We start from the raw sequence: 58,473 nt of genomic DNA on the forward strand, positions 1-58,473 counted from the left end.
ACTGAAACGTTTTTGTTTGCCAAGCGGGTGTGACAGCCCGCTTGGAAAGAGTGTGGGATGGTTCGTGGTTATTCCTCAAAGTGTAAGATGAAATTATATTATAATTTTTTACATAATTCGTTCGTTCGCTGATAAAGTTTTTTTTTCAAGTATTTGGACAATGATGTGATAACTTTTATAACAAGTTCGATGAATTGGTTTCTTTATTTTACAATAAAGACTACAAAACTTACGTGATTCTAGGGTATATTAAACTTTTCTCAAGTTACAGTTTTTGTTGTGTTTGTGTGTGTTTCAGATCAATGTAACAGCTTTCGACAGACCCCTCATTATAATCATGTGTGGAGTAGTGGTACAGTCGTAGTAGGAGTAGTATTTTGTAATTTTGTGAAAAAATATATTCTTTAAAACAATAATGCACATAATTTTGCTTAAATGTCTGAAACTTAAATTAAGTGCAAACTTATTCGAGAGTAGACGCATCGGTGAATTCCACCGGGTTATATTGACCGCCCAGATACTTCAGCAGCAAGCGATCCTCCTCGACAGCCTGCACCAAGTTCTGCATCAGACCGTCGTCCTCGCAGAGCACCTTCGCCATGCGTGCCGGGAGAAAGACGCTGAACGTCGCATCCACATCGACGACCACCCGTTGACCAAATCGAGTCTGTACCCTCCTGACACTTGTGATTCGGTAATTTTTCAAAACTTTCTAGTCGGATAGCTTCCTGGTTGGTAGGAATTCTTGCAGTTTGCTAATTTGGTTCAATTTTGTGAAATCCATTGTTGGTGTTAATTTTATCTCAATTTCAAACTTTTCAACTTCTTTGTCACTTTGTTAAGTTCAGATTTTTGATGAACAATCTTTTTCAAGTCTTCAAGATTTTTTAAGAACAGATCAATTCGCCGGCGTGGTTGTGCTTTGTCGGAGGTTCTCTTCATGAGAGCTGGAGAATCGTTGTGAGAATAACGTTCTGAAATTCAGGCTTTCATACCATATTTCTCCCACCAAGCGCTCAGAACCTTCCAGAATTCAACGACACGCCGAAAACCGATAGACGCAGGCCCCTCGACGTCAAGTCGCAACTCGTCGGACGCTCGACGTCAGTCGAAACTCGTCGACCGATTACGAGAACTGTTTGTCGGCCTAAGATTCCGAGAATTCGTTCAGGGTCGTCACGTTCAACGTCGCACCGAAATCCTTTGATCGCGGGCCGCTCGACGTCAAGTCGAAACTCGTTGACCGATTCCGAGAACTGTTTGTCGGCCTAAAATTCCGAGAATTCGTTCAGGGTCGTCACGTTCAACGTCGCACCGAAATCCTTTGATCGGGGGCCGCTCGACGTCAAGTCGAAACTCGTCGACCGATTACGAGAACTGTTTGTCGGCCTAAGATTCCGAGAATTCGTTCAGGGTCGTCACGTTCAACGTCGCACCGAAATCCTTTGATCGCGGGCCGCTCGACGTCAAGTCGAAACTCGTTGACCGATTCCGAGAACTGTTTGTCGGCCTAAAATTCCGAGAATTCGTTCAGGGTCGTCACGTTCAACGTCGCACCGAAATCCTTTGACCGCGGGCCGCTCGACGTTAATCTTAGCTCAGTCTCTATTCCAGAAAATGTCACTGACGTGCTTAAACTGGGACCGAAATATGGTATTCCCTTTAAATCTAAAGACATTCTAATTGCTAATCTCATTTCTGATTTTGAGGCCAATATGTCTTTAATTTCACTAGATCGTAGAAACCAGGCAAGGTTAGATTACACTAATATGTTAAAAAAGTTTAAAAATGTCCCTTCTGGATACAATAAATTTGACGCTGTTTTGGAGTATAAAACCAATAAAACAAAGGCTTTTATAAAGTGAACAATGATTTATTGTTTCCCAAATCGGACAAAGGCAACGCAACCGTAGTTTTTCAGAGGCAATCGTATTCTGAAAAAATGCTATTCCAGCTTTCCAACACAGACACTAACAATGTTGTGAGGTATGATCTTAATTACACTCTGCAACAAGACATTAGAAAACTGATTAATTTTTGGAAAAGTTCTGGTTATATTTCTGAACAGCTGAAACGTCATCTTATTGAGTCCGATTGCGTCCAACCGAGAGCATATGGACTTCCCAAAATTCATAAACCTGACGTACCGTTAAGAATCAATGTTTCCTTCACGAACAGCCCTACGTATAATCTCGCACGAGTTCTGAGCGACTGAATTGGTGAACATATAGTCCCGCCACCATCACGCGTTAAAGATAGTTTCGCTTTAGTTGATTTGCTCAAGGGTCACACTCTTCCGTCCTTTTACAAATTAGTTTCTCTAGATGTCGTATCGTTGTTTACCAATGTACCTCAAGGCCTTGCTATCATGGCGTTGGACAAAAGGTGGCCACGATTAGTGGACAAGGTACCCGTACCTCTAGTTGAACTAACTGAGGCACTCAAAATTTGTTTCAAGGCTTCAATATTCAAATTTAGTAATACTAATTACGCTCAAACGTTTGGCCTTCCTACGGGTTTTCCCTTTTCCCCGATTTTATCGGATCTTGTAACGGATGACTTAGAAACATTTTGCTTAAATAAACTAGATTTCTCTATTCCATTCTTTTTCCGTTATGTGGATGATATCATTACTGCCTTTTCTAGTAACAAATTCGAATTTCTTCTTTAGGCATTTAACAGCTATCATTCTAAGTTACAGTTCACCATCAAATCAGAATCACAATGTCAAATTAGCTTTTTAGATGTTTCCCTAATGATTCATAATCGATGTATACACACAGATTGGTACCACAAAGATACTTGGTCCCAGAGGTATTTAAATTTCCTGTCGCACCACCCAAGATCCTATAAAATCGGCACGATCAACTGTCTGGTCAACAGAGCCATTAGATTGTCGAGTCCAGCTTATCATAATAAGAATTTATCCTTAATTTATCAAGTGCTATGGAAGAACAATTATCCCTACATTATGTTGAGTAAACACATACGGGATAGACATAAATCCATCGTCACACCATCAGACTCCGACAATAACAATCTAGATGTTCATCCGGTTGTTCCGTTACGGTTTGTGTCTATCCCTTATGTTCTTGGCTTCTTCGAGTCATTGAATCGTACCTTCGCCCGTTACAACATCAAATTTGTAGGAGAAAACAAACGTGACTTGTCCTTCCTGTTCGATTCAGGTAAAGATTCTCTAGAGATTAATAAATGTTCTTGCATAGTATATAAGATCCCTTGCAAACAGTGTGATAAAATTTACATAGGGCAAACCGGTAGACAACTACACACCAGAGTACCTGAACATAGACGCAATATTCACGAACACGAGGACAATTACACTGCTTTGACTAGACATTCTCTGGATCAAGATCATGCGTTCAATTTCGACGGTCCTAGTGTGTTGGCGGTTGATCCCGTATATTACAAAAGACTATTGCTGGAGATGTGTCACATTGTCGCCAATCCTCTTTCTGTTAATTTACGCTCGGACATAGAACATCTTAGTTCCATCTGTACTCCAGTGATACTTCCTTCGTAGTTTACCTCATTATCCACTGTGTTTTGCTCTTCTTCGCCAGCATTGTCTGTTGTCCCTAATCTATATTGATTGATTTACCGCTGCTTGCTAGCCTTGCCTCCTTCCTCCTTTTGCTTCTCGTCGCTGGACGATCGACGTTGTGTTTACTGTCAATAATTTTTCTTTTCTTTTTCTTTTCTTCTTCACTTCTGCGGCCTTTTACACCTAAAATTTATATACACGATGCTGAGTTAAGAGATCTGTATTGCTATTGCATATAATTCTTCTGGGGTTTGCTACCGTTTTTTTTAAATATTATTCTCTATGTGATTTTTTGTCGTTCGTCCGTGCCAGTGATGTAGCTGCGCAACATGCCAGGTGATTACCATTTTAAACGACTTATAGGTTAATGTTCACAGTGCAACACCAATTGTTACACCTAAGGTTGCTGTTATCTTGGTTAGGCATTAGTATTATAACGATAACACCACATTTATAAACACTTGATAAGTCAGGCTAATTATATTGCCATGTTATATTGGTTTTGTGTACTTGACAGATTGCAGTAAACAAATTCTGTTCTGAGGAGGGCCCCCACTCGGGCTGAAACGTTAAAACAGTTTCGTTGTTTTCACTCGACCTTCATATCCAAGAGGTTATTATACACATCATCATTGAGGTCAAGAATTCTACTTACATATACAATCAATCTTCGGTAGAATGATTTCAATGATTATTTGCACATTTTGGTGACACTTATCCGTATCTTGAAGTAAGGTTGCTTTTCGTTAAGGGTGTACGAGTATATATGCTATCACTCATCATAATCGGTACGTTCCAATATTCGCTTAACAATCATTCACCTCTTTTGCGCTGCTGAGTTTGAAAGTAGCTCTGCCTCTGTCCCAGGGAGTGATCACCGTTACTAGCTGATATCGAAACCCGCCCCATATATTGTTTTCCGACAGACGATGACCCTACTGATCGGTCAGATTTTTTAGGGAAAAAAAATAGTGCATTTAAAGTGTGTGTATTTTCATGTACAGGAGTCACGGAAATCCGTAAATAGTCATGAAAAATTCCTAGATATGTCGGGAAGGTGGTGAGTTCCATCTTCCTGGGGCAGGGGCATCTTATTCAGGTCGGAAGGAAAACAGTAGCTGCACCGGACACGTTTATTGAAGTGAATGAAAAGGCAATCTGAATATACAAATCAAGAAAAACAATCGAAAGAGACGTCAGCGATTCGTTACTGGTAGTCGCGACTCAGTCCGGAAAACAGCCGGCTGGTCTAGCGGCTCTTTTTCGATCACGCCGTCATATATAATGTCACTAAAATGTTCATTTCATAGTAAATTCTTTCTCAAATGTAAACGGTTACTTAAAATAAATTTGACTTGCGGCATTGGGAAGTTTGGGTCGTTTCGCAGTAGTTCCAATTAACTACGGCACACTACGATTCATTGCATCAACCAAAAATACATTTAACCTGATAAATTTTTTTTTCTGAATTTAGTCATAGACCATGCGGTTATTTGGTTGTTCCCGATCAAATATAAAATAAATAGGACAGTTCAATCATTCTACAATGGAAAGAATTATAGTCTGCTATTTATGCGATCCCAGGTTTTCACTGTGGCTAAGTATATTTTTCCAACTTTTGTTTCTTTTCTACTCGTATTTTATGTGCCTATGGCCGGTGAAGCAGTGCACAGGAGAAATGGGAGAAACCACGACGACAGCCTCTCGGCGCTGTCATCCATATAACCTCTAAGATCGCGAGGGCACGAATAACCTCTTTCACAAAGTGCATAAGCCGTTAATTTGAGACTCGACGAATATACAAATATGATGAAATTGAATATTTATACTTAAATTGACGGCTTATGCACTTTGTGAAAGGGGTTATTCGTGCCCTCGTGATCTTAGAGGTTATATAGATGACAGCGCTTAGAGGCTGTCGTCGAGGTTTCTCCCAAGCTTATAACTTTTGCAATTTTTTATATCACATCTTGAATTTTTCCAAAAAGTTTCCGGATGCCATCCCCAATTGAATGACACTTCGGCCATAATTTTGAAAGAATTGTAACTGGAATCCGTAGGGAAGGTGCTAGTTAATTAGATTATAAGTGGGAGAAGCGGAACCATATGTATAGTGCTCCAGATCACGCAAGCAAACAACCGTAAACGGGCATCCTATGCGGATCTCATCTGTGCATATGATATTCTTTCTTCATAAGAATGTTCCAAGTTGTGACGAGGCAATCAGCAGTTGGGCCGAACACCTGTTTTCCCGTTTACCGATTCCTGAAATCGACCCGCTGCCGCCACCTCGTCACTAGATCCCGAACCCTTCGGGCCACGCGCATCCCCTGAGGGCCCTAAGTGCCCGCCTGGAACGCACGCTGCTCACATCAAGGGTGCCGCAAGCCAACCCTTATGGAGGGCCGTTTAGCCCGTAGTCAAATCAGTCTCCGCTACTCCAGCTCTAGTTCAGACTCATCCGTTTAATAGGTGCGACTATATATATTATAATATATAATAGGTCCGCCGTAGAATTACCTGTCCGCCTTCCACCAAAATATATAAACCGTTCCGTCATATGTATTGTGACGTGGCATTTTCGAATGGCCCGTTACAAGGTCAAAAATCTGAAGGAAACTACCGAAAACGCGTCCCTGGCGGGGTACTCCAAGAAAGCTCAATACGATATAGGCGAAAAATACTAGTTACTAATATTTTCTGTATGAATTTTGTAATCCCGCGCTTCCGCGCAAGCTAAACAGGTACCGCAACCACAATCATCGAGGGATCAACACATTTCTTTGATTCACCTAGGGATCAACATCTACCGAAAACTACAGTTCCAGCTACCGACGAATTCAACTACCGTTCCGTAATTATGAATCTCCCGTACAACTTCAAAGGGCTACTTTCTCGGATGCCGTAAGTTCGACATTAAGGGCAGACCGCAGCCTGTCGTTCCCCGACTTACCGGCCAGGAGCCTGACCGAACCCAAAACACTACGTCAGGATTGATAAAGCCCTCGTTCTGAGGATCGACGCAGCCTTCCTGTCAGTCAGGGCTGAAATCAGTGTGAGTCATGGTCCACGGACGTTGAGGTGCTGTAAGCCGCCGTGTGGCTGCATAATTTCGTTATGTAATCAATTTCCTAAAACTTATCGTCGAGTGACCTCGTAACTACCGAATGAATATCTTTCGTATTTCTGATTTTCTCTGATTCTCGTAATTTTATGCTAGAATTGCTTTTGTAATTTCTACTGTCTCTCACTATCGCTATCTTTAATTTTCTTTACTAGTATTGCCTATCGCTTATTTTATATTATTTGCTTTTTGCATGAATTTTGGATCGTATATCGAGCTACTTGGAGTACAGCCGAGCGTAGATTAAGCCACTAAATACTACCGCACCTTTGTTTCTATCGCTTATTATTGATTTGCATTCCTTATTACCTTGTAATATTTTCTTGTTTCCCGAATATCGTATTTCTTTGTTACCTTAAGTTGCTTATTGTAAACAGGTGTATTTAGTGTAATATTTTTATCTTGCGAACCCTTCTCTAAATCTCTCAATCTCGCATAAATTCTTGTATTCTCTTTCGTTATTGTAATTTCGAATTTCCTTGCTAATGTAATATCGTAATTTTGACCGTTGTAAATTATCGATTCGCTTGCTGTGAATAATTCTATTGTATAAGCTACCGATATTTTTGAATTGTATATCACTGTCAATCTCTCTTGCTAATTACCGTTTGTCGTAATTTCAATATTATTTTCTTATCACTATCATTCTGAGCCATCGTCAATTCTGTCAACTACCGATTTTCGCTAAAGTTTCACTCTTGCTGTAATTCAACAAATTAACAATTCTCGTAGTGTTGCCTTCTGAAATTTGGGTAAAATCACGTCGCCCAGTGACGTCAAGTTTAAGTAGATTTTTTGTATCATATCGCTTCTCCCGACCTACGACTAATTTCTTTTGTTAACTATCATTTTTGTGCGGATTATCGCTCAACTTTTTTTTATCGAAAATCTTGTAAACCACTCTCGTTGACTAATTACCTTTGCTACCTTTCTGTAACAAATATGATCAATCTACCGCTTGTGAACTGATTAATAATAAACGACTGATTGACTTGTTAATTTCCTTGATTCGAGCTTATTTCTTGATTTCTTTACTTTCCTTATTTCCGCAATTGTTGTAACTGCCTTGGATACCGCCACTCTACCAGTTCGTGTGAGTACTTGAGCCTAGATAGCCATACAGCGGGTTCTCTCATTATCATTACCGTATCGTATCTTTCCCTTTTCTTCAAAATTTGACGCTGAAGCGTCTAGCGCCCAACGAGTACCTTTTCTTATCTTTATATATCGTATCGAATGATTGGAGAATCGCGCCAAAGTGTTAACGGTAAGTCCTCGACAGAGGGTAACAGAATTTAGCGTTACAATATAAATAAATATATATAAACATATATCCATTGTACCGGCACCGCCGATTCAATACCCGTCATATCCTGTCTAGCACGTAAGAATATTCTTCGATCTGTTGTACATATATTGATGTTATTTATAATTATTCATTACGAGAAACCAAGTTGATTGCATCATACGCTCTTCTATTTCTGTTTTTCTTAGTGATCCAAAGACGGTATAAATAAACTACAGTCAATACTATAATCAAGTGTCCGATTATTTTAATTACCCTACTCCTTCCTAAACTACCCTGGTCGACTCTGAGCATCCGGCTGGGGGAGCGTGCAACCACCACCGAAGGGTAATCCGACCGACCAGGACCGGTAACACCGTTTCAAAGTAATTCAATTTCATTTATTCTCATCTATTCATAATAAATTATCAACCAAAGATTCACTATTCTATTCAAATCACAACCCGCGGCGACGCCGGGTATTTCTGCTAATATTATTATACTACACTCAATCCGTTGTCTCACTGGTGTTGTGGATAGATGTTTCAGTTTTAAGGACCCCCCCCCCCCCCCCCCACGCCCTTTGCTGCCTACCATCAGGGCCGAATTGTCAATTCATATTGTTTTTATATCTATTTGACCGAAACGACACCGAAAATGTTTGACATACGTATGATACAATCAAGAAGCCTCTTCCGGAAAAAATCAATCAATTAATTAATGAAGTGGATAAAATCTTCAAAACTTGATTCTTTTCTATAAACAGTACGTCGTTGGAAGACTGAAGATTACTTGGAGCAGTTCGACGTTATTTTATGCTATTTCAAAATTCGTTATTTATCATGCTTTCTCAAATTACCGTTTTCTCTGTAGTCCAGGAGTCTTTTGTTGAACATTTGGACATATTTCGAATTTCTTGGAAAGGCTATGCCGTATCCTGTCATGGCATACCAGGAACCGACGGTAAGAAGTCTACAATCTTCATCCTGTGCAACCAGATAGTCAAGCACGGTTCCATCGTAGATAAAAGCATCCATGTCGCTGCAAGAAATCATTTTAGAACGTGTATAATTGGGATATTCAAGGAAAATCCGAAACATGCATTTTTTAATCTTATGAAAACTTCGATACATTGAATTTCAAACTGATAGCATATGAATTGCATTTTTTTTTTTTTTTCTTTGTGGGTGGACTAACTGAATTTTTCAACTTCCACTAACGTTCATAAATTTCAAATGTCCATTTCCTCAAAAGCTTCTAGAGTTTAAAGGATACTAATTATATTGAGATTGTGATAAAACTAATGGTAAACGCATCCTGCCGAATACGGCTAGCTACTCACATGGCGTAACTTTAACCAACATATAGACCATACTCGTCTAATCGAAATTAAAAGAACTCGAGTTCATAAACCTCAGTGACCGAACGTTAAGAAGATGAGAAAAGAAAAGATAAGCAGTTCACAAATTGTCATCCTCAGAACACAAAAATGCATTCTTGCAATTAACTATCTTGTCAGAATTGCACCGATTGGCCTCTTCAAGACCAATCGTCTTGCACCGACGTACCTAAAATCCAATCAGAAGTCTCTTCAAGACTCCTACTACGAATCAAACTGATGCAACAAAGAAACGTCCTTCAGACACCAGAATCATGATAAGAAGTCATAATTGAATTGAACGTCAAGGCACACAGAACCGAATTCAAGCCTTAAGATGCTTATAAAGACGCGTTGTACACCTCGAAAACACGGGGGTGCAAAACTCCTACACCGCTTCAGCGATCAAAGTGAAACTTGGGCAGTTGATGTCTCATTTTGACAAAAAGTGGAGCAACTTTTTACTTTTTTAAAATTTGGAAAAAAAATTTTACAGATTGGTTACCACCCACAGAAATTGGCCAAATTCTCACAGTTTCACTGAATGGATCGAACTATTCGGTATGATGCCACTCGTTGGTGATGAAACACACATTTTGAGCCCAGTCCCGTGAGATTTGATGGTAAAATGACGAAATGGCAGCTGATCTGGTTTTCGATTACGAAGTAAACCGAAATCTCATTTTGGCGACATTTGTTACCGAGATCACGCGCATGCCGGTAATGTATGGTGTAATGTCGGTAAAAAATTACCGGCATGCGTGAAAGGTCGGTAACAAATGTCGCCATAATGAGATTTCGGTGTTCTTCATAACGGTGTTTCTGTATCACCATGTATATGTGTGTGTGGTAGGGGTAAATTTTTTCGCTGACGTGCCACTACCCTGGTGGGGGTAAATTCGTGAATTACTATCTCACAATGATAAGTAGAGTGCCATAGCAGTGCAATGGTGAGTGTACTGTAGTGGTAAGTAAAGTGCAGTGGTGAGTATAACATTTCATACATCACGCGCGATGTCACCAGTGTCGCTGAACCTCGGCGCCCGGTGTGCAGCCCAATTCCATCATAATGTATACGCCAATCTCTCCGCATCGTCGCTATTTCAGGACCATACAATGTCACTTTGCAAGCTGCCCCGACAATTTACGGTGGATACAATTTCGTTTGACAACGGCCTCCAACAAAATGTGCATCATTATTGCGATCTCATTCCACCGTAATGAATACGCCGCAGGTTTGGGAATACTAAAAAAAAATGTCCGTTCACCGCGACAGATGTTGACCCTTTACCGCGCCATTCGCTACAGTATAAAAGCAGGGCGGTGTTGCAGTCGCCCAAGTCGACTGGACTGGCGTGCGGCAGCTGACTTACGAACCACTCTGGCAGTATTTTCACCAACAGTGGAGTCGTGGTACGGTAAGCGGGATTTCGGAGATTGGCGAACCTGGCTTCGCACGAGCTGCTTTGTTTTATAGTAAGTTCAAACATTAACTCTCTGAAACGAATACTACAATATTGCAGCCTTCTATCCTCTCATACCCTGATTATTATTGGCAGTGCAGCATCCAACATTACCGACACATCGTAGAAATCCATGCCAGGCACGTGAATCCTGATTTAATCAAGTACAGGCGATGTGAAACAAGCCTATTCATTTACACTAGACCTACAAAGGCTGCGTCTGGTTGCATGAGCTGATGCAGTCCCTCAAACGTGTAGTGGAGAATTTAAATTTTTTACTCTCATGGTTGACTCAAAATAAACATATTATATTAGCATACTTGCGGTGTAGTCTTATTTCACCCCCAATTCCGTAATATTCTCTGAAACGTTCGCAATATTTTCATCTGTATGCCGACCATTGCATTTAACTATATAGACAAGTCAAAACTAACACGTACAAGTGCTTATGCATTGCATCAAAGAGCTGTATTATCATAAGTCTGCGACACAACCACATAGAGGTCATTACACTTCATATCGAAACATAACTGCAGTATCATTCCTCGCACTTTGAATGGTAAAGGTCAACCGGTCAAAGATCATCCCGTACAACAGTTTCTCATTGCTGTCACAGTATCCGCTCCGGAATAGGCTATTACAAAATTGCTATCGCCATATCTCAATATTATTCTTGATTTGCGGTGGAATACAGGTTCATAATCAGACCTTTATCTGCATTAAACCATCACTCGAATATTCGCATTGACTTCGTCGACCGCTTTAAATGTAAAAAGTATTACGTTGTATGCCCAATCGATAAAGGTCCGAATGTAATTTATTACCCAAAAAACTGTACCTCAGTTTCATTGGTCTTATAACCCGTCTATACCGGGACCATCTCTAGAAACTATACAAGAACTGCGCATGCGCGAGTTTAAATCCGCCGTCCGTGCAGTCTGGCCATCCCGAATTTCAGCTGTTAACCTTTGTTTTCGTCGGCCATGTAGTTCATACGCGTTTTTGAGGTTAGAGTGTCAAATAATCGAGGTAGTGACTCGCAAAGGCTTGGGAAGCATTTGTCATTGCGCCAGAAAGTTGATTCTTCAAAGAACGGTCGGAATTTAATGCTAATGCTTTTTTACAATTCGTCTTAATCGAGTGAAACAAGAAATCTGTTTAAATGTTTGGTGCTTGGAAGAAACAAAGCAGGTGAGTAGGGACAATTTATTCAATCATTTTTATTACTTCATACATTAAGCATAAAAATGACATTTTTTTTGATCTTTATCAAGAAAATAAAGTAAAAATAATTGCATCTCTGCTATTCGCTGATATCTGCTCCCTCTATTCAATTCATGACACATGCAAACATCATCGCCTCTTTTGTTGGTTGTTGGAAGAAGTTGTGGGTCTTACAGTTTCTTCTGATTTCAAATCGCGTGCAACGTATCTTCTAATCACCTTTGTCACTCTCTGGTTATTTCAGAGGGTAACATTAGATTTGATGATTCTTGAAAATAAAAGACATCAAACCGATTGTTCAAGAAATTGGAATATCTTACCGTTAATAACACAACTGTGAATCTCTTTTTCTAGAATTTGGTTCAACAAAATTGTTGTTACTACTAAAGAAAATTACCCAATAATTATTCGAGTTCATTTTATGAATTTTCAACAATGTTCGATTAAATAAATGAAGGGAACCTAATACTAAAATCAAAATATTTGATTTACTGGAATAATTTCTGAATTTCATGTTGGTGCAGTTCGAAACAAAGAAAATCTAATCCAAAGAGTAAAACTCAGGAACATTCTGTGACCCAAGTTGAAAATAGACATTTTCAAAATGTGCCTCAGTATCGCAATTACCTTTCAGGATAACCATGTTTTAGAGAAATGTTCAGATCAATAATATGAAGATATTAACTTATCAAATTTAAGATTCTAGCCCTTGTTCCTTTGAAACAAATGAATACCTAATTTTGAACGAAGTTCATGAAAACATTTTCTCAAATAATCTCCTACTTGCTGTTATTTAGGAACAATAGACTCAAATCTGAATCCAATAAAATATCTTCTTCAAAGTGCTCGGAACATCATCTGGTAACATGAATATGCGGTAGGAATTCCTATATCGCTGAAACCATTATACAATTCCTTGTTTTCAACTTGTGCCACTAGATAACTTTTGCGTTGCGAGTTCCATTTCCAATCTCAGGATGAGATTTTGTTGTTTCGGACAGTGTTAATATGGGATGCAGAAATAATTGTGATAAATGGAGATTCACAAACTTTCAGTCTAAGTGAAGGACCACGGTAAGAGTGTAAAATTGAATCTGGTTTCAAGCTATCGAGGAGTTACCGGATAACTCCCTGCTAAAGATTCATAATAAAAAAGTTAGCCAGCAAGTAAATCCTACTGTAGACAAAGTGATCATTTGTAACGTGTACTAGTAAGTGAATGCAATCTGTAGACGTTGCTGGAGTTAAACGAGACTGAAGCATGGATGATAGCTGCAACTAGCTAGTCAGATGATACCGTCAATTAATATTGGCTTCAAAGATATTTTCTACTGAAGTTATCCAACATTGTTAGATTGAGATTGGTTCAATTTACCTATCAAAACTCATTCGTAGAATCTGATTCGAGACTTGAAACACTATTCATCTAAATTGAATACCAAGAGAGTAGGAAATAAAATATCAAAACTAAAAAAAATAAAATTTGAAAAGAAATGCGGGCTAATAATACCGCTTGGATTACAATGGTGCACGGAATGATTCCTCGGCAAAATTAATTAGTAGCAACTGTTGAAAAACAAACTTATTACTATTGGCTCGATCAATCTAAAATGATCGAATATTCTGAACTGATGTTCAGAAGGTGGCGACGACCTGAAAAAATTCCTTTGGGTATCTGTTGTCTGATGAAACAACGGAACAACCAGGGTCGATGGTTGGAATGGTGGCACCAATCGAGAAATCAGGGTCCTTGCCATCAACGTTTGGACCATTAGGTAAGGTATGATTTTCCTCCCATTAACCAAACTTGAAACTTTGAGCCTACCAAAAAAGACGAGTTTTATCATCAAATATATGTGAAAATATTGTAATATGCAAAGATCACAGAATCAGAAATTTACTTACACGCTTCGATGCCTGACAACTTCAGTCCCACTTCGATGATGGATTGTTTCCTACCTGAAAGTATTAGAAGGTATCATGATCAGTTAGGAGCTTCTAATATTTTTGGATACAACTGATTTGCAATAAATTGCAAGAAAAATGAACGTTAATGTAACTCATTGCCATGTGACATCAACTTACTTCACGTTCGAAAATTACAATCACGAGTTACCGATCGTTGGATATCGTTTCAGGTGATGCGTTTGTAAGTTCCATTTATTGACTTTGAATTGTTAATTTTTCTTATAGTTCATATTTTCCTGAAACCAACAAAATTTATCGAATCGAGAATGTCACATCATGCTCGCGAGGTTATCGAAATTTATTTACCCGAACCGCTGAACACGCGGTAATTAAACGTCGCCGTTCTCATCGCGGAACCATTTCCATGTTTTCCTACGTAATGATGAGGATGAATATCGATTTCTTGAACTTAAAGTCAGAAACAGATCACCACGTGTTATTTAGCCAGACAATAGTACGTATCATAATTCTGTGCATACTGAAAAACACCCGCGAGGGCGCGAAAATCACGCTGCTACCACAATCTGATTGGATGAGACCAACGTCGCGACCGATATCAGCCAATCAAATCATCTATCTGTAAAGTTTCCCAACTTCTCCACCCGCGAATATAAACTAAGTATCGTAATCCTTTTGTGAAGTTTTTTACAGGTTGAAAATGCCTAATTACAAGTTTTCTGTTCAAGAGAAAGTGGAGTTGGTGAAGCATCACTATCAAGGACTGACGTACCGGGAAAATAAAGATCATTTCGCGGCCGCCCACCCGGATCGACCGATACCGTCCATCGCGACAATCAGGAACATGGTCCTGAAGTTTGAGCAAACTGGGAGTGTCGACGAGAGGACGAAGAAAGTGGTCCAGCCAAACGGGCAACTAAGTTGGGATACCAAGCTGGACATCTGCTTGACCATCGAAGAGGATCCCTTCAAGCCAACCAGCCATGTTGCACAGGAGCTTGAGAATTCCAAGGCGTCGGTCAGAAGAGTGCTGCGTGAAGCTAAGTACAAATCGTACAAGTTTCAAGTACATCACGAACTCTTTGGTGATGGCGATAATCGCCTTCGCTTCAGCTAAGAGATGATGGAACGTCTGAATGCAGATGAGGGCTTGTTAAGTCGCATTTGTTTCTCCGATGTAAGTACGGTAATACTTGTCGGAAAACCCAACAGGCAGAACACCAGAGCCTGGTGCCGAAGCAACCCTTGTCTGTTCATTCAGGCCGGCACGCAGTACCCGTTGAAGCTCAACGTCTGGCTCGGCGCCATTGGTAATCGGCTGATCGGGCCATTTTTCATCGATGGGAACCTCAATGATGAAAAGTATCTTCGGTCACTTAGGGACCACATCTTACCAGCTCTTAGGCTGATTGAACAAGAAATCGTGAGTGTACCTTATCGTGTGAAGGGGGCCTTTTTATTAGCAGACTGCCTATGATTTTGAAATAAATATTTGTTATGCTGACTAAAAGTAATGTGTCTTTTTATGTATTTTAAAGCAAACCTGTCGGGTTTCAGCAGGATAGAACCCCGGCGCACTTTATACGAGCGGTCCGAGATTACCTCGACTAAGAGTTCCCTGGACGTTGGTTCGGTAAAGGAAGCCCGGAGGTGGAATGGCCAGCTCGTTTCCCTGATCTCGCCCCTGTGGACTACGGCTTGTGGGGACATTCGAAAAATGTTCTGTATGCACGTAATAGAATTGAAGGCCTCGCAGCACTGCGAGCCAGAATTTTGGTCGTTCTGCAGAACCTGTCGCTGGACATCATATCTAAGACGACGAATGCTTTTCACGATCGGCTCGGTTACTGAGCTGCAGCTGCTGGAGGGCATTTCGAGCATTTATTAAAAGGGAACCAGTGGCCAGATGACCGTGGGTGATCAGTAGTCAAGTTCAGATTGGTCTCCTTGAGTTGTGGGACGATTGTCCTGTAAGTTATCGTTTTGTTCACTTTTTCCTTCAATAACACGAGTCAGACTGTAAAATTGACTGTTGTTTTTTTTCTCTTTTCATACTTGGATGTCTGGTAAACCCTTCTTTGTGTGTTGTACAACGGAGTTGCATAAACTTTGTCAACTATTCAATGGAGTATTCAAGGGTTTTTGAGGGTATTAGGGTATTTGTCAAGTACGTTTGCTGTGAATCGCTAACTTTTTGTACTTCTAAACTTTGTGTTGTTTGAACTGTGTACTTGCAAACTTTATGGTAAATTGGTCCTCATGAAAATACCACTAAAATCCGATATTTTCATTATTATAGTGAATTTTATTGGTTCACTTTTTGAGGTTTTTTTTTAGCTTACCATGCATTTTCAAGAAAAGCCCCCATCCCTGCTTGTACGAAGCCAAATGAAGCCCCCCACCACGTCCACCCAATGCTATTACGAAATGATCCATTTCCATAACGGTTACTATGACAAAGAAATGGATCATTTCGTAACACCTTATACTGTGTCATAGTAACAACTATGATAAAGAAAAGGATCATAACCCCTCAAACGCTCACATTTTCCGAAGGTTTGGAATTGATCACGAGTTTCTTAAGACTGATCCATTTGTTTGAAGTCAAAATGAAAATTACGCAATCGGTTTGAAAATCACAAAACAATTCACAGTGATTAACAACGTCGCGGAAAGAGGTGTTCGTCTGCTCAACGATTACAAAGAAATACTTACACGGAACAAAAAACAAAAACAGTTCATTTTACAAATTGCAAGTGAGTATCGAAAAAATCATCCAGATGCAAAAAAGGCGACAATACTTAAGAATTGGTAACTCGTTTAGAAAATTATTCTTTTTTTAATACATTTATAAAAAAACGAGAGATCAGAAAAATTCTTTTTAATTATTATGGTGTTGTTTTTATTATTATAATTATTATACAACACTTTGAGGTTGGGGGTTTGGGAAATTTTTTCCATGTAGCAACAAGCTTGTAAACTAATTTATGAAAAATTTCGAGATTGTACAAACATTTTCAGGCCCACAGTAAAAAAGTGACTGCAAACGCAGGAAAACTCTATGTATTTTAAAGGAAAACCTTCAACCCCTGTGGTCAAGGGCTAAACTTTTTCTTTAAAATATGAAAAAATTACAGCGTTACTTTTTACGTATTTCGATCCGATTCAGGAGGCGGCAAGGGTAAAATTCATTCTCACCCCCAAATAACGACGACCCTAGTATACATATATTTACAGACTTTGGCTCAACCGAAGTATGAATATTTGTGTAAAGTGTTAAATCGTGTCCCAGGTGTGTCCTATTTTACATATTCCAATAATTGTGAGGTAATTCTGGTTGAACAATCCCAGCCAAAATTTATTTTTATTTTCAATGATATGGCTTGTGATAAGCAGGATGCTGTTTAACAATATTTCTGTATAGGTAATCACAAATTTGTAGATTGTTCCTATCTATGTCAAACATATACAAGAATCCCAAAATATTTGATCCACGACGGTGCAAATTTCATAATTTCATTGAAAGAAGACGGTAAGAACTTACTGCATGTATTTGATGACCACGTGAATACTGATATGACGTACGCACAATTTGAGCAAGTGTGCTCCATCTGTTGGCTTTTGAACTATGGTTTTGTTACAATTGATAAAGACAGTCTTACGAAGCATAGTCGATACCGTAAACGTTTTGATAAAATCATTGAATTATAAAACGTGGTACATCCTGTTTGTAATTACAGTGTTTCACCTGAACCTGTACCTGTAACATCCTCAGCATGGTAAAGACTCTCAAATCCGATAAAGATTTGAAACGCAAGATAGTAGAAGCAAGCGATGCGATGAGAAAGAAAAATCAAGCATTGAACACAGATCGCATAGCGGATACTGAAGCGATTAAAACAACTTTGAAACCGAGTGTTAAGCAGCTGAATGTCATTGCAAAGGCCTCTTGAGTTTACAGCGGATGGTATAATGCCGAAAGTGTATGCTGAAAATGATGATTTGGCCGCTCCGTTAGATAATAGTATGGCTTGGGATTAATACAAAGACACTCCGAATTCCGAATATCGCATTCGAAAACCGAGTCCATCTTTTGTTAGAAAAGTGTTTCAACGCAGACGAATCCCTGAGGGAAATATACGCCGCATGCCCGCGAAAACAGTGATATTGAAGATGATGCGAACACAATGAGCGGGCAAAATATTTCCTGCCTGCACAGAACTGTATACACGACACCTGATATGGAATCTCAAGCGGAATTTTCTTAGTCGGCGTTGAGGGAGTAGATTGGGTACCATGATACTTCGATACAAATAAAACGAGCGTCAAAAAAAACTCTGGTACTTTAGCCAGTAATTACATAATGAATTCGGTTTGTGATAATGCAAATACAACGGATTCAGTTTACGGAATTAGATTTGTAAATAACCATAGGAATACGGGGTTCATGATTGGCAACTCACCGATTGAAATTGAGTCGGATCATTGTTATGTTAAAACATGCGATTCAAAACAATTCCAGGTATATTGGAACTAATGTTCAAAAAAATTCCAGATAAAGATATTGACACCAGCGATGATCTTCGTGAATTTCGCGATATCGTCGATTCAACCAACGCTCATAAAAGAGGTTATCAAAAATCGGGTCAAGTATGCTCAAATAATTCCTACAAATATTAAAATATTATCCGCCAGCTATTTCCAGCTTGCCACTAGCAGACACTCGGCAAGGATCTCAACACCAGTAAACATATTGTACAAAAAAACCGTCAAGTAGACTATACATATTGGGACGAGCGAAACGAGTTGGCGGACAGGTTGTGGTTATTGAGTCGTTTGAAGGCTGTTGAAAACACAGCTCATAACGATGATATTATCTCAATAGTGGGAAAATGACGCGAGGCGAATATTATTGTTTGAAGAATGAGCGAGGAAAAAATTCAGCTAGTTAGAGAGCCACATGCGCCGGCTCGTCGTAACTTTAAGCCTAGGAGAGCGATCGTGAAAGGCTTTGACGACTTGTGGCAAGCGGATTTGTTTGAAATGCGACAGTATGCCAAAATTAATAAAAATTTCATTTACATTCTAACGGTTATCGACGTATTATCTAAATTCACGTGCGCTATACCCTTGAGAAATAAGAGTGCCCGATCAATTGTCGATGGATTCAAACAAGTGCTTTAAGTGGTCGATCACCCAAGAATCTTTAGTCAGATAATGGTAAAGAATATTCCTGTACCTTTATCTGGTGAGTGTATCAATAATAGATGGGATGAAATCAAAAAAACATACATTTTTACCGAAAGAGGGTTATATGAAGGCGGTAAACCTCTGTTTGAACTTTACGTGTTTTGTGCGCAAACATGTATTCTATCAACAAATTGAAGGTGTAGCAATAGGCTCGCCCATTAGCTACCATTAGTAGGAAAAATTAGAAAACATCTTTATTCCTACATTCAACTACACACTACCATATTATAAAAGATACGTCGACAATATAGTCACGGTCGTTTATAGTAATAATATCAATGATATTGTACAACGCTGCAATCAATTTCATCCAAACCTACAATTTTCTTTTGAACGAGAAAACAACAATTTTATCAGTTTCCTAGATTTCAACACTATAAACATTATTAACTCACGTATCATTGATTGGTACAGGTAACCAACGTGGTCTGGTAGATATCTGAATAATACATCAAACTATTCATTGACACAAAAAATACGTGTTACGATTGGCCTAATTGACCAAGGGTTAAAATTAGCTGAACCTTCTCATAAACAGGAGTACATAAACCTCATCAGGGACATGTTGGTCGAGAAAGGGTATCCTGAATCCTTAATTAACAGCATTAAAGCACAAAGGACAGAAAAACTGTATAACAATGATATTTTCTTTGAAAAACGCCAACAGAGATTGGCGCAGGACAATTATAAAAACTTGTAATCCCATACATACAAGGATTACCAGAACAGATAAAATGGTCTCTCCACAAATACCAAATTAAAATAGTTTATAAAATCACCAACACTCTTTCTAAACTTTTCACCAATTTAAAACATAAGGATCCCATTCTCTGCCAATCAGATGTTATTTACCAAATTAAATGCAGAGATTGTTTCAATTCCTACATTGGTCAAACTTAACAACAGTCAGGGAATCGTATCAAAGAATACAAATACCGTTTGCTTCCGTAATAGTGCCAGTTCTAATAGTGCCGCTTCCCCTTATTCTCGCTCGAACGTAACCCCTACCACGGGCTCACCTCGGGTTTCATGTTCGTCTCTCTCAATAGTGCCAAACGCTGGCTCAATGAAATTGCATATACTTCTCTGCTTTCAATTCAATTTATTGCCATTATTTCTTTGATAACTTTATTTTATCACAAAATTCATAATATAGTGTTAATATGATTTGTTAAGTAACGAAGTAGTTAATGTAACGGTACAGCGGTCAGCCAGCTCCGCGGGTGACAGCTGTAGCCGACATGATACCGAGGCCCGAGCTCAGCGAAAATCTCCGAAAGTCAACGAAGATGAACCGCCAAATTCTCCGCAATGACTGACTTCCGACCACCAAAACTGACAATACGTGACGTAAATCCGCGCGCCAAAACTTCACGCACAGGCACGCGTACAGGTACGCACTTCACGCGCACTATGACCACTGGCCAGGAGGACTGGACACACGGACAGAAAAACTGACAGCAGCGCAGCGTGACGATGACGGACGGTGCTACTATAAATAGCGGCACATGACCAGCAACGTTAGCAGATGTACGGCAATAGGCCCATCAGTCTCACCAAATTGCAAGGCGTGTGACTCATCTCAGAGCGTACGACCTAATTTAGAGTTTTAGAAATTTCAGTGAAACATTTAGAGAGAAAGAATAGAGGCCACGGGAGGCGCATGAATTGATTAAGTAGAGTAGAGGGAGTGTAAATTTAAACAAACTAAATCGATAGGAGCCGAACCGACGAATTCTGGCATGTTCTATTGTTTTATTTAGTTTGCTGATTTTCTTTAAATCGTAGATTCAGGTTTATTTTATGTTTTATTATTTGAACTGATTGTATCATTTCGCGTGATTTAGATTTCATTAAAATTGTTATATGAACAGTAAAGTGCACAACGGCGATGCTGATATCCCACGGACCGATGCCCGCGAGGAAGATCAGATTTTCGCAGATCCACTTGCAACACTGCAAAGCGGCCTCGGCTATCCATAGCCGCAGCCTGGCGGTGGAGCAAACAGACATATCAGTCATCCAAGAACCATGAGTTGACAAGGGACTTGTTTCAGAACTAGACAGGAAGATCGGCCCACTGGTATGTGAGGAAGGCGCGGCTGGACCCGGTCCGAGGACGGCGGTCTTCATCAACAACAGACACCAGGCTCTAAGGCTCAGCCACTTTTGCAGCAGGGACTTAGCAGCAGCCTTGATCAAGTTTAAAAGGGGGCAGGGCGGAACAATCGACATAGTCGTCTGCTCTGCCTACCTCCCCTACGACTCCATGGAACCTCCTCCCACGGAAGATTTAAAAAAGGTGGTCACGTACTGCACCGACAAGGGGCTACACCTCGTAGTGGGCTGCGACGCGAACTCGCAACACACGGTCTGAGGCGGTTCCGACACCAACAGGAGGGGCACAGCGCTGCTGGAGTACCTCTCGTCAGCCGAGCTCGAGATCCTAAACAGGGGATCGAGATCAACCTTCATCACCTCCAACAGACAAGAAGTGATAGACCTCACGCTCTGCAACCCCAGGCTCCTGAACCTCATCACTGACTGGCAGGTGCAGAACGAGGACACACTTTCAGATCACAGGCGCATCACGTTCTCCCTCGCAACGGTGAGTGGGCTGGAACCGATGGGTACGTACAGGATCCCAGGACCACAGACTGGCTCTCCTACAAAGAGGAGCTCAACTGGAGGCTCCAGGGACCCTGCGAACATCTGAACAGTGCAAACGAGGTGGAGGGCGAAGTAATACACCTTCCAACCTCCATTAACCTGGCCTTTGAGGCAGCATGTCCTGCAAAGCCCAAGGTAAACAGGCCTAAGGTCCCTTGGTGGAACGGAGAGCTGGGCAAGCTCAGAGCGAGCTCCAGCAAACTCCTAAACCGGGCCCTTAAGACCAACAAAGACACGGACTGGGCGACCCACAAGGCTGGCCAGAAAGAGTACAAGAATCAAATAAAAAGATCAAAGACGGGGGCCTGGAAGAGCTTCTGCAGTGAGACTGAGGCCCTACCCCTAGTGTCCAAGCTCCGTAGAGTATTCTCATCAGGCCCGCCAACTAGACTGGACTGCCTCACGCTGCCGGATAGCAGCATGGCAGAGTGCCAGTCAGACATACTCACCCATATGCTAGAGGTCCACTTCCCAGGGTCCGAAGCCACAAGTCAGGGACCGCCTCGACAAGTTGGCCCGACTAGGCGAAAACCAGGGGACTGGAAATCTGCAGGGGAAATCGTAACGTTAGCTAGGATCAGATGGGCCATCGACACCTTCGACAGGTTTAAAAGCCCGGGGACGGACGGGATCTTCCCGGCCCTCTTACAGGAGGGTGGTGAGGCCCTCATCGCTAGACTAAACAAGATTTTCAGAGCGTGCCTAGTGCTACGCTACATACCTGTGAACTGGCAAGAGGTCAGGGTAGTATTCATCCCTAAAACGGGAAAGAGCTGCTACGACCACGCCAAATCATGGAGACCGATAAGCCTAACATCGTTCCTGTTGAAAACACTGGAACGACTAGTGGACAGATTCATGAGGGATGGGGCTCTTGCTGCAAACCCCCTCTCGGGGGCGCAACACGCCTACCAAGTCGGTAGGTCGACAGAGACGGCACTCCACCACCTGGTAAGGGAGGTAGAGGGGCCACTCCACCGGAAGAAAGCGGCGCTACGCGTATTTATGGACGTCGAAGGAGCGTTTGACAACACCTCCTTCGATGCAATTTGTGAGGCTGCCACGAAGTTCGGCTTAAGCGCTATGCTGGTCGACTGGATCAGGCAGATGCTACAGACTAGGACTGTCGCCACCAAGCTCGGAGGTACCGAAGTAAGCGTCCAGGTCGACAAGGGCTGCCCACAGGGGGGCGTTCTCTCCCCCCTGCTGTGGACCCTAGTTGTGGACGGACTGCTGACGGGGCTTAACAAGCTAAACGTGACAGCGGTGGGCTACGCCGACGACGTGGCATTGATCGTCGCAGGCGACCACCTTCCAGCTGTGACAAGCAAGATGCAAAAGGCACTGGACTTTGTACAGAACTGGTGCACATCTCAGGGACTAAGGATCAATCCTAACAAGACCGAGATGCTACTGTTCACCAGGAAGCGGAAACTCAGGATGGGGCATGTCGAGATATTTGATCGAGGCTAACCCTATCCACCAAGGTACGCTACCTAGGAGTCACCCTAGACCCCAAACTCACATGGAAGGCCCACACCATCCGCCAGGCACGGAAGGCTACGGCCACGTACTCGGCCTGCAGAAGGATGGTGGGCCAGACCTGGGGTCTACAAGCAAGGGTAGTTCGATGAATCTTCATGGCCATCATACTACTGCTCATACGCTATGAGCAGTGCCACATACCGGAAGGCATATGAACGCGTCTACAGGATGGCGATCCTAGGCATTACAGGGGCCCTTCGAACCACCCCGACTATTGCCATGGGGGCCCTCCTGGGCCTGCCACCCCCACACATTACGGTGGAGGAGGAGGCCTGGAGGGCGGCGCTACGCCTGAGGCACCTAGGACTTTGGAAGCGCACCGGTTTGGGACACACTGTGATACTTAACCGGCAAGGAGCACCGCGGACAGCTCTGGAACAGAGCGGGGACCGCTGCACCAGCAGATTCCAGTTTAACCGAGTTTTCAGGGTAACGTACCCGCTCAGAGAGACCTGGGCAAACAACCCGGACAGAATACTCTCCCCAAAAGGACCCGTGTGGTACACAGACGGGTCCAAAACTGAGACGGGCACCGGGGCCGGCTTCTGGTGTGGAGGACCAAGGACGAGCAGGTCGCTTGCCCTGGAACCCACAGCCACGGTGCTACAAACTGAGATGTACGTTCTGCTAGCCTGTGCCAGACATATCCTGAGCATGGGCTACAAAGGGAAACACATATATATCTGCAGTGACAGCCGGACAGCACTCAAACACCTGGACGCCTGCGTTGTAAGGTCGGTGCTGACCTGGGACTGCATCACTGTCTTATCACGGCTGGCCAAAGACAACCGCGTGAGCCTGGTATGGGTGCCAGGACACAGCGGCATCCAAGGCAATGAAATTGCACACAACCTGGCCAAAGAGGGGGCCTCGCGCCAACCGAGCGACGAGGGCTTCCTCCCCGGCCTACGCCCTGGGCTTATAAGATGCCTATCGAAGCAATGGACGGTGGTCCGCTTTGCGGACCTCTGTGACCGTACACCAGGCATGGCTCATTCCAAGGGCCATCGCAAGACCTAGCAGCCACGCTCATACGACTGAACAGGACCGAGCTGAGGACCGTGATAGGCCTCATCACCCGCACTGGTACACGGGCAAGCACCTCGTGCACCTGGGACTCAGATCAGAGTTCCTGGGCCCGAGATGTGAAGGGGAATAGGAGACCCCCCGCCACCTCATCACCCAGTGTAGGGGGCTCGAGGGACCGCGTAAGCAGGCCCTCGGAGCTAACTACACCGGCGAGAGCAAAATCGAGGAAATGGGGGTGGGCAGGCTGCTTCATTTCGCGAAGCTGGCCGGCCTGACCTCGTTCCCTACACACTAGGGGTGCCCCAAAGGGCCCGGGCACAATGGTCCAACCGAACTGAGCGCCTGGCCGTCCCCAATCCAATACATACAATACAATAATATCATTAATAAAAATGTTATAAATTTCGATTATCATCATTTCAATAATAATTGATTTTGTTCAAAGAAATAGAGATTATATACATTTGATTATTTTCCCATATCAATGTGTATTTTTAACACATTCTGTGGAATAAATGAGGAAACTTCCAAAAAGTTTACATAAAATAACGACATTTAGAAAAAGAAATTGAAATTAGAAAATCGAAATAATCTATTTTTATATGATAAGGAAAAATGGGTAGAGCGAAACAAGACGATGTGTAGGTACAACAAACTTATTGTTATGTAATAAGTAGAGACACAGCGTTATTTCATCTTTCACATTTATTTCGTAACGGTGTTTACATCGCCGTTCCCGACACGAGACTCACACGTCCTCAAGCTCGGGCAAGACCCACAGGTCTTTAGTCAGAGTGTAGATATATAGCATCCCTCCCCCCTAGTGTGAGACATATGTTGTTTTTCACAACTAAACCAAATATTTTTGGAGAGCGGAAGAAAGAACAGAAAAAAATTTTTTTAGTATGCAATGAACAAAATTTAAAGAATTGAGAAGGAAGAGAAAACTACAAAAATCTCAAATTTTTTGTTTTGCTTCGAAGTGGATAGTGAGTTTGGTTTTCGTCCATTGGTTTCTTTTTTGGCGTCGACAGTGTTTTTGGCTCACTTTCTGGTCCGGTCTTGATCTTGATGAGTTGGTTCACGTGACGTCTGTGTACCAGTCCAGTGTTTCGTTCTCGTACCTGGTATGACAGGGGGCCAGTTTTTTTTATAATGATTGCTCGTGCCCATTTCGGCCCCGTTTTGCTCTGGTATATCCTCATGCAAACCGTCTCGTTTATCTTGAATTTTCTTGTACCAGCCCGAGTCTCCGCCGACGTCGGGTTTTTTTCTTCTTTATTTGGTTTCATTATGTCCAGTGGAATGTGCAGTTTTCGGTTCATCATTATCTCTGCTGGTGTGAGGCCTGTTGTTGCTGAAGGAGTCGTGTGTTGTTTCAACAAAAATCTGCTCATTTTTTCTTCCCAGTTTCCATCGATGAGAACTTTAAGGTTACGTTTGGTTGTTTGCACAGCGCGTTCCGCTTGTCCGTTTGCCGCCGGGTGATACGGAGCAACGAAAACCTGTTTAATTCCATTTTTTTTTGTAAATTCCGCCATTTCTGCTGATTTAAATGACGTGTCATTATCCGAGACGATTGTTTTTGGTGTGCCGAAGGTGGCAAAAAGTCTTCTTAGTTCAATAATTACTCTTTTTAACGTTGTCGAGGAGACTTTGGAAACTTCGATCCATTTTGACGTTGCGTCGACTACAATCAGGAAAACTTGTCCTCGGAATGGTCCAGCAAAGTCAATATGAAGCCTAGTCCACGGGTTTTGCGGGATTTCCCAATTTTCGATCTGTGCTCGGGGCGGGTTGTTTTTAGTTTCTTGGCAATTGTCGCAGTTGCTGATCATTACTTCGATGTCCTCGTCGATCCCGGGCCACCATGCGTACGATCGGGCAAATGCTTTAGTTGCCACCACGCCGCAGTGATTTAAATGTAAGTATTTTAATGTGTCGCGTTGCAGTTTCTTTGGTACTACCACCCTTTCACCTCGTACTATGCAGCCTTCTTGGATTGCCAGTTCGTTTCGTTTCAACCAGAAGTTCCTCATCGACGATGAGGTGTTTTTTGGCCATCCTTTTTTATATAGGTTTTCACCTCCATTAGTATCTCGTCGTTTTCTGTTTCTTCTTTGATGTCTTTGACTGAGATCGGATTCCTTGAGGTACCTTCTAGCATACGAATGTTTGCTGTGTCATCATCTTCTGTAGCTTCTTCTGGAAGTGGAAACCTGGATAGCATATCAGCATTTCCGTGCTTTTTTCCAGGTCGGTGAATTAGTTCGTATTCATATGCTGACATAGTTATTTTGTATCTTTCGAGTTTAGGTGAGAGTTTTTGTGTGTTTTTATTGTTCTTCTTGAAAATGCCTAGAAGCGGCTTGTGGTCCGTGATCATTTTGAATTTTCTGCCTGCCAAATATTGATGGAAATGTTCGGTGGCCTTGATCAGCGCCAGCGCCTCGCGTTCAATTTGTGAGTAATTTCTTTGGGTTTTTGTTAGGGTCTTCGAGCTGTATTCGATTACTTTTTCCGATTTGTCGGGCATTTCGTGAGCCAGAACTGCTCCGATTCCGATTGGCGAAGCGTCAGCTGAGACAACGAGTGGGAGTTTGTCGTCGTAGTGCGTTAAAACTTCCGATCCCATCAATCTTCTTTTGAGTTCTTCGAAAGCTCTTTGTTCTGCATCTCCCCAAGTCCATTTTTTTCCTTCGTCCAATCGTCGGTGCAAGGGCTCTGCAATTTTTGCGCGTTTTTTTATGAACCTCCCGTAAAAATTTATTCCTCCTAGGAACACTTGAAGTTCTTTTTTGTCTTTTGGTGCGGGTATTCGTTGAATTGCTTTCAATTTATCATCCGTTGGACTGATTCCTTTCGCCGAAATTGTGTGTCCTAGAAATTCCATGGTTTTTACTCCGAATATAGATTTCTCCATGTTGATTTTAAGGTTTGCCTCGTACAACCGCTGCAGAACTTCTTTTACACGTGCATCGTGTTCTTCTCTTTCTCGTCCTTGGATTTTAATGTTGTCGATATATATTTGTACGCCGGGAATGCCCTGTAATATCTTCGTCATGTAGTGCTGGAAGATTCTTGGTGCAGCCGATAATCCATCGAGTAATCTTGTGACTCTGAAAAGGCCGATATGTGTGCTTATTGTCAGAATTTCCGATGTTTTCTCATCAACGCGTAGTTGTTTGTATGCGTTTTGTAAATCGATTTGTGTGAATATTTTTCCGCCGTTAAGCGTCGCGAAAGCTTCAGACACAGTGGGAATGGGGTATTCCGAGTCTTTGATTTTTGGGTTTACCGTGTCTTTGTAGTCTCCCACTACTCTAATTTTCCCATTTGATTTTTTGACAAAGTGTGCAGGAGTTGCCCAGTCTGACTGCATCACAGGAATAAGCATTCCTTGGTTTTGCATACTTTTTAACGCTTCGCTTGTTGCTTCCTGTAATGCGTACGGGACACGCCTTGCTTTAATAAATTTCGGTTGTGCTCCTTCTTTTAATTCGATGCTTATGGGAGTCCCATTGTGTCCTTCTAGTTTTGAAGATGTTATGAGCGGGAATTCGCTGATCATTTTTGTGTAATCAGTTTTAATTTTTTTTACTTGATTAATGCCCAATATTTTTATTCCGAGATCATCAAACCAGTCTCTTCCGAGGAGGTTTGGTCCGATCGTTTCTTGTAAGATAGTCACCGGTAAATTCGCCTTGTGTTTTCCGTATTTTACCGAGACTCTCGTCGAGCCCAGAACGCCCAGTCGTTTTTTTTCATACGCGAAAAGATTGACCTCTTTTTTTGACCACTTGGGTGCAGTCTGCGGCCAAATTTTTTTGTACGTTTTTCGATTTATTAGGGATACGTGTGCGCCGTTGTCAATCTCGAACGAACAAGGCACTGAGTTTAACTCGACCGTGACCTTGTATTTATTATTATGTTCGCCCAAGCTTGCTTGGTTCACAATCGCGTTAGTATAGCTGTCGCTGTCTTCGTCGCACAAGCCCGTATCTTCTGATGAGTCGTTCTCTACTCGGTGTGTACGGGATGGTTTGGTCTTCGAGCTACCCAAAACCCCTTGTTTACTTTTACAAACTGTACTGAGGTGCCCGGTTTTCGAACACGTACCGCATTTTTCGTTTTTGAAAAAACAAACTTCAGGAGTGTGATTTTTATATCCACACCTGTAGCACCCTTTTCCTCGGTTGCTTTTATCTCCGAAGTTTTTCTTTTGATTCGCGATTTTATTTACCGCGTTTGTCTCTCTTTTTCGGAGTAATTTTTGCTGATCTGCTGTTGATTCTGCGTTTCGAGCGATTTCTAGCGCTTTACTTAACGTGATTCCGTCTGGATTTGCGTCCTCGTCTAATTCTTCGTGCCTTCGGCACAAGTATCTTTGTAATTCCTCGTCTCTGATACCCGCTACAAATCGGTCGCGGAGCATTATTTCTAATGGTAATTTTTCTGTAGGTCCTCCAAATTTGCAGTCTTGGGCCAATTTTCTGAGTTCGCGAACAAAATTTTGTAACGATTCTTCTTCTAATTGGTCGCGTTTTTGAAACTGGACTCTGTTTAGTGAAACATTCGACGATTTGCCGAAGTGTTCTTTGCATTTCTTTACGATCTCGTCGTACGACACCTCTTTCGGTTTTTTTGGCAGGCAGAAAGATTTTATTATTGGATATATTTTGACCCCGACGGCAGTAAGAAGAGTGGATCTTTTTTTACCTTCCTCAGTGATGTTGTTGGCTTCAAGATAAAACTCGAATTGGTCGGCGTAGTTTTCCCATAGTTGTATTTCTGGGTCGAAGTCCACCAGTTTGCCTATCGCTCGTGCCATGACTTTTTCCGCTCGCACTTCCGAGCCAGAACCGTCGACACACTCACTGTTCTTCTCGTCCGATTTTTTAATAAATTCACGCACTAAAACTCTCAGAGCGTCTATATTCGCGTTTTCAGGAACCTGTATTTTCAGTCATGCTGAAAGTGGAAAAAATGAATCCAAAATCTTTAGTTAATTCGCTGTCGGTAGGATTCGGTTGTACAAAAGGCTCCTCCAGATGATTTGACGATTCTGCACTCTCATTGACTTGCGCAGTAATTTTATTTGTTCGTCCACTTTTCTTCAGATATTGTGACGAAAGATACTTTTCAATAGGTATTTCTTTAATGGATTTTCAAAATTTTTTGCAATACGTTTGATAAACACTTCGGTAAAAATTAACATTAATATTTTTCCACACTCATCTCTTCCTTTATTTTCCAACCACTCGATAAGTATTTCTTTATAAACATTTTCGTGCCCTGGAAATTTGTAAATGGATTGCAACAAATTCATCAAATCATTGCGGTACGAAAGTCCAGGGACACTTTCTGTCCCGACTGACGATTCTGAGCCCAAAAGACCCAATGAAAAATCTTCGTCGGTTTGAGTTCATACGTCTCCTTTTTCGGTTGACCATAGTTTTTTTCACATGCTGACGATGGTTGCAGAAGATATTTTTTTCCAAGCTTCTGAGCTCTAAAAAATAACTTTTTTGATTTCAATATTTTGCAGAAAATCAAGCAATTACACAAGTAAAATCGAATCTATCAATAGGTTCTGAAAAATTATTTTCAGCGTTTGAAAAATCCCTTGATCGAGAGGTTGGATAAGGGATGTAACGTTTAGAGGAAAGAAATCAACGTCGATATCGTCAACCTTGAGATATTTATGAGCTTTATCAACGATCAGTACCGCTTTTTGAGGTAAATCGTTGGACATCAGGAAAATTTTTCACTGTGGGAACAAAGTGATTGCGGAACCAATCCTCGAAAATTGCCTTGTCCATCCATGCATTTTTTAATGATAATATTTTACAGGCAGATAATTCTTGTTGAAGTGTTTTAAGCATCGTGGATTACGGTATTTACCAATGAAAGCCAAAGGTAATTTCAAAGATCCGTCAACATTAGTGCAAGCGGCTATCGTGACTCGTTCCAATTGCTTTTTCGTCCCTGGGATGCTGGTTCTGATTTTTGGAGCCAAAGTACGAATAGGTACTTGTTTGATATAGATACCGCTCTCATCCATGTTGAAAATATTTTTTTTTCCAAGTTTTTGGTTGCGACCATTTTTTTAAATTCTCCTTCATATAACTTTGCTGCAGCTTCATCGGCCGACAATTTTTCCACTGAAAAAATGGTCAGAAACTTATTTAGTTTCAAAATTCTATTCGGACATTTGTATTTCGAATTATTGGTTTATTCCTTTACATTTGCAAGTTTCTTCGCGGAAGCACATGAATGACTATGTCTGTATAGATGTTATAGACTGTGTGTGTGGTTCTTTTTGTGAGTGTGACTCTTCAGTATCACTGCTCAGTCTGTTAGATGGCCCAGCCGTCTAAACAGAAATATGAGGATATGAAAACATATCATTTTTGATGCGAAGAGGTTGGTTAAAGAATAATATAAATTCGAATACATATTAGGTGACTTGAAAAATTAACGACGGAGCCAGGATTCGAATCTGGTATCTAGAGATGCTTTCCCGCGGCCACTACTTCTTTCTTTCTAAGTTTCATCGAAAATCTAAATGACGTTAATTTAGGTCGTGCGCTCCAAGATAAGTCACACGCCTTGTAAATAGGTGAGACAGGTAGGCCTAGTACCGTACATCTGCTAACGTTGCTGGTCGCGTGCCATTATTTATAGGGGCACCGTCCGTCATCGTCACGCTGCGCTGCTTTCAGTTTTTCTGTCCGTGTGTCAAATCTTCCTGGCCAGTAGTTATTGCGCGCGTGAAGTGCGTACCTGTGCGCGTGCATGTGCGTGAGGTTTTGGCGCGCGGATCTACGTCACGTGCTGTCTGTTTTGGCGTTCGGAAGTCAGTCATTGCGGCGAATTTGGCGGTTCGTCTTCGTATATTTTCGGAGGCTTTCGCTGAGGCTCGGGCCTCGGTGTTATGTCGGCTACAGCTGTCACCCCCGGAGCTGGCTGACCGCTGTACCGTTACAATATGAATCGTTACATGGGTGATTGAGATGGTTGAGATGATTGTGGGGAATTTTCCAGCAAACATCCAAAATCCGCGTAAACTATGAATGGTACTATTTTGTGTGAGTAATCCTCAAATTTTAACCACTTGTTGGACTGGTCTGGAAGTGTGAGTTTACAAGCATTCTCCGGCGTGCAATCGAGCCTGTGTGCAAGCAATTTGGCCTCGGCAAAGAAAAAATGTAAACATCGGTTACAAATATGGATCACATTTTTACGCGCAGTCGCTTGACGATGAACAAAAAGTTGAGACAAATTTTTGATCCAGCAATAGTGGGTTGTGACGCTTAGAGAATTCCTTGAGAAATCGTGAAAATCATTTGAGTCGTCAGAAATGTTGAAATTGTTTATCGGTTGGATCGAAATAACTTGGTTGTTCTGTAAGGTTACTTAATGTTTATTCAAATATGTACAGCCTTATAATCTACATTATATAGTAAGCGTGAGATCTACACATGGCTGCGTGTGGCGTGCAACTGGCTACTACTGCGCTCTTTGCATACTTTTCTACACTCGCGTTGTATTCGCACATTATGTACACTCATTCTTTCCTAGTTCAAGATAGGAAATTTACTTGTTTTCCAACACGCCTCTTTAGATATACAATCTTGAACTTCATATAATGATTCTAATTTTATTTTGTTACGTATACAATCTATTGTCTATTCCGTATCAACTTTTTCAAACTTAGTGTTAGATTACTTTATTCATTTTTCTCTTAAATTTTAAGTCAACCTCAATAAATCTCTATTCTTCAAGATCTTTACTTTCTCTAAACTTCTTGTTAACATATCAGCTAAATTATACCTTGAATCAATTTTAACAATATCAATAATTCCATTTTCGTAATGTTCATTAATATAGATAAATGAATTCATCGATAATATAGTGATGTTACACTTCAATGTGCTTTGAGTTTTTCGTAAAATTACCGAATTTCGCAATTAATAATACGCCTACGTTATCTTCGTACATATTTATAGGTTCATCAAAATCTAAATTGAAAGCATCAATCAATAAATTTCTTACGAATAAAATTTCTGTTACTGCTTCTGACATAGCAGTATATTCTGCAAAAGTTGGACATGTCGTTACATTCCTTTGTTTATATGTTTTCTAGTATATTACATTTCAATCACATATTATAATTTCAAGTCTTCAGTTTTGTACAAATATTTCAGACTCGCATAGCATATTTGTAATCTGTTGCATTGTAGCAGTTTTGATAGCGACTTAAATAATTTACATTATAGGTAATGTCAGGTCTCGTACCTGTACGAATGTATAATAATTCACCAATTAGATTTCTATATTTTATATTTTCATCGCATTCCTCAGCCTTTCTTAATTTCAATTTTGTTTCCATGGGTGTATCGTATAATTTTGCATTTTGTAATTTATATTTTTCGGCTAAAGATTCAATATACTTTGTTTGGCTTGAAGTCATTCTTTTTCTATCATCACTGTACTGAATATCAATCACAATGTAATTTCTAACTTTACCCAAATCTTTCATAACAAATTTATTCATTAAACTTTGCTTTACTTCATTTATCTTACCTTTATCTTTACAACAAATCAACAGATCATCAACAAACACTAAGATGTATATTGGATCTCTGCCTTCGTGACTTACATACAAACAATAGTCACAATTACTTCTAACGAAATTTAGTTTCTTTATATAGTTGTGAAAAAAATCATACCATGCTCTTGGACTTTCTCTTAAACCATACAATGCCTTTTTTAATTACAAAACTTTATTTGCACCAATTTCATTACCTATTGGTTGATTCACGTAAACTTCCGATTTTACTTGGCCATTCAAAAAGGCCGTCTCAACGTCCATTTGGTCTATGTGTAGATTGTTTTTACAACAGTACGATAATAATATTTTTAGCGTTTGCATTTTTCCTACAGGTGATTAAACATTTTCTAAATATTCGTTTTGTTGAAAACCTCTCACAACTAACCTAGCTTTATAAGTATCATCACTTTTTCTTTTATAAATCCATTTTACATTAATTATCCTTTTATTTTTGGGCCTTTCAACTAATTCCCATGTACCGTATTTCTCTAGACTTTCCATCTCTTTATCTATCGCAATTTTCCAATTTTCAGATTCATCACAATTTATCGCCTCTTCGAATTTGTCGGGAATATTCGCATTGGTATAATTTACATAAATACAATGAGTTTCAGGGTTTCTGAATCTTCTTACAGGACTTTTCTTTGTACTTGATTTTCTAGGTATTGGCAAGTTCTCTTTGCTATTTTAAGACTTATTTGTTTTTTCATGTTTTTCAAAATTTTCATTACTCTCTATTTCAATATCAAATTCGTCGCTTATGTTTACATTTGATTCAGATTTTTCATTTTCATCATATTCATTTTCACATTCAGTTTCATATTCTCTATCTTTATTTTCATCAAACTTTTCTGAACAGATTAATTGAGTATTTTCTTCTGCATTTTTTACATGTCTTGCATTTATTACTCTACCATTTACTAATACTCTATAGCCATTTGTTTTGTAACCTACTAACACACCTAACTCAGATTTATTATCAAATTTACTTTTTCTACGTACTTCTGGGATTCTCACAAAAACTCTACTTCTATAAATTTTTAAATTTTCAACATTAGGTTTTTTTAAAAAAAATATTTCGTATCGTGTTTCATTTTCAATTGTATTTGAAATAGTACTATTTTTCAAATACGCAACAGTACTCATTATTTCTTGGATATTAATTGGATTTTCATTATAATATGTTTTAAAAAGTACTTGAACATTTCCAATTTTTATCGCTTTCAAAATTTTACCATCAGCTACTTTTACATCTATAGGATATTTTAGGTTTACATATTTTTCAAAAAAATTATAATCAATAACAATATGAACTGTACAACCGCTATCGAGTAACAAATCAATTTCGTTGCACTTTTCACTTGCACTTTTATTACACTGAATGACCTTTTGTTCACTACACACTTGTACTGATCAAGCGTTTGCCCCGCTTTGGCCGTTGCTCCGCTGAGGTCTTGAGTTGTCGCCTGTTGGCTGGAAATCTCTGCCTCAGCCATGTCCCCTCTGGAAATTTCCTCGGTTGTAGCCTCGACCTCGTTGATGTCCGCCTTGCTGTTGACTGCCTCCTTGGTTGCCGTAGTCGTGTCTGGTGTTGCTGTTTGGCTCTACATGCCAAAACTACTTTTTGTGGTGGCCTTGCTTGCTACAGATGTAGCACGTTCTTTTTGTTTTTGTTGCGAAGGTGCTTACGTTGTTTATTCTGCTGTCAGTTTGATTTCTATTTAAACTTTTTTATTTTATTTTGGATTTAACATAATCAACTGTCCTTTGATCTTCTGGTATTACGTCAATAAAATCATCAATATAACTGTAATTTTGTGGTAACGCTTTAATCAAATATTTCATTTTTTCAGTATCATCTATTTTTCCACCAGCACTTTTGAATTCATTTATGGCCTTTTCAAACTCTATGAAAAATTCTATAACTGTTTCAAAACTTTTCAATTTGATATCATCTAATTTATTTATTTTCAATATTTCCAGAGCAGTAGTCTTCATTGTGTACATGCTCTCAAATTTATCCATCATTTCTTTTGATGTGTTGCAGTCAGAAACATGTTCTAATTGTTAATCGGAAATGGTGCTAATTAATGTTGTTTTGGCTTTTAAATCTGCTTTTTTCCAGTCTTCTTCTTTATCTGTATTTTGTCTAACCCTTCTTGCTGGTTCTAGACATTCTTTATATTCCAATAAAGTCAACAATCTTATTTTCCAACTTGAAAAATTTACACCGTCAAAAATACGCATGGCAATGTCCTCAACTTTAGCTTGTGTAGCCATTTTAATTTCCTTCGATTTTTTTTTTTTCGTCAACTTCGTTTTTCAAAATATTATCTTTCTTAGTTTCTCTCAAAAATACTCTTCTTATTTTATTTCTTGATTCTTTTCCAATCACATAATCTTTATTAAATACTTTTTGTTCAAATTCGGGTGTGGTGTGTCACCCATATAGCCATGTGCTTAACCTCAAAATTGGCCTCGTGTTCACTACATGCACTCTATGGCGCGCTCGATATACAAACTTTTATCTATCAACATCTCACTTTTTTCATTATTTATTCATAAAAAAAAATTGTTCAATAGTCTTCATTAAACATTTTACTTTCCGTTTATCGATATGTTTTCACTTTTTGTTGGAGAAATCGTCTTTACCGACCTCCCCATCCAAAGGCATGCTACCGACCTTCCAATCTATGTATTCTTTTTTCTCAGTCTAAACATACCTATTGTTTACCATGTTATGTTTATAATATTCTACAGAAATAAATCTGTTTTTATGTTGCACACCCCGAGTGGAACATTACTCTAAACCACGAGATTCAAAACTTTTCAGATCACTTTTTCACGCTTTTCGATTCATTTTAACCACGACTGTCTCGATTAACATTTGTCTTTTATCACTTATTTTTTCCAAAAAATTATTTCAATTCTCTGTTAACTTTATCGTCTAGATGATAAAGATGCAACTATTCTCATTTTGATTTGGACTTACAACACTTTTGGCTTTTCATTTATTCACTACCACGTGGCTCGTTTAACCTTACTTTCGTGTTCTCGTCTTTTACACTTTTTATTTTTTAATTTTTCCAACCACGCTCTGCTACCATGTTGAAATTGTTTATCGATTGGATCGAAATAACTTGGTTGTTCTGTAAGGTAACTTAATGTTTATTCAAATATGTACAGCCTTATAATCTACATTGTATAGTAAGCGTGAGATCTACACATGGCTACGTGTTGCGTGCAACTGGCTACTACTGCGCTTTTTCTTGGCGCTATCGGCGCTCACGCATATGCACACATACATACATCGTGCATGCTTTTCTATTCGCGTTGTATCCACACATTATGTACGCTCATTCTTTAATAGTTCAAGATAGGAAATATACTTGTTTTCCAACAGTTTTCATCAGAATCATGCAGCATGAGCAAGTTAATGTGTTAGTTAAGGGGATTTTCATGCCAACTGATAAATAGTGGTAGGACTTCATGCTGCTCAAGCAGAACAGGCGTTATCAATATGACAAATAAAATGGCAGTATGAACAACAAAATACCCACTTGGTTTTATTGAATTCAGCCACGAGTATTGACAGAATATGTCGTAGATTGTTTATTATAATATTTAGTGTTACTTTTGTATTAACAGAGTAATGGCGGTAAAAAAGATCACACGATCCGCAACAAATTAACATAATAACGGCGTTACAAAAATTCATATAATCCATGTTAGTTATTTAGGGCGATGGCCGTTGAATTTGACTTCAGTTTAGCCATGTAGTCTAGTAATCCCTGCTGTTGTTCGATTCATTGCCGAATTTCCTGTGCGTTGAGTATATCAATTTCAGTGTAAGTGGTGGTTGCGATTTTGAGGGTTACCGAGGTAGGTCTTGCTCATGAGGTGATAGGTTTCAGCGGCGGGGTACATGCTGCCGTTGTTGTCGTTGTTGGTGTTGCCATCGTTGTTGGTGTTGCTGTTGTTGTTCTTGGAGAGGCGTGACTGCAGCGGTTGTGGGTAAAACCGTAGTTAGTGATGCGTTTAGGTCGTCAGATAGATCAATGCCGCGTAACGGTTTGCAATCTGGATCGGAATTATTGAAGTTTTTGTAACATTAATCTCAAGCACTTGGTATGAATGCCGATTCGGTTTTGGGCAATCGTGTGATTTATAAGAACGTATTAATCAATAGTGTAGTGGCGTGGAAATGATTCTAATAAATCTGGAAATAGTAGCAGGGTGTCAATACTTTTTATATGGGTGTCATGATCATGTTGGAGAAAATGATAACTGACCAGATTTTAGGTGATGGTTATTTCCTCATAACCAGATTTTGTTGATGGTGTGGTCGAGGTTAGTAGTGGCAGTGCTGTGGTGATAAGGCGGGTGATGGTGTTGGTGGTGGAGGTGGTGCAATCATCCAATTGCTATGATCCAGAAACGTCATAGCTACGTTAATGATGCAGAAACCTCGTGTAAATGCCATGATCCAGAAACCTCTTGTAATTGCGGACGCACACGCGGTGTGTTACAGAAGTAACAATATATAACTACTGATGTTGATGATGATTTGCTTGCGATTGAGTATCGATTAGTATGTATTTCCAGGATTGTTATATTTTGCGGATTTTGAGGTTTTCGATAACTTTGGGTTATTGGTGATTGGTTATGTCACCTCGCTGGTCACAAAGGTTGTTTAATTAATTCGAGTTGGCTTATCCCACCGCTGCCACCATTTTATTAATGATAGAGCTGCCACATCCTTGGTATCAAGAATGTATCCTTTCTCCTCAAACTGGATTCACAAACCTTGTCATGTCCAGGTTTATGAACCTTGATGATCTGCTCGTATGATTTCTCGTCTAGCTTGCCTTTGTTGTAATGCGAATTCCCAGAGGTGTCGCAACGATAACAAAGACCAGCAATACATAGGAATGCACCAATTCAGGTTATTGGTGGCATACTTAATGTATTAAATGAGCATAACACAGGCGCAACGGCAGTCAGAACATCAGACCGATTTGAAGAAGCATCGTTAGACTTTTTGTTAATCAGTATCGTATTTCATTTTGTACCTCTATTATATTCAATAAATTATATTTTCGTACTTGTTCTTACGACAGAGTTTCAACTCTTAATTCATTCAACGAATCCCTTAAATAAATTGTAGTTAGAATTCGGGATAACCAACCCGAATTTTAACACATTGCATCTAGAATTATGTTGTTGTGGGTCGTGCTAACTATTACTATGCCTCATTGAAATAATGATTTGTACACAAAACTTCAATTCAAATACACATCCATTAACAATGAAATGTTCTTGTAATCGATTTGGAGATTTGGTTTCACAATGATGTTCTTATTCACTTAATCAGTTATACTAAACTCGGAGGTTCTGGATGTAAGCGTTCAGTGATTTAGAATAAGCTGTGTTCAATTTTCAAGAGTTCTGAATTGTCTGAAATCTAAAGAGGTTCTAATTGCTCAAGGCTTGAATTTAGTTCTGTGTTTTAATTTTTTTATGAATATAAGTATGTGGGTGCGAAACAATTGGTCTTGAAGAGACCAATCGGTACGATACTGACAAGATAGTTAATTTCAAGAATGCATTTTTGCGTTCTCAGAATAATACGTTGTGAATTGCTTATCTTTTCTTTTCTCACGTTCTTAGCATTCGGTCAGTGAGGTTTATGAACCCGAGTTCTGTGAGTTTTGATTCTAGACGCGTATGGTCTTTATGTGAGTTAAAATTGAATATATAAAGTCAGCAATGAAAATATATATGTACTACGTCACGAACTAACGTATGGTATGTCATATGCAGTTTGTCGGTGCTAGCCTGGTACGTACAGACATGGAAATTTAATCCAGATCGATACGGATCCTAAATCCATTGTATGAGCATGTGATGCTCGCTCATGATAATTGCACGTTGATAAGTTAGGGTACAGAGAAGGTAACGCTATAATTCTCGGCTAGGACGCAACAATGCTAACAGAAACTCAACCAGCAAAGTGGGTTTGAAGAAATAAAAGAAACTGAAAATAATATGGAGGAGCAAAATTTTTATTTTCCATCAGTTTCCAATTTTTTGAAAGTGTGTGTCAATAGCAAAATTAGAATTCGATTTCGGCGATGTAGGTTAATTTTGACATAATTCTTTATTAACGACGTTTCGGAGAAGCTGCAGCCACCCATCTTTAGGCTGATGAACCATTGCACATGCTAATGTTAATTTTCGTTTATGTTCGTCGAACAATAACAGTGATTATCGTTTCAATTTTAAATCAAAGTATGGTGTTGTATTACAAATTATACCTAATAATATGGTTATGTTTGTTCTTACTATAATGATACTATTTTTTTGCATTGTTATATACATTTTTTTAACAAGATTCCATGATGACATTAATACCTACATCTTGCAGAATCTCTTTGATGTTGGCGGACAGTCCATTAACATGTGGGATTGCACATGTGATTTTGTCTTTTTCATTCTCATCTTCCCACTTGATGCTGTCATAAAAGTATATTGTGCATCAGAGAGGCTAAGTAGGTCTTTATACGCCAAGCGCGGACGAACCGAAGACGAGTATTGCAAACATGTGAGGTGCGTAAACACCTAGCCTCCTTGATGCACACGATATTTTATACACCAAAAGCATGTTTTACAAGATTTATCATACAAACACGGGGAATGTACATACGCGAAGTACAATACAGCACACGTCTAGAGTACTAGACACGGTTTCAGACCTTCCATGCGCATGTGCAGTGTACGTTTTCGGGCGCTTTGTTGTACTAGGGGTTTAAGTAGCTCATTATTGTACATTTTCACACCCCCCACCACTAAATTCTTTTGACCGTCGTAGAAACGACCACTGAACGTTCACAAAATAAGCACGATAAAACGCGTAAAACATGTAGAGGTATATAAAAAAATTTTCTCCGTCTTTTTTTATATCGGTCATCAGTTTTTTTTTTTGTGTAAAAATTGTTTAAAAGATTGAAATCTATGAGTTTCGAAATTCTTTGCTCTGAATTTGGGATAACAGAAATGTAGACATCTGTCATATAATCCTATTGCAACAGGTTTTTTGTACTGCAAAGGATGTCTCGAGTCATATTGTATGTAGCGTCCTGGCCAACTGTCTTTGTGAAAACAAACCAGTATTGTGTTATTATTATCCTAAATGATTAACATATGTAGAAAACTACTCTGGTTTTGTAGTTCTAACTTATGTGTGAACTATATACGTGATTGGAAATTGTTAAATTTTCTCAATAGTTAGTTGATTTTATCTTAACGTAAGCAAGTGATGATATCATCTACATATCTGTAGAAAAACATCAAATCTAGTGTTGGAAACCAAAAGGTGTATGTAAAATAAAAAAAAAAAAAGGGGGAAAAGAGAAAAATGTATTACGTTATTAAGAAGACTCGACGACAGAAATTCCGAGCACGTTATGTTTATATTATTCTTGAGTTGCTTGATTCTTTAATTCAATTACTTTCAGTTTACATCATGATGAATTTAGTTACGATACCAAATTATTGTGTTCAGTTCATAAGTCGAAATGTAACGTAATTAAATGTAAAATATTGTAAGCGAATTATCAAAATGCCACATGAAATAGTTATGGCAAAAATGTATTGTGAAGATTGAAACACCAACGATTGTAAACACGAAAGGCGACTTGTTTGATTCCTCGGGAGACGGCGAAATAAACACCATTGAGGTGGATTTGAATATTGTTGCCGATTCAAACGACCGCACTGGTTAAACGTTTCTCTCGCGGTTCGACGCTCGCCCACGAACATATTCGAGCACGTGATACGTGTCGTCGTGTATGTAACGCCAATTCAGCCTTAGGGAGTCTCTCCTTAAGGGCTATAGACCTCCCGGGAAATTCATTTTTCTCAAGTCCATGCAGGTCACCCAAAACGGCACGACGAGGTCGCGAGACCAAGTCGGGGCCGATTGGCGGGCGAGCGAAAGAGCGAGCGAGAGAGAATAGGAGAGGGCGCTAGTGGCGCGTTGGCCTGAATCAGAATAAGTCCCCTAGGCAAATGGCGCTGCGGTAGATGAGAGGTTGATGAGCCTAAGGCGCGCGTTTAGAAATCAGATTCGATCCGACCACGAGCGGAACAAGTCGCCTTTCGTCAACTAATAAAAGTGTCCACCAACTACAGCGTGTCGAAGATTATTCTCATTGTCTCACCCTTAACAACTGGTGCCCCGGTTGAGGAACCACGACAATAGTGCGGGAATAATCAAAAAGTGTAACAACGTGTATTAGTTCTCCAAAAAGAAACTTATCTGTTTTCATCGATGGCACCGCGTAAAAACAAACGACTCGCATCAGCTCCGATCACACCACCACCTGAACGACGACGTCGACTGCGTAATGATCGGGAAGAACCACCAGCAGCCAATTCTACTACGAGGGTGACACCCTCTGAGCTACGAGCGAGCTCCGGTGATCGAGAAGAACCGACACCGGTGAGAGTAGCGCAACAATTACAAATGCGACAACAGCTAACACCAGAGCGTAGGCAACCCCCGCCTGTGTATCCACTGGATATCGACGCTATCATCTCCGTCGCGCCGGATGCTCCGACTCCTGGCGGATCGAGAGAACGACTCAACAGTCGCGATGATAATAGCGTCAACGATGACGGTGTCAACGTGATTTTACGTAGAAATAGTGTACCAAGAGAGCTACCTACTGGGGGTGTAACCGATGATCCTCTTGTGTTACTATCGAACACGTTCACGCGAACGTTGGACGCCTTTCGCCAAAGTATCCTTGAGACCACCGCGGGAAGTTCACGCAGCGAATCTCTGAATCATCTTACGAAACTACCCGAGTTCAGTGGCAATCCGTTGGAGTGGGATCACTTCAAGCGGACTTACGAAGAATCTGTGGATTACTTCACTGACAGGTTTAACATCGGGCGTCTGAAAAAGGCGCTAAATGGAAAAGCGGAAGCGCTCGTCAGCACGCTTCTTAATACTACTAATAATCCGGACATTGTGATTCGAACCTTGGATAGACATTTTGGGAATCGCCACTTGGTCGCGAACGAAGTAATCAAGGATCTCAAAAACATACCGTCCCTGAAGGCGAAACAGTGCAATCTCGTGACGTTTAATACGAAACTGTCAAACGGTCTTGTTGCGCTACAAACATTAAATTTGCCAGAATACATCAATAGCATCGATCTATTGAGAAGTATAATCGCTAAGATTCCCGACAACCTAAAAACCGATTTTTACCGATTTGCCGACGAGGGAGCTGATCCGTCGGAGAATCAATTCACTCTAGCTAAGTTCGCGAGGTTCATGAACAAGGAAGCTGACTTGATCATAAAAGCGGGCATATTTGAAATCGAAGAGGCGTCTGCAGTGGAAAGTGAGAAACAATCTCATTCATCAAGGCGAGAAAACAGGCCCTCGAGAGCAGCTGTAGTCTGCGCGTCAACAAGTCGGGCCGCGGATACTGACACACAAGGAAATCGAAGTAATCGGGTGAAATGTTTGAATTGCGGTCGAAACAATCATGAAATAAAAGATTGCCGTGACTTTCGAAGACAGCATACGAGTCGTAGGTGGGCCATCGTGAAAGAGCGCAAGCTCTGCTTTGTCTGTCTTGGTGGTGGACACGCGAAACAACAGTGCAGAGAGAAAACAAGGTGCGATGCGTGCAAATATGACCATCACACGCTTTTGCATTATCACACCAGAAAGGCAGGACAGTCATCGAAACGCCAAGGAGATCTCAATCGTCCCGGACAAGACGGAGATCGTAGATGCTCAAAAGGAGCGCAAAACTTATCGAGACGAGAAAATCGAAACAATCGTGATGATTCGCGCGCCCAGGATCGCGCGCCTCAAAATAGAACTTGACTAGCGTCGAGACAAGGACTTCTTCAGATTTTACCGATTCGTGTGCTGGGATCAAAAAGGGAAGCGAGTACATATGCTCTGCTCGATGGGGGCTCCACGATTAGCGTCGTGGATAAAAAATTTGCGCACGAACAGGGATTACGCGGTGAGCAAATAGATATGTCATTCCGAGGACTGTGGAGTGGTACGATGCGTTCCAAGAGCGAGAAATTGAGCTTTGTTGTAGTAGGTGCCTTTGGCGAGGTGAGAATCAATCATGCTGTGGCAGTGGCCAATTTAGACTTGCCGCGTCAATCTTTATCACGAGAAGTCGCGCATCACGTTAATGGAGAATTGGGAATCGAAATTGAGCCTTATACCAACGCAAGACCTGTAATTCTCATCGGACAAGACAATTGGTCTATTATCACGCCGGACAAATCTCGACAACTAGAAAACGGCAGTTTGGCAGTCTCACATACTACGTTAGGTTGGGTGCTTCATGGGTACACCACCGGACGCGGTTTAAAGCTCAATCTAAGCGCGCTTGCGACGCAGTGGAAAACGCCGCAACCCGAGAGCATTGAGCAGCGGACTCTTGAAAATCTAGATAAACTTGTAAGAGGATTTTTTGAAACCGAAAACCTCGGCGTGGCTATCGCTAAAAACGAAAACGGTAAGCACGAAAGAGCCTTGGCCATGTTAGAAGTGACAACAAAAAAAAGACGTGGTTATTGGGAGACGGGTTTGCTTTGGAAAACGGGATTAATGCCGAGCATTGACGGAAAAGAGACCGCGTTGAAAAGACTGTATTCGTTGGAGAGAAAATTAGACAAAGACCCTGAATTGGCGGCGCGATACTACAAAGAGATAGAGCGATGGATCGCAAATGGTTATGTAGTAAAAATCACGAAAGATCTGCCGAGGCCGCGTAAGTGGTATATCCCTCATTTTCCGGTCAGGAATCTAAATAAACCGGAGAAAGTGAGGCCTGTCTTAGACGCAGCTGCTAAAACGAAAGGCTTCTCCCTCAACGATTTTTTGGAAACGGGCCCGGATTTGTTAGAGTCGCTGCTCGGCGTACTTTTGCGTTTCAGACAGTTCCCTGTCGCCGTAATAGCTGATATAAAAGATATGTACATGCGCGTTAAAGTGATAGAGAGAGATCGGGGAGCGCAAAGGTTTTTCTGGCGAGGTGCCGATCGTTTACGTGAGCCCGATGTTTGGGAAAACACGGGACTGATATTCGGCTCAAGATCTTCCCCTTGCAGCGCGATTTATGTGAAAAATAAAAATGCGGACACATTTTCTAAACAGAAACCCGAAGCCGCACGTAGCGTTGTAAAAAACAGCTACATGGATGACTATCTTGCGTCGGGTAACTCGGTAGCGGAAATGCGACAACGCGTCCGAGACGTAATTTTAATCAACAAAGAGGCTAATTTCGATATGCATGGCTGGGCGTCGAATGACTCGCGCGTCGTTGACGACGTATGCGATGAAAATAAATTAAAGAAAAAAGACATTGCAAGTCTCTGCGATACGGAAGAACGCGTACTAGGGTTGTACTGGGATAGAAACGAAGATACGCTTAGTTTCAATGTCGGTTTAAGCAAAGTTCGCTCGAATTTAGCCCGCGGCGAAGTAGCACCAACCAAACGAGAGTTTTTTAGCATTGCAATGTCGGTGTACGATCCACTTGGCATTCTCTCCCCATTCACGCTTCAAGCGAAGCTTGTAATGCAAGACATTTGGCGTAGCGGGGTTAAGTGGGACCAAGCGATTAGGATGAAAGAACTTAAAGTTTGGGTGATCTGGCTGCAAAATCTAATCGAAATGAAAAATTGCAAAATACCGCGTTGTTATCGTATACCTGGTTCTGATAATCTCAAAACTCAGCTGCATATATTCTGCGACGCGAGCTTGAAAGCATATGCTACGGCAGCGTATGTGCGATCGGAAGCGAGCGATGGCCGAGTTTATTTGTCGTTGGTGATGGCTAAATCGCGAGTGGCGCCGGTAAAACCGATGACGGTACCGAGATTGGAATTACAGGCGGCTCTGCTTGGAGCGAGGATGGCAGCCACTATAGAACGAGAACTAGAAATTCCAATACATGAGCGCGTTTTTTGGTCCGACTCTTCGACCGTTCTGCATTGAATCCGCGCAGATCCGTTACAAAAGCAAATGTTCGTCGCGAACAGATTAGGAGAGATCGGTGAGTTGTCAAAGGTTACGGAATGGCACTGGGTACCCACGGGCTTAAACCCGGCTGACGATGCGACGCGACCGTCTGACTTACCCATGCGCTCAGATGATCGGTGGTTGATTGGCCCCAAATTCTTGCTCGAAAGTCGTAATTCGTGGCCGAAAGAAAAAACCTTGAAAAATACTGAGAAGCGGGCAATAAATGAGTTAGAAGCTCGGAAAGAATATATCGGAGCGGCGTTTCTAAAACAACCTGAAATGTGGATGATCCCTACTAGAGTCAGATTGCTCGGGTGGCAAAGAGTGATGAGACCCATAATGCGCGTGAGACAAATATTTATCATTTGGCGTCGATATCGAAGGCCGCCCGGAGAGAGCAACACGCTCAGTAAACCTTCAGCGTTGGAACATCAACAGCGAGAGAAGATGATTTTAAAACGCCTAAAAGTAATGGAGTCGCCGGAAAACGTCGCTGACGCGGAAAAATTTTGGTACCGCGAGATTCAAGCTGCATGTTTTTGGAGAGAGTTAGAATCGTTACGAAAAGGCGATTCCCCTAAAGGTAGCAAACTATTTGGCTTAGAGCCGTACATCGATAATGAAGGTTTATTGCGGGCAAGAGGACGCGTCACAAAATTGGAGAAAACGAAGGGAGTAAAATCAGAGTTCGACGTCGAAGAATTTGAGAATCGACCGATAATATTAGATGCTGATCACTATGCCACCAAACTTCTGATTCTGGAGTTTCATCGCCGTTACAAACATGCTAACAATGAGACGGTGTTAAACGAGTTACGACAACAATTCTACATAATAGGGCTTAGATCGAGACTCAGACGGCTAGCGAAACGCTGCGTTACTTGTCGCATGCGTAAGGCTAAACCATCAAATCCGCCGATGGCCGATTTACCCGCGTGTCGCGTAGCCTACCAACAACGCCCGTTTACGCACTGCGGTATCGACTGCTTTGGGCCGATGACAATAAAAATTGGACGTCGGCACGAAAAACGTTGGGGCGTTCTCTTCACGTGCATGACAACGAGAGCAGTCCACGTAGAATTAGCAAGCACGTTGAATGCGAGTTCAACTATTATGGCGATCCAGAGACTAGCTAGTAGACGGGGTTTTCCGACCGATATGTACAGCGACAACGGTACGAACTTCGTAAAGGCCGATAAGGAATTAAAGGAAGCGATCGCCAATATTGATAAAAATAAGCAACGACAATTCGCGGCAAGAAATCGCTTCAATTGGCATTTTAATCCTCCCGATGCCCCGCACATGGGGGGAGCTTGGGAGCGATTGGTTCGCTCAATAAAAATAGGTTTACGTCACGCCCTGGAAGGGCAGGTTACGACGGAGGAAGTACTTCACACGATTTTGATTGAGGTTGAGCATATGGTCAATTCGCGGCCGTTGACCCATGTGTCGGTAGACCCGCGAGACGAGGAGGCGCTCACGCCCAACCATTTTTTAATCGGTTGCTCATCTGGTCACTTACGGATGCCAAAGTACGACAAGGTGGTAGAAAATCCTCGGAAGACCTTCGAGATTGCTCAAAACTTGGCGAACGGCTTTTGGAAACGGTGGCTTCGCGAGTATATTCCGACACTTCTGCCTCGTACGAAGTGGTGTACTCCAGCTGAACCTTTAAAATTAAACGACATAGTTCTTGTTGTAGATTTCCAATCCCAACGAAACGAATGGAAAAAGGGCAGAGTAATTGAGCTTTTCCCAAATAAATCCGACAACGTCATTAGAATCGTGAAAGTGCGCGTCGGAAAAAAGGATTTCATGAGACCCGTAAATAAATTGATTAAAATTTTCAGTTTGTCAGAATAAGTCAAAAATCGAGTGAATTTTTGACTGGGGGAGATTGTTGGAAACCAAAAGGTGTATGTAAAATAAAAAAAAAAAAAAGGGGGAAAGGAGAAAAATGTATTACGTTATTAAGAAGACTCGACGACAGAAATTCCGAGCACGTTATGTTTATATTATTCTTGAGTTGCTTGATTCTTTAATTCAATTACTTTCAGTTTACATCATGATGAATTTAGTTACGATACCAAATTATTGTGTTCAGTTCATAAGTCGAAATGTAACGTAATTAAATGTAAAATATTGTAAGCGAATTATCAAAATGCCACATGAAATAGTTATGGCAAAAATGTATTGTGAAGATTGAAACACCAACGATTGTAAACACGAAAGGCGACTTGTTTGATTCCTCGGGAGACGGCGAAATAAACACCATTGAGGTGGATTTGAATATTGTTGCCGATTCAAACGACCGCACTGGTTAAACGTTTCTCTCGCGGTTCGACGCTCGCCCACGAACATATTCGAGCACGTGATACGTGTCGTCGTGTATGTAACGCCAATTCAGCCTTAGGGAGTCTCTCCTTAAGGGCTATAGACCTCCCGGGAAATTCATTTTTCTCAAGTCCATGCAGGTCACCCAAAACGGCACGACGAGGTCGCGAGACCAAGTCGGGGCCGATTGGCGGGCGAGCGAAAGAGCGAGCGAGAGAGAATAGGAGAGGGCGCTAGTGGCGCGTTGGCCTGAATCAGAATAAGTCCCCTAGGCAAATGGCGCTGCGGTAGATGAGAGGTTGATGAGCCTAAGGCGCGCGTTTAGAAATCAGATTCGATCCGACCACGAGCGGAACAAGTCGCCTTTCGTCAACTAATAAAAGTGTCCACCAACTACAGCGTGTCGAAGATTATTCTCATTGTCTCACCCTTAACATCTAGACTGGACTTATAGTAGAGCCCATGGTTACTTTAAATGTTTGATTTGTGACGTGGTGGGTTTTCCAGCCCGTTACGAACTTGCACCTCGATTCCCGGATGGAAACGAACAGCTCCAAAGAGCAAGGCAGGATACTGCCGTGTGCACAGAACGACGACTAGAGCTAGATTTAAGTTTTCTGTATTATTCCTGATATCTTGTTATTCTTGAAACATTCTCTGAGGTTGCCGACGCTGCTGTAGACACTACCGACTATGACGTCGTTGCTGCTGCCTCAGCCTCCCTTAGGGTACTCCGAAACCGAGAAAAAGACCGAGTTTGAACTTGCCGCCCTCCTTACAGGGGCACAGCGTGGCGGACAGACCAGCTGCCCAGGGTCCCACAGGTACCGCCGTTATAAACGACAGCCCTCGCCACCGCCGTAGCGCCACCGCGGGATCGCGATCGACTAAGTGCCCGGCCGCCTTACTCTCCCTTGAGTCACGATAAGTAAACGATTTGTTTGATTAAGGTAATCCCCCAAACGGACTTTATTCGAGAACGCTCCAAAACTTTGTGAAAAACTAGTTTGAATAGTAATGTTCATTTATTTTCAATCTGAGATCAATTGATCATCTAGTTTCAGAGGTATGCGTGTTTAAAATTCGTTACTTTTGCTCCTCCTATACATGGGAGTAAAGTACAATTCCTTGGGACGGGACAGAAAAGCGCTTTGAACTCATAAACCACATTCGAGAAATGATCGAAAAATATAAGATAACAACTTAACGTACCAGCGATTGACCTGCCTAAACCTGAGGCAAACCGACCACACAGCCTCATGAGAATGATCGTTGTTAATAAAATAGGCCAAGCGTTTTGCCATCCGAGAGATAGCGCGTTATAAACGTGGTAACGTCGCATTTCGCGAGAGGCAGGTTTGAATTCTACAACGTCAAATCCGAATTTTATATGTAGGATCGAGAAGCCTGTTCGGCATTTCATGAATAGAGGATAAAGAATTAATCATTGGAGAAAGTTATGTAAAACAAAAAGTTCATCAAGAAAAACATCAAAATATATATATTCATAAATCAGATGAAAACTAGCAATATAATAAAACAACATTTTTTGCACGGAAATTATCGTATAATGTATTTTTATCATATAATCTTTCAAAAATTAACATTGACTTGACATTGTGACTAGCGGTACATGTACGGTTATAGCATTTGAGAAAAGGTAAACGCTTTACGGCAAATTCTTCTTATTCTCAAAACATCGCAACTCTTTTACTTTTCAGCTTCTGTTTTAAAATGATTAATAATCTTATTCAAAAATTTTTCACTTTTCATAACACGAACTTTTTTATTTTCTACCTCAGTTAATAAAGATGCAATAGCATTTTTCCGTCATTTTTGTAGAGTTTTTTGAGATCAGAGTAACTAGTACTTGTAGACGCTATTTTCCTCATCGTGTAATTTGTTGTCACACCCTCTAATCCAGTAAGATTTCTAGCTTTCGGACTAGTTTGCTCATTTCGTAAGAAATTTTTTACTGATGCTACGAACAACACAGCATCTTTGAAAACGTTATCAATCGATATTTTCTTATAAACTATCTTCTGTAGAGTAATCACGTCATACGATGCATCAGGAAAGTTTTTTTTCTACAAACATTTCATCGAAAATAAACTCTTTAGCCAATTGAGATAAAGTAAACATTTCTTCCCGATTTCTATAAGGATGATGTTTTGTCAGGCTTACCGAGATACGGTTTACAAGTAGGTCTTTCAATAAACGTGGATTTGCTGCGATTACTTTTATTAGTTCATATGTCACACAAATCACGGGCGATCGCGCAAGCAGAGAGTTGCGGAAGTCGCCGGCTTCAACAACCCGACTACATAGAGGTGCGCACGCACGTCTGTCTCGAACTGGCATGCATTGCCGTCGCTTACATGTATGTAGGGAGACACGTTACCGACTGCGATAAGGGAGTGACGCGATCGACCACACGAGCGAAAGAAAGTAGAGAGCGAGAGAATAGGGAGAGAGAGTAGCGAGCGAGAGAATAGGTAGAGAGAGTAGCGAGAGAGAGAAGAGGAAGAGAGAGTAGCGAACGAGAGAATAGGGAGAGCAGTAAGACGACAAAGTGTGAAAGAGAGAACCAGCAAGTGTAAAAGCCTTTTCTTCTGAGTAAAATACATTTTCTATTATCACTAAACGTGTTAAGTCTTTTTCAAAATCCCCACATGTATCTCACATATATCTATATTCTAACAGATGATTCTGTCGAACTAATTTCAATGTATCATAGAATCCATAAATAACATGAGAAAAGTCTTGTACTCCATTATGATTGCTTAATTCTCTCAGAAGATATCTAACATCGAATGAAGCGTTGTGTGCTATGAGTGAGCATTTAGGGGCAAATCGAGTTAACAAAGCATAAAATACATTCAGTGCGTCTGATATTGTCACTATCGTCACTTTTTGTCCCGGCAAATAGCGCTCGCCACTGAAATTTTCAAGATCATTAACCTTTGATGCAGATTCATCGACAGATTTTGTTGGTTTGACGTACACAGAAGGAATTCATTCATCCGCTATTACAGCTATTTGCAAGATGTCAGCAGTTTGTGCACAACCAGATGTTTCAAGATCAAGAAACACTAATTGAAATACATCGTTTGAAAGATTGTGGATATCATTCATACTGGATTCTGTAGAATCATTAACTTCTTCAGATTCGAAGCCCATACTTGGCTTATAAGTAATCAGTTTATAAGTAATTATAAGTCTTTCCTTCTGATGTTTCAAGACTTTTCCGTAAATTCTCTTTTTTCTGAGTTAACTCCAATCTACGACGCTTCTGCTCAATAATTTTTGATACAATTATATTTTTCAGCCTATGCTTATTTAATTTTTCATAATACTTAATGCAACTACTACCATCTTCAACTCCTACTTTCTTTTTAACATCTACCATGAATGAATTTCCCTCATTTGTAGTTAATACAGCTGTTGCAACTCCAGTATCACCCGACGGACTAGTACATACAATAACTTTTATTCATTGGAAATTTATTCGTGACTGAATTATTAAATGCTTCGTTTGTCTGGCTGGAAGAATTGAACCAATATTTAAAAGCACTGTTAGCATACATTGAGGATAAATTATCAAGTTTCCTTATACAGATTGTCATTTTTCAATATGAATATACTTTGATGCAACTCGTTTTCTTTTTACACCAGGTACTACAATTTTCTTGATAGTTATATGAATGATTAGGAATTGCTTTCACCGCGGCCTTTAGACTTACACTAATTCCTTTATTTTGAACTTATGCATAGCTAAAACATTTCTTGATGTGAGTAATCATTCCTTTTTTCCCTAGTTCATTATATTTATTTTTCAAATTGTAAAGTTTTTTCGACAGATTTTTTTTGACATGGTATTATCGGCAAGATTGTAAACTTTATTTTCAGGTTGAGCTCCATTTATTTTTGCTATTAGACTACTATCTTCATCGCCATTTATAATTTTGACGCTTAAACCATTATTTTTCAAAGTGTTACTACCGAGTACCAATTCTGGTCCAACATCTGCCTCCGTTGCCTTGGAACTAGAATCACAGTTTTTCCTACAATCGTGATTTTCTGGCAATCAGCCCCAATTACATAAACGACATTTTTTGTTGCAAGTTCGGTAGTCGATAATTTTTTCAGTTAAAAAACCAATGACCGCCTCGTAGCCATTCATACTGGTATATGATCTTCCATTTCCTCTTTTTGACCATCCCATGTCATATGATATAATCATGTTTGTAATCCTCCCAGTCACTGCATCAAATTGTTTCACATTATTGATATCAACTCCGTTGAGATTCAGCTCACTGAAGAACACGTGTCTGATCTGTTCAGGTCTACTAAAAATACGGATAAGATTTGTGTGAAGCTAATGAATGTCAATGATTACGGAAGACTGTTATTTATTCACTTTATTCAATTAAATTTTCTTCAATAATCGTGTGTATTATTATTGACAATAATAATAATTACGTCCGTACCCACCATGCTCTTTCGGGGATGTTTTTATAACCGACTAGCTTGTACAGAGTGAAGGAGGGATGGATTAATAACCATCGTTATTCGTCTGCAAGTCGTCTTAAGAGATTCAATAGAAACACCCGCATTCGGACAAGGGACAAGAAAAACTGCAGAAAACCTTGCCCAGGTGTAGCTGAGCTAAGTTTATACCTCAGCTCGCTGATATGAACGATGTGACCAGTTTTAAATTTCCTTTCGACAGGGTGGAGGTTTGAGCCCAAGTCCTCCCGCTCCGCAGTCTCGCATGTTATGCGCTACACTACTACAGCCGGTTATTACATTTAGATTTTCATCCGTAATTACATTGTAGAACAACAAATAGTGTCTACGAAGTACGCTCGATAGATAATCATTATCGAAAGAAAATGAACCAAGAAACAATTGAAGCAAACTCATGTTATTGAATATTCCATATGCCGCTGGAATAAGTAAGTATATACACTTTTTCCGAGGTGCGTTACGAGCTCTAAAAGAGCTTGTTGGGAATGAACAATATTAATATTGTTAAGCGCACCAACGGCGTGACTGTATTATCGCCGAGTCGTGGAAATTTGTACCTGCATTGTTTATGATATCAAACCGCTACTTGACTTTTTTTTCTCATTGTTTATTTATACTTGGCGAAATTGTACCTGATGTCACTGTGTTATTTGAGTAGTTTATTTTTATATTGATTTCAAATTACATCGAAGCGTACCGCCACCAATGAGACCGTTTGCCATCGTTAAGGGGACCAGGTGGTCTAGAAATTTCGGAAAATCAATTTTTTTCTCTCGATATTTCGAAAGCATAGTATCTTAAGAATATACTGTGAAATTTTCATTCGGAAATTCCCAATATTATAGCTTCTACAGCCCCGCGGACTACACTAAAAAACTAGTGAAAAAAAAAAGATTTTACGAACTTTTTTTCCAAAAGCGCACCATTTCGTCAATTTTAAATTTCGATTTTTTCGATTTGTTCTAGTTCCGACCATAACTGCACTCTTTCTGATTAGAAATCTTCTTGAATTTTGTGTTTCGGATAAGTAGAAGCCTCGAAATCACCTACGCCGTCCGTGTCCGATTTTTTGAGAGGGTCAGCTTCAGCGGCATTTTTATAATAATAAATGTTTTTAAAATAAAAAAATAAAATGAAACTTGTATGTTCAATGAACGTAGTAATAAGACCGAAAAGTTGAAAAATCGTTTTTTGAATTTTTAATGGCAAAAAAAAAAATCTTGAAAATGGGTGAAATTTTCGTGCTCTAGACCAGAGGGTCCCCTTGAGATCTTAGTTATTCCGCCTTTTGCCGGAACGAATATTGCTTGTGAATAAATATGCTGGTTGTTACATCTACAATCATTTGACTGTCCGAAAATACTATTTTATACTCGCAACGACATACCCCTCACCACTTGCTTGTCTATTTCGTTTGGAATTTGCGTGTTTCACAGAGTAGACGTTTCCTGTTCTTGTGATCTAGCTTGCCGTTTCGTGTGTGAACCTAGCATATCATGTGCTAGCATTTCATAAAAAAATGGTTGTTCCTATAGCATTCCCAAAAGTTTCGTAGTTCCTAATAGTTTTTATCTATAGTTCTGATGAATTATTACGCCAAAACTAATTTTAAAAAAATGAAACGCTAGTGGCCGGAAGCTAGCATTTTATTAGTTCAAATGACGATTTCTATACACCACGAACAGGATAAAACAAATTTCACGAGAGTTTTTCATAGTTTTCGAGCAATTGGTGCATGCGTCTTACATTTTTCTTTGTTTTTAGCCACGTTTTATAACACATGAACCGAACAACACCCAAAAAAGTGAAATGCTGGCTCATATGCCAACTCAGGAGGTAAGCACGGCAAATGATATGACAGCACTTGCTCTTTCCAACTACGAGGCGTGGAGTTCCGGCTTCCAAAATTATTTACGTCAATTGTTTACAACAAATAAATCGAACCGGACCCAAAAAGGTGAAATGCTGGCTCATATTCCAACTTCGGGGGTAAGTACGGAAGATATGATGATAGCACTTGCCTTGTCAAACTACGAGGCGAAGAGTTTCGGCCTGCTTTCTCAAATTTGGTCTCCACCAAGAACACAAAAAAAATTGTCGTTCCATCAAAGTGTTTTTAGAAAGCTACCTTGAAGTGCAAAGATATAGAGAATTTCTGTATATCCTCTGGGGAAATTTTATTAAAAACGTTAAAGATTTGAAATTTCCTGTTTTCACTTTTAGCGTTACCAGAACCAACGACGAGGACGTAGTGAGAGATGGCTCCATATTTTTTTTCCTTTTTTATTTTTTTTTTTGCTTTTTTGTACTTTGTTTTATTTTTTTTCTATTTTTGTGCTTCTTAAAAAATAGTTTTCTCCTTTTTTTGTATTTTGTATATTGTTCAAACATCGTGTTTGTTTATTTTACTTTTTTTTGTAATGTTTATTATAATCTAATTAATTATAGTACTAGTTTCCAGCACATTCCTTTGCTTATGTAGATGAAATATTTTTTTTTCCATGTTCTTGAAATGAATATATATTGATTTGTTTGTTGAATAACTGGTCTATCCAATGGGGTGTTTCGTTTGGAACTAAAATTTCGTTTTTCAGTGTCGCAATAAAATATTTTAGCAGACCTTTGAAATACCCTTGTCAACAATTAGCGCTTGATCTCTGTGTCGACAATACATATGCGAACAAATGGGGTTTGATAATTGTGCTTTTTTGCACGGTTTCGCGCTTACGATGCATAGCATTGTACACATACCAATACAATCCGGTCTTCGTATAAGCCGTGCAGTGCTCAACTTCATAGTGTACTAATCCAGCAAGAGCATATACATTACCGCCTAAAGATATTGTCGGCGATATGGACTCGAGTCGGTGGGAGATGGTCTTTCTTCGTATCTCATAATTTTGATCGGTTATAACTGACAGGTCAAGCAGTATATGCGGGCTGTAGACGACTTGATCCTCCAGAACATTTTCGCACTTTATGCAGGTTCTCCTTGTCACCAAAGCATCATCGATAGCTTCTTGCATCATATGAAATCCGTCGTTCAACAATATATCCACGTCAACGGAGATTGTAACGCAAGGATGACTGTTTTGATAGCCGCACGTACATAAATAATTTTTTGTACAACTTGGCTGTTGAACGAAAAGGTAATCGGCCAAGTGGCATACATTACAGTGAGCATCTAGACGCTTGATTGTTCTAGTGAACAAAATCTTTGCATCCTCAAACAAGTTCAATTCTAACAGTATATTAGCTCTTTCTACGTAATGTTTGGCATTGATTTTCTTCTCTTTCAGAACTTTGAGAGCCAGTTGAATGAGTGGACTTGAGAATGAGGCAATTTCATAGTGGTAACTCTTGTGACACGCAATACCACTCAAAATCACTTGGAATATCGAATCGAAAGTACATGTTCTGATGACAGAAATGCTTTTCTTTTTGATAGTCATGCAACCTTTCAGTAGACCATTCTGGAACATTGGTAGCTGTGGATTGCGTATGTCCTTAATGTAGTCCCATTCTGGGCATTTGTCGAGACATGTCTGCTTATATCTTTTTTTAGGAATGGGTTCTACGTCAGTTATCTTATCTATATCAATTTTTTCGGCCTCATTTCCCCAATTTTCGTTGATATTCCACTGCTTAAAGTCAATAGGCGTGCTGGTCCGGCGGTTTGCATCGATATTGAATGTTGAAGAGTTCCCTACAAGACTGTTCGTAGGTTCGATCGCATTTGTGTCCGATCCGACTGTGATTGAATGTTTTATAAGTTCTTGTTTTGAAATACCATGACTGTCATTAATCTCCGGTGAAAAATCAGTGCCGTTATCTTAATTCTGAACGAAATCAGATTCTTCGAATTCGCTAGCAGAAAAATAAATGTTAGCAGGTAGGTCTGATTTTTTCATTGCTTACCCTCGGTTCTGGTCGCTAATTATTATCCTATCGTCGATGTTTGGTGAAAGTTTCACCTTACCATCTAGATAGTCATCAATATGTTGTAAAACGAATTTGTCGGGGCGAGTTGGTAGGATGCCTTTCAACGATCTCTTCATGTCACCAAACTCTGCTTCTACGGCAGAAGAGGTAGCAATAATTAGACCCCGTTTAAAGTGAGGTCGCAATATACCGGTCCACAAAGACACGTAGGGCATAAGTTGTTTTTTGAATTGCTTGGCGAATTCAGGATTGTAGCAACCGTTTATTATACTTCCGCTTTTCGATTTTTCAGCAAGATCTTTTGCGGTCTGATAAATTGTATCAGCCCACATTTTTCATCCAGTATCGGAAGCATGATCGTTCTGTGAATCATCGTCTCTGTCTTGACCGTCTTTTTATTCGCATCCTTCATTGGCCAGTCCATCGCAGTGATCTTCTTTGTCACTTAGAGATGTGCCGCGTATCACATCGTTTATCAGTTGTATCCGTATTTCAGAATGTACTGGCACGCTATTATCCGTATAACCGATGAATTCTCTCAAAGATACTACAAGTACTGCTTCGAAAAAGTCAACCAGGGTTCTTAGATCCCACATCGGACAGGCCTGCGCTACGCAACGCTTGTAGAAATTACTAACAGCGGGACCTCTACCATGTAAGCACTTCCACCTAGTCACAATGTGTACCAAGTGACTCGTATTAAGTCGTATGTAAGTTTTTGGAAGTGTACCTTGATGTTGTACTGAAACGTCATAGCATCTCTGCAAGTAGTCCTGCAGGTCATGGCACATACCAAAGATTTTAGCAACCGTGATTAGAAGGGCCCACCTAAAATCTGTCACAACGATCGACGGAATAGGTGCACCTTTCGTGAGGATATACCACAAGAAATAGCCTATTACTAGATCAGTTTGATCCGCAGATATCATCTGAAATACGGGAACACTACCTTGATTGGTATTGATCATACACTGGTATAAGAATATTGCTAGATCGTGCTTCCCTTCTCGTTTAGCAATCCCACCAGTCGCATCAATAGTGAAAATTGCGTCAACATTTTTTCACAGCGCTCGGTATAAATCTGCTGTTGCTCCGGCGTCCAATAAATACAGTAGAATTTCTTAAGCCCTATTTTATGAATAGTGCCTGCATGCTTTCCATTTTTGGAATAATGGTACAAGTTCAAAGCCGGATTACCAAAACATGAGCCATGGATTTTCAGCAATTGTTGCTCTTTTTCTTTGCGTAGGACTTCTCTACTTGGGAGTATTGGGGGATCTTTATCGCCAAATTTTTTTAAACGCTGCGCTTCTTCGTAGCGATACGTAACCGCTGCTTTTCGTTGCTCTATCAAGCGCGTAGCTATTTTTTCACGTCTGTCCCCTCGTAATTGTCGTTTCTTTTCACCCGAATGGTGGTTTGGAAAAATATTTTTCAGCTCGACTACAAATACCACATCGACATCCTTGGCCGGTTCATTGCGTAAGGTGCCGTGGATGGTGGCCTGGCATTCTAAACATTTGCCATCAAACTTTGCATATGCTTTTGCATTCGAACTAGAATGAACGATATTATTTTTGAACGAGATAACACAATCTATCTTGCGTTGTTGCCATATTCGTTCGGCGATTATATCGCTCCAACCCTCCCTAAATTTCCAAAATATTCGGCCAGAATACTGTTTTTGAACAGGTTTCATTAGCTGGTATTTTTCAGATGATACGACGATTTTAATTTTCTTTGAATACGTCATGTCAGACGTATTCGTCAAATTGCCTAGACTCATGTGAGTACTCAGAGAACTGTCGTTGGTTTCAGGTATTTCAGCGATTTTCTTTGACAAATTATATGCTTTCTGGACAAAGCTACGAAACCCGTTGCGATCCTCTTTTAAAATACAGTCAACATGCTTTGGTGTAATCTTTGAACCGTGATCAATCATGCGTTGAGAAATAATTGCATATACATCATGTGCAGGTTTGTATGGGAGACCGGTATTGTCTATCGCTCGACAGTCGGTTTGTAATAATATTTTACGAAGGATATCCTTGTCATACATTTCTTTTGTTGCGAAACAAAAAAAAAATAAGAAGAGATGGATCGAGAGAAGAATAAACCTGAAATCGTTTTCTAAAACGACCTATAACCTATCGTGAGAAGTAGTTGGGGAACGGTCCAGAAAGCATATAATTTGTCAAAGAAAATCGCCGAAATACCTGAAACCAACGACAGTTCTCTGAGTACTCACATGAGTCTAGGCAATTTGACGAATACGTCTGACATGACGTATTCAAAGAAAATTAAAATCGTCGTATCATCTGAAAAATACCAGCTAATGAAACCTGTTCAAAAACAGTATTCTGGCCGAATATTTTGGAAATTTAGGGAGGGTTGGAGCGATATAATCGCCGAACGAATATGGCAACAACGCAAGATAGATTGTGTTATCTCGTTCAAAAATAATATCGTTCATTCTAGTTCGAATGCAAAAGCATATGCAAAGTTTGATGGCAAA

At 40.4% G+C, this 58,473-nt stretch overlaps 4 protein-coding genes across 4 annotated transcripts; 3 read left to right on the top strand and 1 right to left on the bottom strand.

The window, feature by feature from the left end:
* Positions 1-415: 415 nt before the first annotated feature.
* Positions 416-3,544, top strand: LOC124406229. Its single transcript, XM_046881584.1, has 7 exons — positions 416-694; positions 986-1,103; positions 1,615-1,748; positions 1,955-2,143; positions 2,285-2,548; positions 2,672-3,188; positions 3,270-3,544. Exons 1-7 carry the CDS (start codon positions 416-418, stop codon positions 3,542-3,544), a joined length of 1,776 nt encoding a protein of 591 aa, XP_046737540.1.
* A 20,009-nt stretch (positions 3,545-23,553) lies between these two features.
* LOC124406230 lies at positions 23,554-24,450 on the top strand. The gene has a single exon (XM_046881585.1). The coding sequence runs from the start codon at positions 23,554-23,556 to the stop codon at positions 24,448-24,450; it is 897 nt and encodes a 298-aa protein (XP_046737541.1).
* Positions 24,451-24,553: 103 nt separating this feature from the next.
* Positions 24,554-26,498, bottom strand: LOC124406231 (uncharacterized protein K02A2.6-like). The gene is made up of 2 exons (XM_046881586.1): positions 25,436-26,498; positions 24,554-24,801 (listed from the first exon to the last, which is right to left on the bottom strand). Exons 1-2 carry the CDS (start codon positions 26,496-26,498, stop codon positions 24,554-24,556), a joined length of 1,311 nt encoding a protein of 436 aa, XP_046737542.1.
* An 18,654-nt stretch (positions 26,499-45,152) lies between these two features.
* Positions 45,153-47,739, top strand: LOC124406232. Its single transcript, XM_046881587.1, has 5 exons — positions 45,153-46,943; positions 47,003-47,072; positions 47,210-47,271; positions 47,354-47,471; positions 47,618-47,739. Exons 1-5 carry the CDS (start codon positions 45,153-45,155, stop codon positions 47,737-47,739), a joined length of 2,163 nt encoding a protein of 720 aa, XP_046737543.1.
* Positions 47,740-58,473: the final 10,734 nt, after the last annotated feature.

The sequence above is a fragment of the Diprion similis genome, chromosome 5 (assembly GCF_021155765.1).
Source record: "Diprion similis isolate iyDipSimi1 chromosome 5, iyDipSimi1.1, whole genome shotgun sequence".
NCBI lineage: Eukaryota > Metazoa > Arthropoda > Insecta > Hymenoptera > Diprionidae > Diprion > Diprion similis.

Coding starts and splice junctions, on each gene's coding strand:
- LOC124406229 (XM_046881584.1), top strand. CDS start 416: ATGCACATAATTTTGCTTAAATGTCTGAAACTTAAATTAAGTGCAAAC. Junction 2,144..2,284: donor CCAAAATTCATAAACCTGAC/GTACCGTTAAGA, acceptor GATTTGCTCAAG/GGTCACACTCTTCCGTCCTT. Junction 2,549..2,671: donor CCCCGATTTTATCGGATCTT/GTAACGGATGAC, acceptor TTTCTTCTTTAG/GCATTTAACAGCTATCATTC.
- LOC124406230 (XM_046881585.1), top strand. CDS start 23,554: ATGAGCAGTGCCACATACCGGAAGGCATATGAACGCGTCTACAGGATG.
- LOC124406231 (XM_046881586.1), bottom strand. CDS start 26,498: ATGAGGAACTTCTGGTTGAAACGAAACGAACTGGCAATCCAAGAAGGC. Junction 24,802..25,435: donor AACTCACTATCCACTTCGAA/GCAAAACAAAAA, acceptor GGGGACGGCCAG/GCGCTCAGTTCGGTTGGACC.
- LOC124406232 (XM_046881587.1), top strand. CDS start 45,153: ATGTTCGTCGCGAACAGATTAGGAGAGATCGGTGAGTTGTCAAAGGTT. Junction 47,073..47,209: donor TTGGAAACCAAAAGGTGTAT/GTAAAATAAAAA, acceptor AATTACTTTCAG/TTTACATCATGATGAATTTA. Junction 47,272..47,353: donor TTCAGTTCATAAGTCGAAAT/GTAACGTAATTA, acceptor TGTATTGTGAAG/ATTGAAACACCAACGATTGT.